We start from the raw sequence: 72,089 nt of genomic DNA, 5'->3' as shown, positions 1-72,089 counted from the left end.
GCCACGGATTGTTTGGTCGGACAATGGAAGTGAGTTTGTAGGGAAAGTTATGAAGAGTGTGTGTGCGGGTCTGGGAATTATCCAGAAATTCCACAGTGCGAATCACCCACAGTCAGCAGGTTTGGTTGAAGGGTACAATGGTACCTTGAAGCTGAAACTTGCTAAAATTCAAGCTTCCACTGGTCTATCTTGGCCAGACGCACTGCCTTTAGCTTTACTGTCCACCAGAGCGACTGTACACTCTCGAGTAGGGCTTAGCCCATATGAGATTGTGTTTGGTCGTCCTGCTAATGTTTGGGGAGTCCCCAGGCCAAAGGAATTCAAACAGATCGAATATCCAATGTTGATTGATTACCTTTTTGACCTGACTGCTAAATTGAGCCTTATTCATCAACAGGTATTCGAATCCTTGCCTAAACTGCCAGAGAGTCCAGGCCACACATTGAAACCCGGTGATCAAGTTGTGGTGCGGAATTTTGAACGAACCCGGAACCTCCAGCCAAGATTCGTGGGCCCGTTTCAAGTGCTCCTGGCCACAAGAACTGCTGTACGCCTAGCTGGAAGAAAGAATTGGGTGCATGCTAGCCATACAAAGTGTGTCCCTCTCCCACTCCCCTACGACAACTGGGTTAGACAGGGATTTGGTGTATCCGAGACAGAACCTGTTCCTAGGCTCATCCCCTTCAGTGATGCAGAGTATGTAACGGACAAACGAACTGAAACGCAGAACTCTGATACCCCACCAGGAACTGTGCCTTCGAACCCTGAACAGAGAGTTATACAAGGCGAACATTTGTTACCTGTGGACTCGAACATTACTGTACCTGTAGAACAATTGTTTCAAGATCAAACAAGACCCGGAAAGTACAGATATAACCTACGTTCTCACTCTATGAACCAATAACATTGCATAATTACCTTTCTATTTGAAAACTGTTTTGATCTTATCACATTCCATTCAGTCAGGAAGTTCGCTCTATAATTTTTATCCTTTTTGTCTTTGTTGTTCTCTCACCTTGCCATCTGGGTTACCGTAGGATCGTAACGTGTGCCTTGTTTTAACTTGCAGGGAACCAGACACAAGGTCGGTTTCTTCTGTTTATTTTGGGAACTCCCAGGGTAGACAGAGGCAATTTTTTAACAGGTACAAACCATCCGTTGCGAACGGTTGTAGAAGATGGAGCTTCCTGAACTGCGACGGGCTAACGTCATAAATGCTCGCAAGACGAGACTGTATGAAATATTGTATAGCAAATGTTTCCTAATGCAATGTGCTCTGACATTTCTGATTGTTTTAATAACTCTGGTAGGCGGAATTATTTTTGGTATTCAACTGATCTTTGCACCTGTTACATCTACAGTATCTCCCCATGTTTCTGTTTCTCCGACTGTTGTTTCTTTTCATTCTTTCCATCCTTTTCCCACACATGAGCAAGCTCGACGCTCTGAGTTTATAAATAACACTTTCATTCAGCTCTTGCACCAACATCAACTAGTGGTAAACACAACGAACTGCTGGGTGTGTGGCTTGATACCACATACCATGGACAAGGGTATCCCGTATCTAGTTCTGCCCTTTAGTTATAATGGATCATTCTGGGCATTTCAGACCATGTTCGCCTATGCTCTAGAGACCTATCCCCCACGACCTCCGCGTTCCACTAGGTATAACTCCGCTAATAGAGCCTTGGTAAAAGGAATTACTGACATGGTTAGAGACGTCAATAACACTCCGTTTATTCCCAAGGATGAATTGCGAGTTTACATGGGTTGGAATGTTACGGAATATGGCATTACTTTGGGTGAGAACAAACGTAAAAGCTCGACTCTGATCTGGGTCGTACCCCACCAAGGTCAGGTCTGTTTGCAAGGAAATGGGAGGAATCCGAAAGCTCGACTAGGGAAGAGTGACTGTACCGAAACATACGATTTCCCGTCACAGTCTTCCCCTGCATTCTTAGCTGCTAAGGGCACCTATTTTGTTTGCAAAGACAGAGCATATACATGGCTACCTGCTGACTTCTCAGGCTCATGTTATATCGCTCAACTATTGCCTCCGACATACACTGCTGCACCGGATTATCACAAAACTAGAGTTGTGAGAGGTGTTCTCAATAAGGAAGACACTGCTGGCCAAGAAGCAGGAGACTTCTTCAAGGGTTTCCTTCCGTTCTGGGGGCCTATGGCCAACAGTAGAAACTTACGTCAACTAACACGGGTAGTTGAATCCACTATTACCGAAACTGCGGGTGCCCTTAGTAACCTGACAGCTGAGCTTCAAGCGGATCGCCTCATGATGTTACAGAATCGTATGGTCCTTGATGTATTACTTGCAGATCGAGGTGGGGTATGTAAGATGATCCAATCGAGTTGCTGTGTTTTTATCCCAGATAATGCGCCAACGGTATATAAGGCCATTTCTAAGTTACACAAAATCTCTGACTCTATTCATGTAGAGGAAGGTAACTGGTCACTAATGGGATGGTTCTGGAGTCTGTTATCTGCATGGGGATGGAAGGTTCTGATAGTCACTGGTGTTGAGTTGGTATTTTTATTCTCATGCTGTCTCATTGTTCAGTGTGGTCCTGCCTTATGTGGCCTTTGTGTTTCAACATGCGTAAGAAGACCACCTGTTTTTGGAGATACGCCACAAAATAGAATAATGCTCCAGCAACATATCAGTGACCTGATGAACATGGAGATGGACTCTGATATAGAGTAAGTTATTGCCTATGTAAGGGCAAAAGGACGGTCTGAGGTTCTGTAGCAATCCGAGCCCGTGTATTCGGTATCGTAGTACTGACACGATTTTGGTACCAATGAACCGTAAATGATCCATTATATGCATGACAGTGTTTTCTCTGCGCTCGAGCATCAATTCACTGAGAAACAGGGCATTCTGTTGTAAAATCATGGCATCCATTTTAGATACGGCACCCATTTTGTTTCTTGCCCTCACATAGTCAATGGACGAGCGATGACCCCGGCAGAATCACCTTGTTAAGGACACGTAAGCTCAAGCCCGAGGAAGCTGACGCTGCGTGACTAGGCAGAATCAAGCTGCCTCCCCTGCCTGAGGCCAATCCTGCTATACTAGTTCTCGTGTCCATTGTCCTGATTGAGAGGCCGAATACGGTAGCCATGCCCGTTTACGATCCATAAACATCTCTTATCCTGCTTTTCTATCCCTTGCACCTGGCTCTGCTCCTCTCCTTCTGGGCTTTTACAATGGGGAGGATACGATTTTTATGATGGGGAGGATCGGTCAAAGAATGGAAAACTGACAAGGAGACGTGATCGAATACCGAAACCCTATAACTAATTATTGTTTGATGTCTGTTTATTGTCTGTTTGGGATATCGGATTGGACATGAAAAATATTCGTGTAATGTTGCCTAAAGACATATTTCGTGTATTTAAGGAGCAACCCACTTCTTGCAATTTGAACAGTCTCGTAGATTCTGCCTTTGTGTGGTTCCTATGACTTCTGTGTCCCTGCAGTAAATAAATCTTGGTCTCTGACGCCACCATCGAGAAGCCCGCGTCTCTGTTTATTTGTGCACCGAGACAGGAAGGAACTCAGGGGTCTTTGGGTGTTGTTTCCCTGACACCTCTGGACTCTTAAAAGTCCGGAACCTCAGGATGAAGCAATCCAAGTAGTTGGTGTGTCCAACACACAGATTAAAACTCATCTTACTGAACCAGTAAGGGTTAGAATAGGGACATTTTCAGACATGCACCGATTTGTGGTGTGTGACACTAGTCCTGTGAACTTGCTAGGCAGGGACCTGCTGTGCAAGATGAATTGCACTATTTTCTGTACTCCAGATGGAATAACCTTTGAAACACTAGATGAGGATGTCCTATACAGAATGACCATGGATAACAGGGAATGTGAGGCTTTGGGGACATATGCAGTATTTAATCCAGATGCATTACCCCCAGAATTGAAACAGACAGTGAAAGCAGCAGTTTGGGATTTTACTGGAGAAGATGTGGACCGATGAGAAATGTAGATCCAGTGAAAATTACTGTAAAAGAGGGAGTGGTTTACCCAAACATTCCACAATACCTGAAATAATTGAAGGAATAACACCCATAATTGAGAAAATGATTCAGCAGGGGGTGTTAAGAGAAATATTGAGCAGCCCATGTAATTCACCAATAATGGGACTGAAGAAACCTAATGGAAAGTTCAGAATAGTACAGGATTTGAGAAAAATTAACAAAATTGTTGTGTCATGCTGTCCCATTGTGCCAAATCCATCAGTGATTTTGTATCAGATTCCCCATGATGCAGAATGGTATACCGTAATTGATTTGTGTCATGCTTTCTTTTCAATCCCGTTGCATCATGACAGCCAGCCAATATTTTCTTTTATATTTGGAGAGCGGATTTTGGCATGGTGCCGAATTCCACAGGGGTATTCAGAGAGCCCTTCAATATTTAACCAATTGCTAAAGAAATCTCTGGAAAGTCTAACAATGCCTGAAAATTCAGTCTTGGTCCAGTATATTGATGACCTGCTTGTGGCATCAAAAACTCGTGAGGCCTGTGAAGTAGACACCATTGCTTTACTGAATCACCTGGCAGACGGAGGATTAAAGGTATCTCCTGCCAAATTGCAATTCTGCAAGAGAGAAGTCCAGTATCTTGGACATAACATTGAGAAAGGCCTGAGAAAAGTGACTATTGACAGGATTAAAATCATTAGAGGAATGAGAGTCCCAATGACACAAAGAGAAGTGAGAATGTTCCTGGGAATGGTGGGTTACTGTCGTCAGTGGATAAGTAACTTTTCCCTGATTGCCAAGCCATTGATTAAATTGACCAAAAGTGAGGTGAAAGACCCATTAGAACTAAACCTAGAAGAAATGGCTGCATTTAAAGAGTTAAAGGACAGACTATGTGAGGCTCCTGCCCTAGGAATGCCAGATTACGAAAAAGAATTTGAGCTGTATTGTAGTGAGAGAAATGGATGTGCACTTTCAGTGTTAATCCAGAAACATGGACGCCTGAGAAGGCCAATTGCCTACTTCTCATCAACACTTGACCCGGTAGCTGTGGGTTTACCAGGTTGCCTAAAAGCAGTAGCTGCTACCTGTAAAAGTCTGGAACAAAGTGAGGGAATCATAATGGGATATCCTGTACGGGTATTCGTACCTCATGATGTGGCATTCCTTTTAACAAGGAGCCAGACACAGTTCATGTCTCATAGTCGGCTGACTAAATATGAGAAAGTCATTCTTGGTGCAACCAATGTGAGCCTGGAGAGATGTGTGAATGTGAATCCAGCGACACTGTTGCCTGATGCTGAATGTGTGGGAGTGAGAAATGAAGTTGATCATGACTGCCTGGATGTGCTTGATTACTGTACAAAACCAAGACCAGACATAAGAGATCTACCACTGCCTGAGAGTGATCATGTGTTGTTTGTGGATGGATCTTGCTTAAGAACGGATGAAGGAACACTGAGTGCTGCATATGCTGTATGTACAGTTTCAGGAGTTGTGGAAGCATCACCTTTGAAAGGAGTTAAATCCGCTCAGGTGGCAGAATTGGTGGCACTAACAAAAGCCTGTAAAATTGGAAGAAGTGTGAGAGTGACTGTGATGACTGACAGCCAGTATGGCTTCGGAGTTGTCCATGATTTTGGCCAGCTATGGCTACAAAGAGGTTTCCTGACCTAGAGTGGAACTCCCATAAAGAATGCTGAAGTGGTTGGAAAATTGCTAGAGGCGATACAGCTGCCTAAAGAACTAGCAGTGGTAAAATGTGCTGCTCATGGTCAAGGTGATGATTTTGTCACCGTTGGGAATAAATTTGCTAATGACATAGCACAATACTGTGCAAGAAACAATCATTCCATTAACCGGAGTAAAGAAAGAGAAATATCTTCTTGTTCCTTAATGTTTACTAATGAGGTGGGAACATGGGAGGAAGTGAAACAGCTGCAGGATGAGGCAGGAGATGAGGAAATGAAAGATTGGGTGAAAGCAGGTTGTGCACCTAGAGAAAAAGATCATGTGTGGGTCTATAGGGATGGAAGACCAGTCATGCCAAATAGCATGCTGTCAACAATGGCAAGGATGTATCATGGCCAAGGACACCTGGGGAGGGATGCTATGATAAGGGCTTTTAAGCAGACCTGGTATAGTCCAAAGTTCAGGCTGATAGCAGAAAGTCTCTGTCAGAGATGTCTGATATGTCAGCAATTCAATCCTGGAAAGAAAACAATGGTGAGCCTAGGAACAATAGGCAGAGAGGGAGGACCCTTCACAAGAATGCAGATAGACTTCATTGAAATGCCCCTAGTCAACAGATTGAGGTATGTCCTGGTGGTGGTCTGTTTGTTCTCCAGGTGGGTGGAGGCATATCCAACAAGAAGAAATGTCGGGATAACAGTGGCCAAGCTACTGTTAAGAGAGTTCATCCCAAGGTACGGGTTCCCAGTAACCATTGAATCAGACAGAGGAGGACATTTTTATAATGAAATCATGGGTCTAATCTGTGAAGCATTGAGTGTACAGCAGAAGCTACATTGTGCCTACCGACCAGAGGCTTCTGGTGTGGTTGAACAAATGAATGGTACCATCAAAAACAGAATTGGCAAAATGTGCTTAGCCACAGGAATGAAATGGCCCGATGTCTTGCCTCTAGTCCTGATGACCATTAGGTCTACTCCAGACAGAACAACAGGTTTGAGTCCACATGAAATTATCATGGGACGTGCTATGAGACATGCATTTGTACCAGTCAACAAGCTGATGACTATAACTGATGACATGATTTTGGATTACTGTAAAGGCCTGGCTGACGCAGTTCATTCTGTGTTTCACCAGGTTGGAGAAGACGCCACCACACTTGAAAAGAAACCACCCATGATCTGAGCCCAGGGGACTGGGTAAGGATAAAAGTCCACAGAAGAAGGAATTGCCTGGTTCCAAGGTGGGGAAGGCCAAGACAAGTCATTCTGACCACAACGACTGCTGTGAAGTGTGCTGGAGTGAAAAATTGGATACATGCAAGTCACACACTGAGAGTTCCAAATCCAAGAGACGGCACTGGAAAAGAATACTTTGAAGAATCAGATTCCAGTGACGATGCAGACAGCGAGACAGTAAGAAGGAAAAAGAATCCTGAAAGTGGGGAAAGTGAGTCAAGAGAAATTTTCATCCCACCAGAAGAGGTTCTGAAAAGAACAGTGCAAACCGCGGAGGCAAGTTCAGATTCTGAAGAAGTACCTGAGGTTCCAACTAACAGTGACCAACACAAAAAGAAAGAAAGAAAAGAAAAGAACATTCCAACAGAAGTGACACCTGAATCAAATGAGGAAATTGGACAAGTTCCACCTGAGATAAATATTGGAGAAGAAGGGACAGACAAAGTCAGAGAGGGACAGATTGCGGAAAAACCCCGAGGAGGTGTAGGGAATGTGGTAAATATTCTTTTACCTAGACTGAATTTCCTACGGAATCTAAAATAAAGTAAAATAGCTCAGAATAATAAGAGGCAGAATCCGTGGTATAAGAGGTTTTCTGAATGAGCTTTATTCCAAAATGGCCGACTCGAGTGGCGGCCTTCAGGTTCCATCACCACGAGGGTTCAGGAAGTGAAGTACAATACTTTATTGACAAGAAGTAACTTTTATAGGTCATACATTACAATGAAACGAATGTAGAGGGTGTAACAATTGATAAGAGAAATGACATAGTAAATACGTAATCGAAACTAGGCGTAATAATGAGCAAGAAGAAACATGATTGGCTCTGATTATCACACATAGGTGGATCTATAAGATAATACTTAACATAGATGCGCGCGCAGCAGCATGACGTGTAATTGACGTGCAACTAGGGGGTGAAGGGGACTTGACATTTAGCTCTACATGTGGAGACGAAAAGTCTGGGGGGTCAAGTCAACCTAATCCCAAATCATATCTAACATCCTATGTTTAGAGAACTATGTTATCCACAAGGAAGGACTCTCGGACAGAATCTATTCTATACTGACTGTGCGTGTGTGTACAAGCGTCTAAATGTCTACACTGAATACGAGAGGATGGGAATATTCCATGGTGACAGGGCTATGAATTACTTGCATGAGGATGGAAAGGCCGAGTCCTTTGCTTGGAGCTAAAGGAAATGTTTGCCTAAATCACTAGACAGGAATGCATCGGCTGAAAAGCAAAGTAGATAATTCGAAGGTGAAATACAGCTTCTTGGCAGGCAGGCGAAACTGGCCGAGGCAGGCACCGTTAGCTGCACAGGGAGTAGGACAAAGTTCATGGATACAGATGCGAGCTCAAGCTGAAGCTGTCAGAGACAGAGAGCAGGGAAAGGCTTTGAGGACAGAATCGGGCCTATTCTGCCTGAACTGTAAAAATAGAGTAACTTAGCCATATAAAGTCGGTGGCCTTTCATACTTCATACTCGAATATCCAGCCCATTGATGGCGGATCTGACAGAGAACATGTTGATGGTGGACGCACATATGTTTGCGTCTTGGAAACTGGAACTGGAGGGAACATACATGTACTTGTAACATGCATACAGAATCGTTGGGGTCCAAGATAGGGGACATAATCGATCAGGAAAATCCACATTTCCACATTCCCTCCTTGTCCCCTACTTGCCCTTCAAGAGATATCAATCTTCATTATTCCATCGATTTGCTCATGGAGCATCATTTCTTCTTCCTTCTTCTTCCGGCATTTTGAACGAGAACCTTGATATGGAATGCACGATGTGGCACACAGACCACAAATCGCTGGTCCACATTGCAGGCATAAACAGCAACTGAAGAGCATAAGAAGGCCAATTCCTAGGAAGGATAGAACTCTCCATCCCCAGGCTGATATCACACTCCAAAACCACCCGGACCACGTCCAAGTGCCTGGATTCTCGTGTATCTGGCTCACAATCTTATGAAGGCGTGTTATAGCTTTATATACAGATGGCGAATTTTCTGGTATGAATATGCAGCAGCTGGATCCGATGACCCTGCAAGCTCCGCCCCTATCGGCCAGGATGACGTCAAGAACAAGACGATTCTGAAGAACAACAATTCTCATCGCTGATTGTTCCTCTGTCAGATTGCCTAGGGCGGCTATAGTCTCGTTTACTACAGCTTCAAGAGTCTTGGTTAGTCTACGTATCAGCTTACTATTTGATATTGTACCTATATAGGGAAAGATACCTTTATTGAAATCTACATACTTGTCCCATGCCGTCTCAGTATAATCGACAACTGGGAGATCTCTTCGCTTTCTATTGTGTACTAAATGAACATTTCGATAATAATCAGGAGGAGCTAGGAAAACAGGTGGCAAAAGGAATGCTATGTAACAGGTACCATCCCAATCTAGAGGCAGACGCATATATGCCGTCTGACCACATATAAAGTAAGAATGGCGAGAAGCTCTAAATGAAGATTTACCTCGATCACTATATTCTACTGTAGTAACGCATTGGCTATGGCCCATATATATGGAACCAACTTTTCTTACACATAATTCACCCTTAACTGGAAATACTGACATAGTGGGCAGAATTATTTCAACTTCGGATTTGACATTCAGAATCATAAGATTAGGTGTAAAATTACCTAATTTATACACTTCATTTTCTAGATCAGTTCCTGTTCTACTGGGGTGACCCTCCTTATTAGGGTGACAGACGTTGAATAAAACTAGATTCAGATTTCCCCATATCCAATGTTGTTGATAAACTGCTGTGTCTGGGTCTATGGAATTTAGTAAGCTAAACCATGCTCCACAGGAGCCATTATGTGTGAACGGATGTGGAAAGAAAGGCAGAACTCCTTTGTTATTCTGATAGGGAGGGAGTCGGCCACACACCCAACAATTGGTGGCATTACTAGTCTGATGGGAATGATGCAACATACTAATGAAAGTGTTATTGCGCAGCGCAAGTCTATAAGATAATTCATGTGGCGGTAGGTCACTAAAAGAATGTTCAGCAGCAACATTATAAACATGTCTAGAAATAGGATGATATATGTGCAAAATCACACTCGTAATAATTATTAAAAGACTCAATAAAAACAGAATTAATAATGTCCTCATACAGTAGCTACGCAGTGATTTACAATACGCCTGTCGTTTCAGCATTTCTCGGGTATTTTCTCTACTCAGGTCCAAGGGATACATGTCAGAGACAATTCAACCGCTTCACCTTGGAGAGGACTTAAACAATCAAATTGCTCGACTGTTTGGGCCTAAGCTTTAATTTATAGTTCTGAGAGTCATTCTGTTCAACAAAGGGAAGTTTTGAATCAGTCTGTGAGGGAGTGCAGGGCACAGTGTCTATATCCGAGGATAGTCCATGAAATTTCTTGATGTGGCTGGAATGTATCCAGCCCTTGCGGCCCTCAACTTTCACGGCTGTTCTTGTGGTCAACAGGACTAGCTTGGGTGCCTTCCACCTGGGCTCCAACTGGGTCTTGCGGTCGAAATTCCTCACAAACACCAGATCACCCGGAACAACGTCATGGGGTTTCACCTCAGTGTTGTCAGGAAAGGCTGCAGCCACCTGTGAACGACAAGATTGTAGTGCAGACATCAAGGAAGCCAAGTAATCTGTTAGCATATCACAATTAACATCAGTTATTTTACGTGGTATAGGCGTCCCCCACATATTTGGTGGTCTTCCGAAGATCACCTCATACGGGGATAGCCCTGTTCGAGAGTGTGCTACCATTCTTATGTAAAACAGTGCAACTGGTAAGGCTACTATCCAGTCAACACCTTTCTCCTTACATATTTTAGACAATCTGATTTTCAAAATTTGATTATGTCGTTCCACGAGACCTGCTGCCTCGGGGTGTCGGACACAGTGGAATTTCCACTGATATCCCAACAAAAGTGAGACATGTTTCATTAATTCGGATGAGAAAGGCTGGCCGTTATCTGAATATATAACACGTGGTAAACCGTACCGTGGGAAGAATTCTCGAACTAACTGTTTGGCAGTAGTCGGGCCGTGTAATCTGATACTGGGTACGCCTCAGTCCATCGGGAGAGAGCGCAGACAACTACAAGAACATATTTAAATCCTCGACATCGTTCCATCTGGATATAATCCATTTGGAGTACTTCAAAAGGATGATCAGGAGTCTGAAATCCACCCTGTTCTACGGGAACACTTTTTCCTGGGTTGAACTGACAACATATCATACAGGTACGGACTTTTTGTTTAGCTGCTGCTCGTAAATGTTTATTGAACCAAATGTGTTGAATGCTATCTAGCATAGCTTTCTCCCCTAAATGCGCCGGACTGTGAATTGTAGCTATAATGGCTTGGACCATAGAGTCAGGAAGAAACCATACAGATTTCTCCTTCGTCATCCATCCTTGATCTGTCTGGATCCCTCCTAGTTCAGTCCATTTCTTTAATTCTTCTGCAGTAGCATGTGTCTGTATGTCAATTACGTCAAGTGCGGGATCCTTAATTGTCATACACTGTGTTGGTGTCTGAACTATTGGCTTTGTCATGTCGAATGTGCGAGTCTGAGCAGTCTGTTTAGCTGTTCTGTCAGCTAAATCATTGCCTTGAGAAATGATATCAGTAACCTTCGTGTGTGCTTTACATTTCATAATCGATATAGCAGTGGGTAGATGTATTGCGTCTAACAAGGCATGAATGAGGGGACCGTGCTGAATGTGGGCACCATGGGAAGTTAAATAACCTCTCTCTCGCCACAGCACGCCGAAGTCGTGTACAACTCCGAATGCATAACGTGAGTCAGTGTATACATTAACTTTCTTATTTGTGGCTTGAATACAGGCTTGTGTTAGAGCAATAAGTTCTGCTGCTTGGGCTGACAAAGTATCTATACAGTTTGTCTCAATAACTTCAGTGTCTGTTGTGACTGCATACGCGGCCACTAAATCTCCTGTACTTGTTCTCATGCACGATCCGTCTACATACAACGTCAGGTCTGGATCTAACAATGGAACGTCTGTCAAGTCTTGTCTAGGTTTCGTCTTTATTTCAATAATCTCAACACAATCATGAGCTAGTGGGTCTGTTCCAATTACAGGTAACAGTGTAGCAGGATTCAATGTATTACAACGTCGGATCTCTATGTGTGGCTGAAACAATGTCAGTTCATAACCGGTAAGTCTTGCTATGGTCAAGTGTTGTGTTTGCGTTCGGTTCACAAGAACCTCTACTGCATGTGGTACTTGTACTGTCAATGGATGTCCTAACACTATGGCATCGCTCTGTCTGATTGCTAAAGCTGTTGCTGCCACTGATTTCAGGCACGCAGGCAAAGCCTGAGCTACGGGATCTAATGTACTGGAAAAATAAGCGCATGGCTTGCGTGATCCTGCTTGTTCCTGAGTGAGTACTGACAAGGCAGTACCTTCGCGTTCTGTAACAAAGAGTGTAAAATGTTTGCTATAACATGGTGTTGCTAAAACAGGTGCTTGACATAAAGCTTTCTTTAAGCTTTCAAAAGCTTGTGTATGTTCCTGAGTCCAAGGGAGAACAGTCGATGTGGCTGCCTCCTGTGTGGTTAACTGAATGAGTGGTTTTGCTAGGAATGCATATTGAGGGATCCACTGCCTACAATATGAAGTGAGGCCTATGAAAGCCCGCACCTCCTTTTGTGTCTGGGGTATTGACATGTTAGCAATTAACTGGATGCGATCTGGTGTAAGCTGCCTTCCCTCCTTGGACAGCGAGTGACCAAGATAAATAACTCGCTGGACACAGAATTGCAGCTTAGAAGGAGACACCTTGTGCCCCTTGTCGGCTAGAAAATGTAAAACTGTCAGAGAAGCCTTTTCACATTCGGATTCGCTTCTCGCGGTGATCAGTAGATCATCGACATATTGAAGTAGTGCAGTATTGACTGGCATGTGGATACTGTCAAGTTCTCGTTTCAGTGCTTGGCTGTAGATGCTGGGACTTTCTGTGAATCCTTGGGGAGCGCGTGAGAATTTAAAACTGCGCCCATTTAAACTGAATCCGAACAAATATTGGCTTTCCGGATCTATGGGGACGCTGAAAAAGGCATTCTTGAGATCAATTACAGTAAAGAATGTTGCTTCGGAATCAATTGCTGTCAATAATGATGATATATCGGGGACCACAGGAAATTGTGGCACAATGCACTTGTTTAGTTCACGCAAATCAATAACCAATCGGTATACTGGCGGAGCAGTAGGATCAGTTCGTTTAAGAATCGGAATTATCGGTGAATTACATACATTGGAGTCTGTTTCTACAACTACTCCTTGGGCAATTAGCTCATCAATGATTTTCAGCAAAGCCACTACAGCATCTTGCGGTAACTTGTATTGTCGCATTCGTGGTAGTACCACTCCTGCCTTGAGTGTGACTCGATATGGTGTAATATTCATGCAACCAACATCAGTAGGGCCTTGTGCCCATAGATGTGTAGGTAAAGTCTGTAGTCGGGGATCCATGTCTCTAGACACATAGTGACCTTTAAAATCGCGTAAAAACAACCTTACTCCTTCCGGAGAACAACATATTATGGCTCCTAGGGCTTTCAGAGTTTTAATTCCTAACAGATTTTCTGGGCATGATTTAGTAAGCAATAAATCTGTAGTTCGTGTCAAAGGTCCTATCGTAAGTGGAAGAGGCTGTGATACTTCATTAACAATAGGTTTTCCTGAAAAACCAAGGGAGATATTCTGAGAGCCTGAGAGGGGTGCCCCTGGAACTTCACTACGTTTTATAGTTGTTCGACTTGCCCCTGTATCGAGTAAGAATTTTCTATCTTGACCTAACAATTCACTATGTACATAAGGTCCTTCTTGATCTACAGGAATCTCGATAAGGGGTAAGTCAACTTCCCTCTCTAGGCTGGCTCATGCGTAACGCTGATACTCAGGGTATTCATACTGTGCGGTCTGATACATTTGTCGTGTTGTGGTTTGTGTGGCAGTAGCAGGCAACGGTGGTGCAGCTGGCACAAACTGTATTGGCTGTTGTGCGGCTGGCATGGCCTGGGCGTGCTGCATAGCTCCTTGTTCATTCTGATCCTGTCTGAGTGGCCGTTGTCTTTCTTGTGTTTTACCTATGGCGATATTATGTTTTAAAACTGGACAATCGTGTACGTAATGACCTGGCTTTTTGCAATAATTGCATGTCCCTTTTACCGGTCCTGCTGAATCGGAATGTATCATACCCTTTTTATGTCCTTCCGCTGGTACTGTCTGAGACACTAGCATTTTCATTTTTGTATCTTTCATACGTCTTTGTTCGTGCTCTTGTTCATCTCTAATTCTATTGTGATGATACTGTAACATTTGTAGCATTTGTGACGGAGTGTTACTTTGCCAGGTACTCTCGAATTTCAATATTCTATTCTTTACTGGAGGGAATGCATTTTCTACTAATTTTGTCACAAATAAATGTGGATACGACTCGCTACTTGTTTTTATACCACTATTTATTCCAAAACATTTTTCAAATCGGGCATAATAATCACTTGTGTCTTCATCATGCTTTTGTTTACAGGCTGAGATTGCACCCCAATCTTCCTTTTTCGTAGTTAATAAACGTGGCAGTACTTGTACTAGTAAACCTGGTAATGCTTTAACTTTATCCCCGAGCCCTGAACCTGCAGTTCGGGCCTTTTCTTCCGTTTCTAATGCTGTCCAATCTATCTTTTGGTCGCCCACTTCCCACTCTTTTTCTTTCAGTTTTTCATAAATGCCAGCAGGCAAGAGCACCTTTAATATCGTCATAATATCAGGATAGGTATACTCTCCCATCAGTAACATGTCCTTAATTTCTCGGTGGAAACCCGCTGGGTCTTTGTCATGACTGGGTACTACTTTCTTCATTTCTAACAATTCAATTTTTGTTATGGGTGTGTATACAAATACACGGTGAAACTGATTGTCTTCGCCTTTTATTGGGTGCACTTCTCGTAAGGGATTTTGTCTATCCATATAATACGGCATTCTTTCTTTGCGGGACAGCGAGAATGAATCCGGACTTACAAAAAGGACATACTGTTTACGTGACACTAGTATTTCTTTAATTAACTTGTTACTAGAACCTCTCCATCTGTTCGCGAGTAGTTCCGTTAATATATTAGGTAAAGGACCAGGGTCAGCATGTTGGCTCTTATATAATATAAGGAGTTGCTGAATCATATAGATTCCAGCTAAACGTTGTTCATCTGCACTGAGGTTAAAAAACGTGTGTGCTACGGTCTCATCACCGTATTTTTCAGGACTGTCAATCCAGTGAACGGCTGATCTGGCTAATTCTTTCTCATCCATGGAATCGAGGAGGTGGTAACCCCTTAGTTCTCGTAGTATTTTATCTGCGGCTTGAAACAGATGTTCAGGAGACTTCAGATTTATTACAGGCGTCGGATACGTTCTGCTATTATTTGGACATACAGAGTGTATGGGATCAGAAAAGCATCTAGTATTATTACAGGATCTTCCTCTGCCTACGTAGGCTATGGTCTCTGACTGTCTTGCGGAATTCCCTGATTCGGACACTTCATCTTGCTCCAACTCGTCTGTTTCCAATCTTTCTTCATGAATACGTTCTATTTCTTTACGGATTTTTCGGCACATGGCTATTATACAGTTTTGCTTATCGTGTCTCCCTTCTGATATATTCTGGCTCCATCTTGTAAGAATAAGCATTACATTTGGGTCTACCCCTGGTCGGTCTTGATTTCTGATCATACAGTTTATGAGGAAACGTAACAGTTCCCCCTGTATCTCTACTTTCTGGAATTCCATAGCTCTGTTAATACATTCTGGATCTCGCCCTGTTTGAACAAAATGATATATTTTATCTAGATGCGCAGTCATTCCTGGTAACCTCGCTAAATACTCTGCGGCTCGTCTGATACGTAATGATGCCAGGACCATTTCGTCCTCTTTACCGACCACCGGGTCATATCTACAATCTATAAGGAGTTCCTTAAGCGTACGTTCACTTACGAATTTGGGTGTACGTGAATGCGCTGACTCTTGAAAAACAAGTTTATTTATTCTAGGTGGCGTAAAAGTATTGCTAGCACCTCCCGTGGCCCCATCTGGGGCGTCGGGTGTGAATGGATTCGTCGAACGTGACACAGCAACTATAGGTGTCGATACCACTGTAGAATCGGTTGCGGAAACAGATGCGGAAACAGATGTGCTTGCCGGAGCTTGTGTCGGGACTTGCACAGGAACAGATACCTGATCCTGACGTTGAACCCCTCCGCCAGACGGTCTATGTGGTGCGGGGTTGGCATACTCGGGAGCTGCGTCGTCTAGATATGAGGAAAGAAAAACATCTTCTGCGGTTCTGGGATGCCCTTTAGGATGTACCTTAATTGGAAATAATGGGGGTGGCAAGTCTTTTGGCATTTCTGGAACAGCCTTAGGTAGTCCTTCGGCTAGAAGGGGATACATACCATTCATAAGAGCATTTCTTTGTCTATCTACTTGTTCTGATTTCATTCGGATACCCTCCTCAATTAATAGATTTTCTTGAACTTCCTTTGAACTTTCTTTACTCCTCTCTTCTTGTCTACGTGCTTTTTCTGTACGTCTATGAGATTCTTTACGCCATAACTCAACAGCGTCTTTCTGTGACTGTCTGACCTTTCTTTTCCATAACTCTTCCTCCACTTTCATGATGCACTCTGCATCCCAGGTTCCCGCTGCGGGCCACCTTTGACTTTCTGGCAATCCCTTGGTATAATCTACCCATAAATCAAGAAATAATATGGCATCTAAGCCATGCTTGTGATACATAAAATGCCCTGGAGTGTCCCTAGGAGGAATAGGAACTGCTTCTTCAAGCACCCCTTTTCTAGTAGTAATCTGTCTTAACTTCGAGAAGAGCGGCATATTGACAACTGATCTGATACTTACTCTTGAACCCACTTAATACGAAAAAACACAATAATGAACAGTGAACAATGAACAATCATTCATACCACAATATGCAAGACATTTAAACACTTTAAACATTAAACATTAAACATTTTAACCTTTAAAAATGACCAACAATGATGACAGTCTGCATAACTAATCACCAAGCAGAATTCTTGACAATAACTAGATACTTCGGAATACTTGATATACTGCTAAACAGTACATATACACTGCTAAACAGTGCAGACCGGATTTGTGTACCCAAATCCGTCTTGACCGGCACAACCTATGTGCGCGTCAACACGCCTCCCCGGCGATGGTACTCACCGAGTAGCTCCTTGAAACGGAAGGCCTCAGAGAATGGACGGGACTCGATGACTGCGGACAGCGGACCCTCTGGACATCGGGACTTCGAAAACCTGGTGGGCCTCTGTATACCTCGGATCTTGCTCTCTCAGCTAGGCTCTGGTCGGGATACTTCGCACTTCTCACCGCCTCGTCTGGGTTGATCGCAGCCTCAGTCGCCCCCGCTTGACCGGAGGGAGCTACAGGAAATCCTGTTGGTACGCGTTATGGTCCGTCCAGCTGTGGCAGGAGACCGGGCCTGCAACGCACCGCCGGCGCGTGAGATGAGAAAGTGTCCCTGTTCGGGCGCCATTATGTGGTAAATATTCTTTTACCTAGACTGAATTTCATACGGAATCTAAAATAAAGTAAAATAGCTCAGAATAATAAGAGGCAGAATCCGTGGTATAAGAGGTTTTCTGAATGAGCTTTATTCCAAAATGGCCGACTCGAGTGGCGGCCTTCAGGTTCCATCACCACGAGGGTTCAGGAAGTGAAGTACAATACTTTATTGACAAGAAGTAACTTTTATAGGTCATACATTACAATGAAACGAATGTAGAGGGTGTAACAATTGATAAGAGAAATGACATAGTAAATACGTAATCGAAACTAGGCGTAATAATGAGCAAGAAGAAACATGATTGGCTCTGATTATCACACATAGGTGGATCTATAAGATAATACTTAACATAGATGCGCGCGCAGCAGCATGACGTGTAATTGACGTGCAACTAGGGGGTGAAGGGGACTTGACATTTAGCTCTACATGTGGAGACGAAAAGTCTGGGGGGTCAAGTCAACCTAATCCCAAATCATATCTAACATCCTATGTTTAGAGAACTATGTTATCCACAAGGAAGGACTCTCGGACAGAATCTATTCTATACTGACTGTGCGTGTGTGTACAAGCGTCTAAATGTCTACACTGAATACGAGAGGATGGGAATATTCCATGGTGACAGGGCTATGAATTACTTGCATGAGGATGGAAAGGCCGAGTCCTTTGCTTGGAGCTAAAGGAAATGTTTGCCTAAATCACTAGACAGGAATGCATCGGCTGAAAAGCAAAGTAGATAATTCGAAGGTGAAATACAGCTTCTTGGCAGGCAGGCGAAACTGGCCGAGGCAGGCACCGTTAGCTGCACAGGGAGTAGGACAAAGTTCATGGATACAGATGCGAGCTCAAGCTGAAGCTGTCAGAGACAGAGAGCAGGGAAAGGCTTTGAGGACAGAATCGGGCCTATTCTGCCTGAACTGTAAAAATAGAGTAACTTAGCCATATAAAGTCGGTGGCCTTTCATACTTCATACTCGAATATCCAGCCCATTGATGGCGGATCTGACAGAGAACATGTTGATGGTGGACGCACATATGTTTGCGTCTTGGAAACTGGAACTGGAGGGAACATACATGTACTTGTAACATGCATACAGAATCGTTGGGGTCCAAGATAGGGGACATAATCGATCAGGAAAATCCACATTTCCACAGGAACATCAACAATAAGCTAGGTGAAGGGACAAGTAGACAGCAAGAAGATTGCGTGTCGGAGACCCGAGGAGGGACAGAAGTAGGGAAAACTCAATTGGTGGGAAAAGAGACTGTTGGAGAAAAGGAAGTGGTCGGAGAAAAGAAAACTGTTGATGAACAAGAGACAACTGAGACAGAGTCTGATGAAAGTGACAATGAGATACATGGAAGACGAGTTCTAAGGAAAAGAACTTGGCTTGGAGAAAGAAATAATAAAGAAGGAAGACAAAAGAGAAATGCTAAAGGAGATCTTTGGCCCAATAAGATAAAGAGACTGAGGTATAGACTGACACGAGTTAACTCTTCGTAAGCTGAACAAGTGAACGAAGTGTCAAGTCAAAATCCAACTAAAGAAGAAGAAACAAAGATACCTGAGAGAACTAAAAGAATAAGAAAACCAAACCAGAGGTATAAGTCACCGGAATGGACGTATGTGGCGCTGCCTGAACAAGGAGAAGAGGCAGGCAGTCAAGGAAGTCCAGAGGAGGCTTTACTGAAAGAGGTTGCTGAAGAAGAAGCTGTGGGAATCCTGAGAGTTATCTTGTCCGACTTTGGAGAAGAGACGGATGTTCAGGACCTGATACAGTTTGATGATGATGAAGAGACAGTGAAAAGTGATGAAAATCCAAATTGAGTAAATCCAAGGAAAATCACTTGGAGAAGAAAAGAAAAAGCAATATTAAAACTAGTAGATTGTAAAATCTGTTGGGTACTTGCTGCCCTGAAGTTCGGTAGAGGAGTAGAAGAGGCTAAGTCAAAAGACACGGTCAAATTAACAAAATGGCTAACACTGAGAATAATAAAAGTAGATGTACCTTTCTGAAAAGATGGTGCAAAATGTGCTGCTGCTGTACAGGATTATTAATGCTGCTTTGGAGCATGCTTGCTCTACTAATTTCTTTTACAGTCACTATGGACACTTTAGAAGGACATACTGAGAACAGGACTAATATAGGGAAGAGTTCACAGAAAATAGTACCAACTAGAACTAGCAATGTACATATACATAAGGATAGGTCAATTAATGATTTTTCTAGCAATGTTTTTTCTAAATTGTTGTATGAATACATAAAGACAATGGAAGTAAGGGATTGCCATGTTTGCATGCAATTACCTGCCTCTGTTTCGGAAGGAGTAACTTATCATCATCTTCCGGCTATGTATGGAATTTCATGTAGTGTGTTGATTAGTATATTTTACCAGTTAGGGAAATTAGATTATAATATGTCTAATGTAGATAATATTCTTGGGCAATTGCCTATGAATAAAGCACTGAATCCTGCAAAAGAAGCTAACACTTTAGGTGAGATTTTTTTAGAGACAAAGGAATTAACCTTAAAATATGTTTTTAAGAACAATTTAACTTGCAGTTTGAAGGGAGAAGAGAAGAATTTCCTAGACATGGTTGAGAGAAGAAGGTTGAACATGCACAAGAAAGCAGAAGGGCATAAAATGAGTGAAACAATGTGGGATATTGAGAAAGAAAAAGAATTGAAAAATGGAGCCAGTCCAACTATGGCTAGAGATGCACCACAGAAAGGCAAACTATGCATTACCAGGAAGAGATCCCAGTATGATTATTTTTTCATAGGGACTAGTGAGTGCCATGATACATACTTTATAGCAACCGGATGGGGATTTAGAGGAGGAGAAAATCCAGTTTTTCCGGGAGTGTATTATATTTGTGGGAACAAGGCTTATTACAGGTTGCCTGACCATTGGTTTGGCACATGTTATGTTGGCCTGGTCTTTCTAAAGATTTTTCACATGGAGAGAGTAGAAAATACTGAACAAACGAATCTATTAGCACGCTATAGAAGAGAAACATGGACAGAAATTGTAGGAGATATTTTTGGAGCTTTAATTCCAGCAGTGGGAATTTCTTTAAATGCCTTTGGCATTCGGAAGCTGTCAACAGTGGTGGATCGCTTGTCTACAAGCACCGCTGTAGGCTTTCTTTTGGTAAATACTGAAATGGTTTCTTTACCGCTATGGCGATGCAAAATCGACTTGCCCTTGACATTCTTTTGGCAAAAGAGAGTGGAGTCTGTGGAATGCTGAAAGTTCAACATTGTTGCACTTACATTCCTGACGAAAGCAAAGATCTAAAAGTTTATATCAAAAATATTACTGATTTGCATGAAGAATTAGTACCACTGGAAGCTGAAAGTATCTGGACTAAAATGGCTAATAAGATGATTGCTATTAAGAATTTTGTAGCTAAAATAGGTAGCACCATTTTTGGTAAGATATTATTTCCATTAACCTGTGTAATTGTTGCATTATTGATCCTTAGATTAGGGTGTATGTGTTGTAGATATAGAAGAAATAAAAGGAAAATTACAAAGGAGAATGTTAAAAAGAGACAAAAGAAACCAGAAAGAGATCCACAAGAAATAGACTTAGAAGAATTGAGGGAAAGCATGTATATAGAAACTAAGAAAGAAGATGAGTTGGAAACAAGGGTTTGAAAAATGAACAAGAAGATATTTTGAATTTCTTCCAAAAAGGGAAATTAAATAGATTTTTGGGTTTTTGATTTTCTGGTGATAAGATATCACCAAAGGGGGGATTGATGGAGCAGGGTTTTTCTTTAAAACCGAATACCTGTTTCATTTTCGCATGTGATAATTAAAAGTACTGCTGATTAATTAATAACTACTAAAAGTTTGTCGAGTTTGGTTTAATCAATCTTATTAACAGAAGAATTACACGTGGGAACGCTATTGCATGGCTAAATTAATAAATGAACTAAGTTGGTGAGCAAATTGATGAAATAGATGTTGCTTATGTGATGTTATTATGTTTTGCGCTTAAATTAATATGCATTAATGGATTTTTGATGTCGCAAATGGCTAGATAAATACATACACATAAGGGTATTAGCAGGGAAATAACACTGTATAATCATTTCCGTGCAGTAATTCTGTTTTATGTCTTATTTCACTTAAGTTGACCAATGTGGCCTACCAAAAGATGGCTACCACCCGCAGCCTGCATTCGAGTAGATGGAAATTTTGCAAGGAAGCTTCACACTGCCTGTGACCTTGCACTTTTGATGAACTGAAAAGCCATGATCATGACGACAAGCCCAGGAAGTCTGCCAAGTGCCCCTGAACATGGAATTTGTTGCAAAACCGAAATATTGAATTTATGAACTTGTAATGATCCCACAACTGGGATACAATTTATCCAAAAGAGACATCCGTAGGAGTAACAAATTAGTTATGGACCCCTTATTTTTCTATTCATTATTTGGAACGATCAATGTGTGAGAAAATCTCGCATTGTATCTCAATGTACCAAGACGACATTATTTCCGCCATTCATCCGTTTTGCTCGATATGATTGTAACATTTTAGAATGTCATTTTTAGTATAAATATGAGTAGACTAGAGAGGTCTAGCACCACTTCTTCCCGAACTGATGATCCGAGGTCCCGATGCTGACGGAGAGGACGGTGACTCTACATGACGGCTAGAAACTTTGATTGTCTTTACTGAGGACCGGTTCTGACTTAGGATCTGACATTTAGCCAGAATAGGTAAATATGAGAGAAATGAATTTGCATTTTAATTGGCTTTTCTTACAATTTTAGATAAACAAATATTCTGTTTGAATCTCTGTGTCGGGTGGTTATTTTATTGTCATGTTTATTGAATTTATTTGCATATTGTAAATAAATGTTTTCACCAGATCCATAGCAACTAAGTTGATGCCATTGGTTAGGTATCAGAAAGTGTTTCCCCTTATACATGGCACGGATAAGAGTGGTAGAGTTAAAGTTGGTGTAATGGGCCCCACCAGCGTGTGATGTGTGTGTGCGTGTGCGACTGTGAGATCACTCCGACCGTGGAAGTAGAGGGGATTCGGAAGCTCCGATCTGCACCAGTACCATTGCATGCTTCCACTCAGATGGTACCACAGCTTCCTGAATAGAAGCATTCAGTAGTTGCATAATAAGTGATAAAGAAGAAGAATCCAGCTGCTGCAGCACAGAAACTGGGAGCAGATCACGGGGAGATCCTGATTTGATTCCATTCAGAATTTTACTAAAAGAAATAAAGTCAAGATATGACCAGGCTTTCAAAAACATAGGACTGCAAGTCATATGATCAGACTCAGGCCGACAAGAAGAAGGACTGAAACTTGGAGTCTGGGTATTTTGTAGAGCCGAGTAGATTAATTCGACTTTGTCCACAAAATAATTTGCCAAGTTATCGCACTGTTGATCATTAAGAGCAGGTGGACATGCCTGCGTATTCGAGCCTACAAGTTTTTTTACTTTACTAAACATTGTGCGAGGGCAATTACCAGTGTTCGAAATGGTCTGGGATACGTAGGTCTTCCTGGCCAATTTGCAGTGATCATGATAGTGTTATAAGGGTAGTTTGTAATTTAACTTGGAATCCGGTGAGTTATTTCTCCTCCAGTTCCTTTCAAGAGCCTTACATTTGTTTTTTTCTATTTTTAGCTCATCTGTAAACCATGGAGCCGGAGAGAGATGATTAAAAGTTTTTTTTATAGTTAATGGAAGGCAGTGTTCAACTAAGTTAAGAATCCATTCATGTATCATATTTGACGATTGAGTAGAAACATAAGGGATAGAGGGTGCATTTTGGTTAAGAGTCCTATTAAAAAATTCAAAATCCAATTTGCTCAAATTCCGGATACTATGGGGCTCGCTTATCGGGTCGGAAAGAGGGGGCTTAGGAAAAATACACTGAAACTTTTGAGCAAAATGATCCGACCAGCACAAAGGAAAAGCAGGGTCACTGTGGGTATTAGGTACGTTAGAAAAAATAGGATCTAATAAGTGACCTGCAACATGCGTAGGGCCACTATTTCTGAGTAGAAGATTTAGGGCAGCTAAGTCTGTAATTAGGGTACTACTACTAGTGCAATTGGAGTTTTCAAGGTGCAAATTAAAATCACCTAATATTGTAAAATTAGATGCCTCAAGAAGATAAGGTGCAATTAATTCAGGGAGAAGTTGAGCCCAAGAATTAGGGAAGCCAGGAGGACGATAAACAAGGATACCAGAAAATGTGATATTGGCAGACAGTAAAATTTTAAAAAATGCTGCTTCCGAGTTTGGAATAGTTAATACCTCGAATTTGCATTGATAGGACTTCTCATAGATTATAGCAATTCCGCCTCCTCTCCCGTTTTCCCTGTCACTTCTAGCTATAGCATAATTATCTGGTAATGCTACAGCTACATCAGGACCGGAGCTAGAATTCAGCCAAGTTTAAGTGAGAAATATCGCATCAGGGCACTCATTTATAAGGAAGTCATAGATGTCCATTTTGTGCTTTACCATTGAACGGCAGTTCATATTCCAAAAAGAATAAGATTTTATAGCAGTATCCATTGTTGCCGATAACATGGACATTTTAGGACGTTCATAAAAAGCATTAAAACTGGTCTTATCACTACTGCTCGTTAAGAGTGATTTATCTAACAAGAAGCTGCAGCCCGGACAACAAAAAGCTATGTCACAGTCCGAGAGAGTGCTACAGCTTAAATCCACACAGGGGCGGTAGATAAGGAGTTGTGCAAAAGTATACCTTAATACGCCAGACTTCATAGGTGAAATATGGACAGGGGAAATGGGCCCAGGTCCCGGAAGGACGCGGACGGGCGCAGACGGGCTTGCCTTTGGCGCGCCTTCGGCGCGCCGCTGGCACGCCCGCTGCACGCGTCCGCTCTTTGCTCATTTAAATAGGAAATGAGTCAGAGCGGCGCGCGAGACTAGAGCGCTGACAAAAACGTGGCCCCTTCTAAAAATGGCTGCTGTTAAGGATTCCCCCCAGGAAGGCAGGATGTGCAAAATTCACAAGTGCAAAGTCGCAAAAACAAATATTAAAATGTGGACAGCATAATTCCTTTAAATCAGTACAATGATTGACTCGATTCAATTTTCAGCAGTAGCGCTTCAAGCCCACATTCAAGAGAAACAATTCCCCCAGAAAAACAACCTGTCAGGCGCTGCGCGTCCGCTCTTTGCTCATTTAAATAGGAAATGAGTCAGAGCGTCGCGCGAGACTAGAGCGCTGACAAAAACGTGGCCCCTTCTAAAAATGGCTGCCGTTAAGGATTCCCCCCAGGAAGGCAGGATGTGCAAAATTCACAAGTGCAAAGTCGCAAAAACAAATATTAAAATTTGGACAGTATAATTCCTTTAAAACAGTACAATGATTGACTCGATTCAATTTTCGGCAGTAGCGCTTCAAGCCCACATTCAAGAGAAACAATACCCCCAGAAAAACAACCTGTCGGGCTTCCCTCTCTGTTAAGGGGCGACTGAGTGTTTCACCTGATGGCATGCTGAGAGGCCTAGAAATACCTAATGAGCCTGCAGATAACAGGTGCCCTGAATACTAGCACTTCCAATCGCATACTTATAACCGTAAAACTACCAGTCCCAGACACCATCACAGCAGACTCAACCTTAACACAATAATAAATGGTAACTTTTTTTTCTGTTCTCCTATCGACATCACATATGGTAACTTTTAAGACGCAGATTTTCCTTATCGAATTAAGTCCTAAATAATGGCACCTATTGTCAGTTGCACCCCAAAAAGGAAACATTATTGTAAACTGCCCCCTAGTGTCGTACTTTAGAATTTGGGACCGCGTAGGAGATAGGGCCCTACCCCTGTCTATCTCAGTAATAGTGAACCGCGAATGGTTAATGCGGTATGTACGAGTGCTTTCTGTAACGTTTTAGCTATGAATGCACTGTGTACACGCTATTTTACATCACTACGTGGGTTCCATTTTGTATTGGTGGCCATCTTATGGTTGCCCTAACATAGGCTATATAGTATGAAGCTAAGACGGGTCTTTTAGAGCACATGTGGCTTTCTTTGACTTTTCTGTGACCTGGGCAGCTTGGCTCCGCTGCCCCAGGTCAAACTGGTCTCACGAGTTCCCCGTCCTCTGGCCACCTGTGATTAGCATCAGGGCTTGACACACCATAAAGTCTTTTCATCCTACACAAGCCTCCGGCTAATCTCTTTCACATATTGCTGTTCCTGCTTTATGGCTTGTTTCCCAAAACAGGAGATGCTCATGTTTATTGGGGCCTATCGATATCTGAGGTGGGATCTGAGCTTTACTGTGTAAATAATTGCGGGCTGGCTTCACTGGAATGTGGGATGGTCATCATGACTCTGCTTTTTCGTTTGTGATGTACACTCTGAATGACCATGCCATAAACCCAAGAATGTACGCCTGAGGCAGGAAAATCTGTATTTAAGAAGAAGCTCGTTTCTGTGATTTTTAGCAGTCTCCTGAGAACATACACGCTGTTGTACTTCTAGGACGCCTGTAATTGGTCTGCAACCAATAAACTGATCTTTGACTTCACCCAGAAGACTCTGTGTTTCTGTAGGTCTGAAACAGGAAGAACCCCGAAGTCATAGGGTGTGTTCCCTGCACCGCTGGGCTTAAAATACCCAGTACTTCAGTTGGCGCCCAACTCGGCGCGATTTCAGCGGTACCGGTCCAAGCCAGAGGTTCGTGAGGAGCTTCGTGTGGAAATTCTGGAGGAAGGCCGCCACTTCATCGACCCCTGCATGTCGACGTGGTCCGAAAGTCTTTTCTGCGAGGTTCTCCGCGTCTCGACGGCTATGAAGGACTGCTGCCCTGATTAATCGCCCTGTTTTGGACCCTTGACGAGTTTGGTAGAGCGAAACAATCGAGAGAGTCTTCTGGTGACGCCATCGATCATCAATATTCAGGTAAGTATAAGTGGAGCGTCTCCCAGTTTGAATTTGGTATCCCTCGGGATCATTTCGATTTGGTGCTTGCAAGTCCCAAAGCCAGAGGACTCGTGTATTCACGAGACTATCGTATTCGATAATCCTTTGATGTTTGAAACTAGACTAGTGAGCGAAGATGCCTGGTCCTAGTGTATTTTGTAGATTGTTTTGTTTGGGTTGTGGAAGGGATTTCCAGTTAGAGGATTCATGTCCGGTTCCTCCAATTGGAACTCCAACTTATGAGCTTTATGTAAAACATGGCGTGGGCCCCATTGCATATAATGAAATATGGATCCGATACACCAGAAAGGACGGTGTTTTAAAATGGCCCCAAAATGGTAGTTTCGATACAGATATCTTAGATAATTTGGAAGTTAAATTGTTTAAAAAGAAAGCCCGGCCGGCGATGTTTGATTCTTTCCGCCTATGGCGAAAGGAAGCCAAACAGAGGGAAATTAAGCTAGCGAAAAGAGATAAGAGAGAGAGAGGTATGTCAGTGATGCAAGCAGCTGTGCAATTTAAAGATAATGAGGAGGAACAAATGAAGGAACAGTTGCACAGACAGCGCAAACTAGGGATTGATAAATGTTACCCTGTTTTGTCACCCCTTGTGCAAGATGAGACAAAAGAGAAAGAGAAAGATTCCCTAATGTCCCATTTGTTAAGTTCGCCACCCCCATATGCGCAAAATGCCACTGCACCTCCACAGCTTGTAAATGCTCAGCCTCTAGTAAATATGCCGCAAGCCTTCCCGCAGCCGCCAGCTCCTCCTCAGCTGGCTCCTATCCCTGCAGTGCAGCCCTCTCAAGGGCCGCCAGTTTTGCCACCTGTTACCCCCGCGCTTCCTGCAACTTTGCCTAGCGCGCCAGCAGCTTCCCCTGGCGCTCCTTCTTACACTACCCCGGTACCTGTATCTGAGTCTGTTTTTCTTCCCTCTGTCTATCCCCCTGTTTTCGCCTCAACTTCTGCTTCAGCACGACAACGACTGGCTAATGTAGTCACTAGTTTAATGTCGCCTCTCTTTGGGTCATCTAGTGCGACTCCTGGTTTACAGCGTAAGCAATTGCGCAGTCAGCTACCTGGTCCCGAAGAGAAAGAGGTGTTGGATCACCTGGCGCGTAGGTGGATTGTTTTCCCTTCATGCTATGATGTGGAATCGGTTGTTAATGTCTTTCATCAATGGGCTGCCCCAAAACAGAGGTATGTTTTTGATAAAATGTGTGAATTCCTCTGTGAGGAATTGGAGGATAAGGGTGCAAACCCAAACCCACAGGAATTGTGTCGAGTACGATTTGATTTCGGAACAGGTGTAATTGTGGGCCCCAATGTAGATAAAGCAGTTGCGACTTTACTGTCCCTTAGAAATGGCGATTGTCAGCAATCATTGTTTGTCCAGGATTTCCCTGTAGGGAAGGAAGTAAAAGCGCGCCAATATCCAATGCGCGAGGTTCCTCCAGTTTGGAGACCTGGTGATCCAGCTGCTAACCCACCTGTTCAGCCATATTTTCAGCGTGTTTGGGTACATGTCCCATGGAAGCGATCTGAGGTGTTAGCACTTAAGCAGACATTGCCTGATCCCCGTAAAAACCCTGCAGGATATTATAAGGAGTTGTCACAAACTGCAGAATCATGTGTAATGAATCTAGCCGACATAGACATGTTGTTTGGGAATGTGGTCCCGCAGCCTTTATGGGGATCAATTCATAATGTAGATCACGCTGCAGAACTAGGTGACACATGGGCTAATATCATTGCCGCAGACACTAGACAAGTTGGTGGTGCAAAACCTGAGCCCCTCATAGCAGCGCTCCCTGGTAGAATTATCACATACATGAAGACCATAATGCCCGCGATGCGCGTAAATTGGGACAAACTATCCGCATGCAAGCAGAAGAAAGATGAAACAGTGTCAGATTTCTTTACCAGGTTTGAAGAAACGTTTATCGACCACAGTGGTCAAGACATGAGTACTGAATGTGGCCAACGCTTATTCGTTGATAAATTTGTGCAGAATCTACTCCCCGAGTTGTGTAAGAAATTAAAAGACTCAGAAAGTTCTTGGGCTGTTTCCTCTTCAGCGCAAATACTGGCTACTGCACAGTATTATGAGAATAGAGACAAAGATGAGAAGGATAGAACAGATAAGAAAACGAAGGAACTAATGGCAAAGGTTCTTTTGCAGCAGGCCTATCCGCCACGTGGAGGACAGAGTAATTATAGGCAAACACAAGGTGTCTATCACCAGCCCCAACAGTTTCAGAATAATCAGCAAATGAATGGGTATTATCAACCACGAATCCCTGTAGGTCCCAACCAATGTTCATATTGCAAAGAGGAAGGTCATTTTAAATATAGTTGCCCTAGATTGATGCAGCGTAATAGTAATGCGTATGGCGCAAGAGGTAGAGGTGGTCAACAAGCTCCTAGAGGCAGAGGGCGTGGAAACGTTCTCCAGAACGCGCGTCCTCTTCCGCCTCAAAATACCATGAATAGCTTTGATCAGCAAGCCAACGCGACTGGTAATACAGCTCAGTATTACAATAATGATTATTATGTGAAAGAGGACAATGTAGAAGATGATGATTACTAGGACAGCCGTAGACAGATAGAGGGAGTTGTTTCAGTGCCAGTGGATCAGAGCGGACCTTATGTTAAAATAACTACAGCAAATGTAACGGAGCCCTTTCTGCTGGACACTGGTGCTGCAAAGAGTTCAATCATGCATTCAAAACTCCCTGGCGCGCCTTTGTCTGGCGAAATGAATGTCTCAGTAGGTTTTTATGGCGCCCCAGTTAGGAACCCGATTTCTAGTCCTATGTCACTTTCTGTTGGACCTTGCGAGCTAGAAGCACCCCTCATCCTAACAACAGGTTGTGGTGAAAATTTGCTAGGCTTAGATTTGCTAAAAAGATTGCATGCAACGCTGTATTGTTCTCCCTCAGGAGTACAACTTACATTAGGCAAGAAAGTGATTTCCCCGATGTATTTGTCTAAAAATGCAATGCCACCTGAATTGTCACCCCTACTGGTCCCAATGATGTGGGTCTCTTGGAAATACCGCCATATGTGGTAACTTTAAAAGCCAATGTCAGATTGCCACGTATTCCCCAGTATAAGATCTCTAATGAAGGTCAGAAAGCGTTGTTAGAAATTGTCAGTGATTTGATCAGGAAGGGTGTAATTGAAGAGACGAGAGGTAACGTTTGCAATAGTCCTGTTTTACCTGTCTTAAAACGAACAGATCCTTCACAGTCACCTGTTTACAGATTTGTGATTGATCTCAGAGAGGTTAATAAGATTGTTGTACCACAATTTCCAGTTGTCCCTGATATAACTACCTTGTTAACCATGGTTCCAGCCTCCGCCGCATGGTTCTCAGTGATCGATCTAAAGAATGCTTTCTTTAGCATCCCAATTGCAGAGGAGAGCAGAGACATTTTTGGCTTTAGTTTAGGAGGTCGAAGCTTCCGCTTTAAACGTGCTCCCCAGGGCTACTGTGAAAGTCCATCAATATACAGTCAAGCTTTGAAAGCGCAGCTTGATGCACTGGTTTTACCCAATGGCGCTATCCTTATTCAGTACGTCGACGATTTACTGATCGCCGCGGATACTGAAAAGATTTGCAAAGAAGCTACCTTGTCATTGTTGCATCATTTGTCTGCCTTCCATCACAAAGTGTCTCTCTCAAAGCTGCAATATTGTCGACAAGAGGTGACCTACCTAGGTCATCTCTTATCGAAGGAGGGAAGGAAACTGACCCCAGAACGAATTCAAGCCATTGCACAGTTGAGTGTGCCAAGAACACAGAGAGAAGTGCGTGCTTTCTTGGGTATTACTTCATACTGTAGGCATTGGATTCCCAATTTTTCCTTGTTGGCAAAACCTTTGTTAGCATTGACATGCAAAGACACACCGAATCCTATTCCATGGTCTGAAGAGTGTCAGAAGAGTTTTTTGGAATTGCTCAACGCATTGTGTTCAGCTCCTGTGTTGGCTACCCCTGACTACACCAAGCCTTTTACATTGTATGTTCATGAGAAAGATGGTTGTGCATTATCAGTGTTAACACAGCCTTTTGGCGACAGACCGCGTCCATGCGCGTATTTTTCGTCAACCTTGGACCCTGTAGCGAGGGCATTGCCAAGTTGTCTGAGAGCCACAGCCGCTGCAGCCATGTCTATTCGACAGTCTGCTGGCCTAGTAATGGATAATACATTGATTGTCATGGTTCCACATGCTGTAGACACATTGCTAAACAGGACCAAGACACAACACTTAACTAGTGCGCGATTATCTGGTTATGAGCTGACACTGTTAGCAAATCATATACACATAAAGAGATGCAACACGTTGAATCCAGCTACACTATTACCAATTCCAGCAGACCTAGATGAGATTGAGCAACATGATTGTCTGTTCAGAACAGAAGAAGAGACGAAAGGGAGAGTAGATCTCAAAGATACTCCCCTAACTGAGTGTGATGGTACTTTATGGGTGGATGGTTCGCGTTTCAAGCTTCCGAATGGTGATACGACTGCTGCATATGCTATCACGACTTTGCACACGATTGTTGAAACTGCGCGTGTGCCACAAAATTCGGCTCAAGCAGCAGAATTGATTGCTCTTACGAGAGCATGCGTGTTGTCTGAAGGAATGAGAGTGAATATATATACAGACAGCCAGTACGCCTTTGGCGTGGCTCATAGTTTTGGGCAATTGTGGCAGGAACGTGGGTTCCTGACTTCGCATGGAGCTAAGATTCAGAATGGCAAGTTGGTGAATGATCTCCTTGAGTCGCTGACCCTACCGTTACAAGTTGCGATTATGAAATGCAGTGCGCACAAGAAAATCACTGATGATGTTGGTCGTGGTAATGCGTTTGCTGATGAAGTCGCGAAAGAGACAGCAAAAGACGTGAAGACTCGAATGTATGTTGCAGGCCCTGCCAGATGGGTTGATGATGTTGGAATGTGTGAAAACACAATAGAAAGTGTAAAGTCCCTTCAAGCTGAAGCCACAGAGAAAGAGTTGAGCAAGTGGAGAGAAAGTATGGGTAAGTTGGATGAGAATGGTTGTTGGATTGATTTGTCAGAACATAGGCGATGGTTGTTACCTGATGCATATGTGCTTCCAGTGGTTACTATGGCACATGGAATGGCACACATCAGTACGAAAGGAATCTGTAAGTTGTTGGCTCCAGTATGGCAGAATGCTGGAATTCCTAAGTGTGCAGAGAATGTGGTCAAGAATTGTATGATATGCTTGAAGTACAACCCTGGTAGGGGAACCCCTACTCCAGCTGGTCATTTTGCGCCTCCATCATATCCATTTGAAGTTTTGCAGTTGGATTTTATCCACATGGAAAGGTGCAACAACCTGAAATATGTATTGGTGGTTGTTTGCGCTTTCTCAAAATGGATAGAGGCCTACCCTCTAAAAGATAACACTGCTCTATCCACAGCCAAAGCCCTTGTGAAGGAATTTTTCCCTAGGTTTGGAATGCCAAGAATGGTGTGGAGTGATAATGGGAGTGAGTTTGTGGGTAAAGTGATGAAGAATGTGTGTGAGGGACTGGGTATAAGGCAGAAGTTTCACGCTGCAAACCACCCCCAATCAGCTGGATTAGTAGAGCGCTACAATGGCGCTCTCAAACTTAAACTGGCCAAAATCCAAGCGAGCTCAGGTCTTAAATGGCCTGATGCCCTGCCTTTAGCACTCCTGTCCACCAGAATGACCGTGCATTCACGGGTGGGACTTAGTCCCTACGAGGTCGTTTTTGGCCGCCCGGCCAATGTATGGGGTGTGCCAAGACCGACGAAATTCAGTGAGATCGAGCATCCAGTGTTACTTGATTACTTGCACAAATTGACAGCTAAACTGCGTGTTTTACACCAACAGGTGCATGATACTCTCCCCCCGGCTTCTGAGGCTCCAGGACACCATATTGACCCGGGCACATGGATCTTGGTGAGAAATTTTCAGCGCAAGAGCAACGATGAGCCTCGTTGGATCGGCCCTCATCTCGTGCTCCTATCTACGAGATCAGCGGTTCGAGTGAAGGGGAAGAAAAACTGGATCCACGGCGCCCACATCAAAAGGATCCCTTTGCCTCTGCCGTATGACCAGTGGGTCCAGGAGAGTATCGCAGACTCTGAAACAGACACTGTACCTCGTTTTGTGCCGTTCAGTGATGCACGCATAAAAGGCACAGCTTCAGCGCAGGAAAGTGACGTTATTTTGCAAGAAGCTGTGCCACCGTCAATTCGATTGGACACTACAGAGCCTGAACTCTTGTTTCAAGATCAAACAGTGCCTGGCCGTTTTCGTTACAATCTGAGGCCAAGGCCCATGGACAAATAAATATTCTTTTTCTTTTACCTTTTTATTTTTTGATAACCAGAGCTCTCCCATCTGAAGAACTTTCTTGATTTTTGTTTTTCGAACCACCATCCGGGTTCAGCCGCAGGGTCGCGGTGCCAAGACTTTGGGGTACAGGCCGAAGACGTTAGGTCGACGGTTCTGGTTGGTCTAGGGCGTTCCCTGGACTGACAGGCGTACTCCTTAGCAGAAGATACTCACCCGCCGCGAGCGGCACGATTAGAGGATGGAGTTTTGTAAGATGGAGAGACTCACTGAGAAAATGAACTTTAGAACAAGAATGTGTAAAATCATGACACGCAAACGTTTTGTATTATTATGCCTGTTTGTATTATGTAGTATCGTAGTGTTTACTGTAGGATTTGTATTCTTCTCCTTTCAAGAGACTATTGCACCCACTGTACAGCCTATACCTCCTCCTACTATCTCCTCACACTCTTTTCACCCTCTACCTGAACATGAACAAGCCAGACGATCAGAATTTGTAAACAACTCGTTTATTCAGCTCCTGCACCAGCACCAACTAGTCATGAACACAACCAATTGTTGGGTGTGTGGTTTGATGCCACATACCATTAATAAGGATATTCCCTATCTGGTGCTGCCGTATAGTTACAATGGATCGTCATGGGCATTCCAGACCATGTTTCTCTATGCTCTAGAAGCGTACTCCCCGCGACAACCGCGTTCCATCAGACCTAGCACCAATAACAAAGCTCTAGTGAAGGGTATTGCCGATATGAGTAGAGATATCGATGCATACTCATCCATTCCCAAAGAAGAGTTGAGAGCTTATGTAGGGTGGAACGCGACGGGGTATAGTATTAGTCTAGGTGAAAGACAGAGGAAAATCTCATCCCCAATCTGGGTCGTACCCCACATAGGTCGGTTCTGTTTGCAAGGTAATGGTCAGAATCCTAGGGCTCAACTGGGAAGAAGTGACTGTACTGAAACGTACACTTTCCCATCACAGTTTTCCCCTGCGTTTTTGGCTGCCAAGGGTACATACTTTATCTGCAATGACCGAGCATATACATGGTTGCCCCCTGATTTCTCGGGCACATGTTATATTGCAAATCTGCTACCGCCAACATTTACTGCCGCCTCCGACTATCACAAGACCAGAGTTGTGAGAGGCGTGATCAGTAAGGAGGATACTGCCGGTCAGGAAGCGAGAGATTTCTTTTTGGGTTTCCTGCCATTTTGGGGACCTATAGTTAATAGTAGGAACCTGAGACAGCTGACTCGTGTGGTTGAATCCACTGTTAATGTTACGGCTGGTGCCCTTGGTAATTTGACAGCTGAGCTCCAAGCGGATCGCCTCATGACTTTGCAGAACCGCATGGTTCTAGACGTCATACTTGCAGACCGTGGTGGGGTATGTAAGGTTATCCAATCCAGTTGTTGCATTTTCATACCAGACAACGCTCCAACAGTCTATCAAGCCATCTCCAAACTGCATAAAATATCTGCGTCCATACACGTGGATAAAGGAGATTGGTCACTGGTGGGGTGGTTCTGGGAACTGATATCTGCCTGGGGTTGGAAAGTTCTGATGGTCATTGGAATGATCTTAGCCATCCTTTTCCTGTTCTGTCTGTGCATACAGTGTGCCCCTGCGATATGTGGCCTCTGTGCTACATTATGTGTAAGGAAACCTGTATCGAGGGACGAGCTAAGTAATAGGATGATGCTACAGCAACATCTCCATGACTTCGTGAATATTGACCTAGACTCGGATTGAAATGAGTGTAGTTATTGCCTATGTAAGGGCAAAAGGAGGGTCTGTCGTACTTTAGAATGTGGGACCGCGTAGGAGATAGGGCCCTACCCCTGTCTATCTCAGTAATAGTGAACCGCGAATGGTTAATGCGGTATGTACGAGTGCTTTCTGTAACGTTTTAGCTATGAATGCACTGTGTACACGCTATTTTACATCACTACGTGGGTTCCATTTTGTATTGGTGGCCATCTTATGGTTGCCCTAACATAGGCTATATAGTATGAAGCTAAGACGGGTCTTTTAGAGCACATGTGGCTTTCTTTGACTTTTCTGTGACCTGGGCAGCTTGGCTCCGCTGCCCCAGGTCAAACTGGTCTCACGAGTTCCCCGTCCTCTGGCCACCTGTGATTAGCATCAGGGCTTGACACACCATAAAGTCTTTTCATCCTACACAAGCCTCCGGCTAATCTCTTTCACATATTGCTGTTCCTGCTTTATGGCTTGTTTCCCAAAACAGGAGATGCTCATGTTTATTGGGGCCTATCGATATCTGAGGTGGGATCTGAGCTTTACTGTGTAAATAATTGCGGGCTGGCTTCACTGGAATGTGGGATGGTCATCATGACTCTGCTTTTTCGTTTGTGATGTACACTCTGAATGACCATGCCATAAACCCAAGAATGTACGCCTGAGGCAGGAAAATCTGTATTTAAGAAGAAGCTCGTTTCTGTGATTTTTAGCAGTCTCCTGAGAACATACACGCTGTTGTACTTCTAGGACACCTGTAATTGGTCTGCAGCCAATAAACTGTTCTTTGACTTCACCCAGAAGACTCTGTGTTTCTGTAGGTCTGAAACAGGAAGAACCCCGAAGTCATAGGGTGTGTTCCCTGCACCGCTGGGCTTAAAATACCCAGTACTTCACTAGTGATAGTGGGGAACAACACACATCTTTGAAAGTTAAACCCACTGTGTAGGGGAGGAATTGGGATTCAAGAGTCCTGGTCTTTTGCATGTAAATATGCTTCTGTTCCCCTGCCACTCCCCCCCCGTGTGCTGCATACATTTCACATTTTCACAAAAAATGTTATTTAAGCTCCCGATTCAAAACCATTTAACAATGTTGCACACATTGTGACAGTTCGCCATTCAGCTGTTGATTGCTGTGATCAAAATCTTGCCCAGACAGAGACATCCCCACTGGATGGAAGAAGGGAATATACTTACGCTACAGCAAGAAACAAACGGTCCTAACATGGCGGAAAGACTGCTTGTTAACCTTTGAAAACATCATGTTTCACTAATAACGCAAATTTACATTTAAAGCGCAGCCATTATTTTCAAAGCAGAAGGTATTCTGACATGTGTTTTCACTAAAGATCATATCTTTAGCTACTGGTGAGTAACATATTGATGGATACTCGCAGAATAGGCAGAGCATTGTTTCTTAAGCCTATGCATTTGTATACCATTGGGATCCCTATTGTATCAACATGGTATTAAAGCCACAACGTGTCATACAATTGTCTATTCCTCATATCTTGCTGTATGATTTACTTCTCTATTCCACATAATTTTCCATGCTTTGCCTCATAAATTAGTGGTCTTTACCGCATAACTGCCAACTCTAGAATGCAAAGTGCTTGGCTGAATAGGACCACATAGTATGAGGCCACTTTAGCTAATACATAAAATGACACATGGGTGTTGTTGCATTATTTCACAATTGTGTGACAGAAAAAGAATTGAGGCTAAACAAAAATAAATGTGTTGCAGCAGTTTCATGGAATTAACTAAAAATAAACATACAGAATTCTAGTCTAAAGCTCTTCATTTTGCTGGGCTAAATGTAAAACTCTTTAGGGCACATACAAATTACTCACAGGAAGACTTGATGCTCTTACTATAATAGACCCAGCAGGGAACTTGGTCAGAATAAACAAAATGTTGGCCAGGTGGGCAACTTGTGAATTGTGTTGCCTTTTTTAGGTCAAAGCCTAACTGACAGCGCAGCTGCCTGGTTTGCAAAATACATCTTAGTGACATTCAGAAAATTGACCTAGGAATGCATTCCGACTGTTGCTTACCATTGGACTTGTGGTTTGTAACTCACATTTTCTGGCTTTCTGTTTGCTGGATTTATTTGTTTTAGACTGTCCAGCTTGACTTCGTCCCTCCCGTTGCCCAAACCTTGTGTACTGTATTCTTCCACAAACCCTCTTTCTGTAAACAGGCCTTTAAATCTTGCTCTTATCTTGTCACATTTCCTGTGTATTCAAAGACAAAGGTCAAAAGTCAAGCTCTCTCATCAGAGGGAGCTTGGTGTTTATGTTTCGTTCTCTGACTTCAAAGCGAAGGAATTTATGTGACAATCCTGCTGAGTACCCATGTAAGAGGATACAATGTAGGATGCTTTTTTTGTGTAGCACACAAAAAAAACAAGCATTTGATTTGCAATAGGTCTCACATTACTGAAAGTTTGAGCTATTAGTATTGTAACCAAAAATGCAACGCCAATAGCTCAAACTTTCAGTATTGTGAGACCTGTTGTATTGCAAATGCTTGTTTGATGAGCAGGCCGTCTTCCTCAGGTTTATGGAAGTCCTTGGCCACAGGACAGGCGTTGTCTTCTTTGCAGAGTCTCAACCTCATATAAACTTATTTTGACTTTTACTTATGTTGGTTGTCTATTTACTTACTTATATAAAATTGCGTGACTTCCTCTCATGTGTCCGTAAAATGTACCTTTTTTCCCGAAGGTTTGTCCTGAATTTTGACCTTCAGTCCTGAATACTTGTCATGAATTTTGACACTTTGTCCTGAATTTTTACACTCACCGTCCTGAGTTTGCACTAATGCCAGTTGTTCACTCCTGACTCGGAGATAGGTGCCTGAAAAGTCATTATTTAAAGAGAGGACTTTCTGTCCTAAACTGTGATACTTCCCCACAGTCCTGCATCATTTGATAAGAATCTGCATGAAATGATCTACAGCGTGCACAAAGGTCAGCGGCCTCAGGATCTAGTGTGGGAATTCAAGCTAGAGCAAAATAAGTTTGGTGCAAGAAAAAAAAAAAGAAAACGGACTACCTCTGCGAGGCCTGAAAATAGAGCCTGATAGAGACCCGTTTCGAGGCCCCCTAAAAATAACTGCTGGTGCTCAGACCCGGCCCACTTAAAGCCCTGACCCTACCTGGGCCACGTTTAATAAATAATGATGCGAGCTGGCGGAGTCAGGAAGACCACCTGCGCCATAGCCAGAGACTGCTAATCATACTTCGTCTCATTATTTGTTAAAGGCCCGAGGCCTAGTTGGCCATCACGCACCTCACTACTCGCTGTCGGCGCTCCTCATCATTTGGAGCTGCCGACACAACATAGAATTATTTTCTGAGCCGGGTACCGAGCATGCGTGCTGTGCGTGCGTGCCTGCCCTGCGTGTGCTGGACTGCATGTGCGAAAGTAAATGGCACTTGGAAAGGCTGCTGATTATCTGAAAACATCTTTCAAGGACCTGAGTCGCAAGATGTTATTTATTTCAAGAGCTACCTCACACAAAGAAGCCTTTCTACCCAGCACGTTAAATTATATCAACATGCTCTTTTTTCTGAGTCTGAAGGCCAGTCATTTCAAGCTTTTTGTTTTAGTGCGTTGCACCAGCTAACCATGTTATTAAAGCAAAAACATTTTGCTAGGAGGAAAGGTGACTGAAAAGCACGCCTCTTCATGGAGAAATCAATCTGAGATGCACTATAGATTTTCTACACTTCAGAGTTAGATGAACTGAGGGAAAATATCACCCTTTATGTCTAGTGTGGCGGTACAAACAATGTGTGTGATATGCAACAGAAGATGGAACAGGTGCTGCATGCTAAATGTTTGAGTTTTATTCACCGAACGTGACTGGGTCACAGCAGTGCTTTAAATGGGAAAAAATAAGTGCAGGCACTTATCATTTTAAGCAGTGAATGGAGAAGGGAATTGAGGGCAGAGCTTGGAGGCAAACATTTAGTGGCATCAACATTTTCTTGGTTTGCAGTTGTGCATGATAATACATAAGTATTTCTGCCATCTGAAGAGTATCTGGTTTTTCCTCCCATGTGCAAAATGACATTTTGTTGTTGTATGTTCATACCAATACAGTTTCTGACCCTATCTATCCACATATAAAACATAAAAGTCATTTGAATTTTCTCATTGTGCACAACAACAGATACTGTAGGTAATTTGAGGAAGAAGCCTGGTTAATGGTATATCTATCCCATTTACCCTCCATTCTTTAGAGTACACATTACACCTTGCATCTTTTTTTCTCAGTTTCTCTGTTTTCTCTGTTTCTCTGTTGCCTCCTCCACTTTTCACATAGTAAACATCACATAGTAAACAACAAAACTGTAGTCATTGAACCAACCCACATGAAAAGGAACCTTTTCAACCGGTTCTTTAGCACAATGCAGACTACACCACTGTCTCAGTCATTATTTACTGTACAACACACACCTACCGTATTCAATCAAAATGCTCCACAGCTCCTTGAATGGGAGCATGGGGTACTTGATGTGAGCACTGGACAAGTGAAGTGATTACAGGTGACTAGAGTGGTAACACGTGTCATGAAGGGCTTAAATAAATGGTGAGATGAATGCAATGGAGTGAGTTGAGCCAACATATGACAGGGCAATGTGAATGAGATGAGCAGATGGGGCACCAAGCAAGCAAGGCATGCACAGGGTGACTAAGGCAAGCACAGGGCAGATGAGCCCTGCACTGGCTGGGTCAGGTGAGAACTAGGTGAGTGAAGTGAAGAAGGATGGGTCAGATAAGACAGGCTGAGTAAATCAAGCATGAAGGGTCTGTGCAGAGTGGAAGAGCCAAGCACAGCTTGCATGATGTAAGCAAGGACTGACAAAGCAAATACAAGGTGAGTGAGCCAAGCACAGGTGAAAACATGGTGGTTTAGATGATTACCGGTTGAGTAAAGCAAGTAATCTGGGTGTGCGGAAGTGGCAAGCACAGCTTGAATTAGATAAGCACTATATGTGCAAGACAAGTGCAAGCTGGATAAATCCAGCACAGTGTAGATCCAGTGGGCACAAGAAAGGCCAGGAGACCATTGTTTTATTAAAGTAGTTTTAAAGGGGCAAACGGGCGGGGCTTCTGGTCCAGTTCACATGCCTCTTGTTTATAAAGGGTCAGAGCAGGATCTCAGCGGCAGATGAGGAGAAGGAACCTCCTGGTCACAGTTACTACACGAGGATTGCGCTCGAGAAAATCAAAGATGCAAAGCCCATTATCAAGGATTATAGCTAAATTTTCAGGGTGGAATGGAGAGAAGGCACATCTGCTTAGCCACACTCACAAATTCTACACGAGGATTGCGCTCGAGAAACTCAAGGATGAGAAGACCTTTCTACTGGCTAATCAGTAAGTGCTACCTCGTTGGGTAAATGTATAGTGCTTTTCCTACACTACAGCTGCGTAAAGGGCCAGAAGAATTTTCTCCAGTGACCATGTGTGTCTGTAACTTTGCCAACGCGCCGAAAGGTGCCGGGGTCCCTTGAGTGAGCTGTCCATCATAGTGGGGAAAGGGCGGAAAGCCGTTGCATACTGCTAGTGTATGTGGGGCGGGACCAAACGGGCGGGGCTTCTATGCGAGTTCACATGCCTCTTGTATATAAAGGGTCAGAGACCGATCAGAGCAGCAGATGAGGAGAAAGAAGCTCCTGGTCACAGGAACTAAACGGGGATTGCGCTCGAGAAAGTCATGGATGCACAGAGCTCCATCAAGGATCACAGCTAATTTTTGACAGTAGATATGGGGAGGAAAACACACCTGCCCAGCCTCGACCTAGCTCACATTTTTTTGGGGCTGATTAATGCATTACTTAATTTGAGCTTCAAGTCGGGCACCTGCTTTATTTATATCTGTAAGTGCTTCCTGTTGAGGTTTAACTTTTGTGACAGGAGCATCGTGCCAGAATGAATCCTGCCCTGCATATTTCCATTCCGCTGCGGATCGCGGAAGTTTCGACATCCGACTAGCATCAGTGTCTCATTCATTCTCCGTACTACAGCGAAGCTACCAATGATTAGACAACCCAGAACAAGCGACTTAGGATACTCTCAGGAATGGTGGGAATCAAGAACACTCTTTCGTCTTTATTCTCATATCAGTCCACAACGTGAGTAATCAGAGATACGGAAAAGTTTAAAATGTCTTATTTTAACTATGTGCTCTAAGATTCAGTATTTTGGCTAACATAAGCAGCCAAATGATTAGAAATAAAACCATCAGCATTGTTACAATTCCATAAAACACAAAGGGAGAAATCATACTTTAATGATAGTGGAAACCGGTCTAATAGCACCTTGTGTACCACCCTCCCCTGGCTATAAGCTAGTTTTATAATAATAGAAGGTCTCTAGGTTTGAATGGGGAACCCCGTACCTCCAAGATCAGCTTAAGAGAATCACATCACAGGATCAGCACTGCTCTCTATGTCTGGAAAGGTTTTCTCCAAGTGCCAGTATCATGCATGCAATGCACTATTAAAGGCACACGAATTTCAGATATTTGCAGCTTACTGCTTGTTGTGTCTAGAGCGTGGGCCGATCAACCTGAATTCAACAACATACATTGTTATTTGACCTTGACGGCTTCTGCACACAGTGTTCAGACTAAGGTCACAGTGTAAGTCTAGGAATGTGAAAAACAGACCGTTCTCATGTGAAGAAAAAGCAAGCAAGCAGTTTTACTTATAATAACAGCTACCTGCGGTGTCGTGTGCAAAAGAAGCAAAGTGGCAAGATGGCGTTTAACATCTAAAAACGCTTATGCTAATATAGCAATGTGTGCAGACAAAACCCTGTCTTCACTACACCCTTCCTTGATCGGACCACGAACAAATTAGGTAAGCAATGTAGGAACGCAGAGTTTAAGTTCGAGTGAGACAGAACCAAGTTCATATTTTGCCAAACCGGATAATTGGTAGTGAAAGGTTTGAAATTGGAAGGCCGAGAACATTTAAAAAAAAAAAACAACTCATGCAAGGGTGATAAACAGCCCTTTCTGGAGGAACAAATTGTAAAAAAATATTTGAGTTAGTACGTGTTGAAGATGGACAATTGCCAAGTTAATCCATCAGCGTATAGGCACAGTATTTTGCAACAGCCTCCAAGAGGAAGTCAGTGTAATCATCAGTAAAGGATTCAGCCATCCAATCTAATAAAGTAAATTAACATACATGTTCCCGATACCAGAACAGTCCAACTCGGGAGCCACTAAGGGACTCATCAGGCGATCATAATCCGGGGCAGGAGAAGCCGTGTTGGAGAGGCACAAATCCAGGGCCTATTCACTTTTTAAAACTTATTGCTGACATTGCATATCTTTTTTAAACATTACTGCTCCTGATCAACACCCGCTCCGCACGCAAACACGCCGTCGAGCTCTGGGACCTACTCGACACTACATCCCCGGATGTTGCCTTCCTGACCGAGACCTGGATGACCAAAGCCTCCTCGCCAGACATCGCCCTACCCACCCCTGACGGGTACAAGAGCACCTGCAGAGACCGCACCAACGGGGCTGGAGGAGGAATCGCCATCGTCCACAAAAACACCATCAGGGTCTCAACAAACACCTACGACACCCTCAGCACCGCCGAACACATGCACTTCCAGATCCACACGGACCCCAAGACCACCCTAAGAGGCACCCTCGTCTACAGACCGCCAGGACCCCGGCCTCAATTCTGCGACTCCATCGCCGACCTCAACAGCACACATGCGCTGACCTCCACCGACTACATCCTCCTCGGAGACCTGAACTATCATCTGGAGAACAACAACGACAACAACTCCTCCACCCTGATCGACAACCTCAGACTAAAACAGCTCGTCACGACGCCGACCCACATCGCCGGTCACACACTTGATGACATCTTCTCCTCCAGCCCCCACGTCACCTTCAGCCACACCCCTGAACTCACCTGGACAGACCACCACTGCATCCACTTCTCCTTCTGAAAACCCCCCACACACCACCACACCCTACAGATCCCCTGCCGCTGCTGGGGCAAAGTCACTGAAGAACAACTACAGACAAGCCTCGCACTCAACTCTCCGACCAACCCCACCAACCCCGATGATGGTGCACTCACCCTCAAACGCTGGATGAACGACCGCGCCAACACCGTAGCCCCGCTGAAAAAACCCACCAATAGAGACACCAGCAAAAGAGCCAGCTGGTTCACCCCGGAACTCCTCGCCTCAAAGCGCACCTGCCGGAAATTGGAGAACATATGGCATAGCGACAAGACGCCGGACAGCCGTGCCGCCCACAAAGACGCCATCCGCAACCACCACCACCACCTCATCAGGACCGCCAAAAGGACCTCCTTCACAGACCGCCTTGACAACAACGCACACAACAGCAAGGAGCTCTTCAACATCGTGAAGGAACTCTCCAACCCCAGCTCCAGCACTAATGACATCCCGCCATTGCAAGCCCTGTGCGACTCCCTCGCCACCTTCTTTCACCAAAAAATCACCGACATCCATGACAGTTTCAAACCCCGGACAACCCCTGCGGGCCTCGTCGCACCGGACCCACCGCGCCCCACCGTCCGTGACTCCCTGACAGCCTGGGCCAACGTGAGCATCGAGGACACAATCAAGACCATGGGCACAATCCACTCTGGATCCCCGTCTGACCCTCTCCCACACCACATATTTAACAAAGCCGGCAATTCCATTGTACCCCACCTGTGTAACATCATCAACCTCTCCTTCAAGACCGCCTCCTTCCCTGAGAACTGGAAGCACGCAGAGATCAACGCCCTACTGAAGAAACCCAAGGCGGATCCGAGCGACCTCAAGAACTTCCGGCCCATCTCCCTGCTTCCGTTCCCAGCAAAGGTCATCGAAAGATAGTTAACATCCAGCTCACCCGGCACCTTGAAGGCAACAACATCCTGGACCCTCCCAATCAGGATTCCGCAGTAACCACAGCACAGAGACCACCCTCATCGCCGCCACAGACGACATCACGATCCTTCTAGACAACGGCGAGACGGCGGCCCTCATCCTCCTGAATCTCTCTGCCGCCTTCGACACCGTCTGCCACCACACACTACGCACGCACCTCCAAGTCGCTGGGATCTGGGAGAAGGCCTTAGACTGGACCACATGCTTCCTCTCCGGCAGAACTCAGAGAGTCCGCCTCCCCCCATTCTTGTCCGAGGCCTCCGAGATCATCTGCGGCGTCCGACAGGGAGCCTCCCTCAGCCCGACGCTGTTCAACGTCTACATGGCACCACTAGCACGCATCGCCCGACAGCACGACTTCAACATAATCTCCTATGCCGACAACACGCAGCTAATCCTCTCCCTCACCAAGGACCCTCTCACCGCCAAATCCAACCTCCACCAGGGAATGAAGGCCGTCGCCGACTGGATGAAGGAAAGCCGCCTTATGCTCAACTCAGACAAGACGGAGATCCTCATCCTCGGTCCAACCCCTCAGCATGGGATGACTCCTGGTGGCCCCCATCACTGGGGACCCCCCCGGCCCCTACCGACCACGCACGCAACCTGGGAGTCATCCTCGACTCGAAACTCACCATGACCAAACAAGTCAACGCAGTGTCCTCCACCTGCTTCAACACCCTCCGCATGCTCCGCAAGATCTACAGATGGATCCAGACAAACACAAGGAAAACAGTCACCCAGGCCCTAGTCAGCAGCAGACTCGACTACGGAAATGCCCTCTATGCCGGAGCCTCGTCCAAGCTCATCAACAGACTACAAAGAATCCAAAACGCCTGATCCTCGACGTCCCGTGCCGCAACCACATCACCCCCCACCTGAGGAACCTGCACTGGCTCCCCGTTGACAGAAGGATCTCCTTCAAGCTCCTGATCCACGCACACAAGGCACTCCACAAAACCGGCCCAGCCTACCTCAACAGTCGACTTTCCTTCTATGTACCCAACAGGATACTCCGATCCGCTGACCACGCCCTGGCCACGGTCCCGAACATCCGCAGAACCACCTCCAGAGACAGGGCCTTCTCCCACCGTGCCGCCAAGACCTGGAACACCCTCCCTCTCTACCTACGACAAACCGAAGACCTGCTGACCTTCAGGAGACAACTCAAGACCTGGTTTTTGACTAGTAACAGCAGCACCCCCCCAGCGCGTTGAAACCCTTACGGGTAAAGTAGCACGCTTTACAAATTAACTGATTGATTGATTGATTGGCTGCTGATTTTGCACATCTTTTTTAAAAATCTTACTGTTTGTGGTGGCATGAAAGAGCCAACCCCCGGTACGAGCTGTGTTCAATGCTCGGCGGGCAGGAAGGTCTCGTGCACCACTTCCGGCTGTAGCGCTTCAGACGCACGGGGCAGTGGTCTAGTTGCTGCACCCGGCGACGGAAGAAGGTGCATAAATTGAGTCCCTGACCCAACAGCCGAGGCTGACTGTATTCTCGGTGGCACAGCGAGGGAGAACGGTCAGAGTTGCTCGTCCTTGCAAAAATCAATGGTTTTATTTGGCTGATTTGCACTTTTTAAAACTTATTGCTGACATTAGGCCTGGGCTAAAATTCCGCTCCGCTCGCGGAAATAGCGATAATTTGACATGTTCGCGTTCCACGGAGAGCGCGAAAATGTCAAAATTTCCGCAATCTGCATTTTACTGGAAATTTTCTGCTTGCTCGCGCTGTAAAATAATACATTCTCGCGAGCGCCTTACCTGAATCCGCGCGTTCGCCGACAAGTTTTCCCGATCCGGTCGCATTCTCCACAAGATGTTGGATTGTTGGTAGCCATTTGCGCTGTCTCGCGACAGTTCGCGCCCGCAGTAACATAATTCGTCGCGCGATCACGTCTTTCTTCTCGCGATCATGCACCGCGAGACAAGTGAAAACAAGATGGCCACGCCCGCGAGCAACCGCATGGGTTAATTGGCGAGCCGTGACCATGCAGAAAATACCGCAAACGGGCGGGAAAAAAACTTCCGCATCTTCACAATATTTCCGCGTGTTTGCGGACATTTTTAACATTTTCGCGATAATTTGCGAAAGTGAATTTCGCAAATTCCGCCCACCCCTAAAATTGAGTCCATGACATGACCGCGCCGATGGTCGTGCCGAAGGCAAGCCCGTCTGCGCCCGTCCGCGCCCGACCAGGGCCTGGGGCCAGAACCCCTGCACCATCTCCCCTTAGGTATTCTAGTGCGCAACTGCTGCAGCTAAATAACCACCCTAGGGCTAACTGTCTTTATCTTTTACGAGCAGACAATCCCAGCTCAAAATGCCCTCACTGCCCCTTCACATTTCTCTCCCATATCCGTTCACCCCCCTCCTCAAGTCCTGCTAATAGTATTTTTCTTTTAAACTTTAGATCCCTTCCCAAGCACTCCACAGAAATGTTGTTCCTTTTACAAGATTCTTCCCCTGAGGTGCTTTTCTTAACCGAAACCTGGCTCAGCGCTAGCTCTGAACCAGATATAGTACAAACATTGCCCCAGGGGTATGTGATTCAAAGAGTGGCTAGAACCTTAGGTAAAGGCGGGGGAATCACGATTATTTATAAGGACCACCTTAACTGTCGCCTACTCGGCAGTCCTCTTCCGGACTGCGAAAATGTTCGCTTCTCCTTAGAATTCTCTCCTCTCCTCTCACTCTCAGGCATTTTGATTTACCACCCCCCCGGGTGCAGTAGGCTCTTTTTGTAACTCCCTGGTAGAAACTGCCATTAATTTAGCTAGCACTTCCATGAATTTTACGCTTCTCGGCGATCTTAATCTTCATTTTGATGATCCTAGATCCACAGTAGCAGCTGAACTAGCAAAGGACCTTGCGTCTATCCAGTTGGTGCAAAAAGCTCTTCTTCCTACACACTCGCAGGAACACTGCCTTGACCCAGTGTTCTCTAATCTTGAGACTCTTCAGGGAAATGATCCTATCCCAATCCCCTGGTCTGACCACCATTTGGTGCCCCTTTCCTGGCGCCCCCAAACTCTTACCCCCCCCAGTCCATCCTCCTCAGACTCTCACTCGTCCCTGGTCCAAGCTCCCCCAGGAGAATTGGATCCATGAACTGGAAAATAATTAGGCCTGGGCTAAAATTCCGTTCCGCTCGCGAAAATTACGATAATTTGACATTTTCGCGTTCCAGGGGAGAGCGCGAAAATGTCAAAATTTCCGCAATCCGCATTTTACCGGAAGTTTTTTGCTTCCTCGCGCTGTAAAATATTACATTCTCGCGTGCGCGCGGTCGCCTTACCTGAATCCCCGCATTCGCCGACAAGTTTTCTCGATCCGGTCGTGTTCTCCACGAGATGTTGGATTGTTGGTAGCCATTTGCGCTGTCTCGCGACAGTTCGCGCCCGCAGTAACGTCATTCGTCGCGTGATCACGTCTTTCTTCTCGCGATCGTGCACCGCGAGACAAGTGAAAACAAGATGGCCGCGCCCGCGAGCAACCGCATGGGTAAGTTGGCGAGCCGCGACCACGTAGAAATTACCGCAAACGGGCGGGAAAAAAACTTCTGCATCTTCGCGATATTTCCGCGTGTTTGCGGAGATTTTTAACATTTTCGCGATAATTTGCAAAAGAGAATTTCGCAAATTCCGCCCACCCCTAAAAATAATAGACCTCAGTCGGTTCCCTGCCCATTCACAATGTATAACAATTTCTGCAGCTGGATAGATGACTGATTGAATCAGGTCCTCCCTAAAGTCCAGATCACTAAAAAGAATGGCTCACTTAGATCGCCTTGGTACTCAGCTGAATTGCGCATCTTGAAACAGAGCTTGAAAATTTTAGAAAGGAGTTGGAGGAAAGACTTTACAGCTGATAGCAAGCTCACCTATAAAAAAGCTATACACAAATACAGAGAGGAAATGAGGAAATCTCAGGCAGCCTATTACGAGGAAAAAATTTGGCTAGCCGCCAATTCTCCCAGAGAGACCTTTGCCATCATAAAAAGGCTCCTTAAAAGCCCAGGCCCTCCCGTCCCTACGGACCCCCATGGAACTCGCTGCAAAAACCAGGCCGAGTTCTTTGATAATAAAATTCAGAACATTATAAAAACGCTCCCTCAAATTGACCCTGTATTGATGAGCTCCCCAGCAGACTGCCCCTCCACCATTCACCGCTTGGAACGTTTTCCCCCTCTCACCTTGGAAAAGTTCCTGACACTTATGCCCACAGTAAAAAGCGGATCACCAAGAGACCCAGCGCCCATGAACATCCTAACTAAAGCTGCATCTATTATCGGCTCCACAATCACCCACACTATCAATGCCTCACCCTGCACAGGAATAGTCCCCCCACTTTGGAAGGAAGCAATGGTTAAGACCCTTCTTAAGAAGCCACATCTCGATCCCTCAGATCTGGGCGACTACCGCCCTATCTCTCTTCTACCTGGGATCTCAAAAATCACCGAAAAATATGTCAATTACACCCTCTTCAATTTCCTGGAAACCTCCAACCTGCTACATCCATCCCAAACAGGCTTCCGGCCTAGGCAGAGTACGGAGACTGCTCTGCTGGCGGTTGTGGAGGAAACCAGGAAAATTTTAGATGCAGGAGGCATGGCAGCCACATCCTATTGGACTTGAGCGCAGCCTTCGATACGGTGAATCACCAGGTCTTGATACACCGTCTCGGCAATTTGGGAGTAGTCGGAACTGCCCTGAGTTGGCTGCGCTCCTTCCTGAAAGGACATTCATTTCAGGTTTTTGAAGAGGGCATGAGCTCCAATCCTCGGACTCTCCAGTGTGGCGTACCACAGGGCTCATCTCTGAGTCTTACGCTTTTCAACGCATATATGGTCCCTTTGGCATCAATAGTGGCCCCATTTGGGATCCATATGGCCACCTATGCCGACGACACCCAACTGGTCATAGCCTTAAACCAATCCACACCATACTCCACAACCCTGAAAGCATGTCTTACAGAAGTCGTAAAATGGATGGGGTCTTCCCACCTGAAATTAAATGGAGACAAGCCCGAGGTCATGACCCTGGGCAATTTTGACAATACGTCACTCAAAACCATCTGGCCAGCATGCATGGGACCAGTTCCAACCCCTTAGCCTGAAATAAAGAGTCTGGGCATCTGTCTAGACCATAACCTGACATTCCAAGTGCAAGCCAGCAAGACAGTAGCAATTTGCTTTGGCCTGATCAGAATGGCAAGGAAAGTGCTTCCCCTGCTCCCTCCCCAAGCCAAGAAAATCATGGTCCAGTCTATTGTGCTCTCTAGACTGGATTATGGCAATGCGCTCTATCTGGGAGCCCCTACCTCAGTAATCAATAAACTACAGATCATCCAGAACTATGCAGCCAGACTGCTGACAGGAACATCCAAATCTGTTTCCGCAAAACCCACCCTCCGTCTCCTACATTGGCTGCCAGCGAAAGAGCGAATTAGCTTTAAATCGCTTTGCATTGTCCATAAATCCCTACAGGGGATAGGCCCTCCCTTGATCTCAGCCATAGTTCATCCATACAAAGCAAGGAGAAAGCTTCGCTCGGATGACCTCCACTTTATCAAGACCCCCAGAATCAAACGAGCCAGAAGTGGCGGCAGACTCTTCTCTTTGAATGCCGGCAGACTTTGGAACGCCCTGCCGCTCCACCTCCGAAAAGAGTCTAGTCATTGCGCCTTCAGGAATCAACTCAAAACCTTTCTATTACCTTAAATTAATCATTCTGTCTCGCTCACCCGTACACTAGTCATGCTTAGCGCTGGGAGGCCTCCTGGTAGCCATGCGCTTTACAAATGTCCTTTTCATTTCATTTAATTCAAATGCACAATCTAGGCAATGGAAAACAGGTTGCACGCCAGCAAAGTATGAGAACCGGAAGGACAATCCATAGGCTACACTCAAAGTGGCCAGAGGTAGTGTTCCATAGTATTCAAGCATCCGGGTGCAAAGCTGGAGCAGCCGGGGCAGGCTCTCATGTGACACAGATTGTGCAGCCATTGCGGAGCAAACAAATCAACAGTAGCACACCAGCAGCCAAGGCGAGGAATAAAGGAAGCCTGCCGAAGACGCTGGAAAAAATAGAATTAAAAAATGCCAGTATCACACCAAATATTGTTTGGAACGAGGTCACAAGGCCGGAGCCCACAACTTTAAAAAATGCGCCAAGCCAGCTGTTGACGAGGCATTGAATATAGTGTGAATCAGAGCACCGAAATGAAGTGGGAGATCAGTATTCAAAAGTGCATGCACCTCAGTGCGGGTGTTAGCTACACGAAGGACAAATGTTTCACGAGAGGAAGTTAGGGCGACTTCTTTTTGAGACAATAGAGCCCTTATTCTGCTCATCTTGTTGAACTCTGCTTTCAAGGTTGGTATGGAAGACGAGATGGATATATAGAGAAAAGCACATTCTTACAACAGACTACTCGATGGGAGAGACTTACAATGTACGGAATCCCTGCTAGCATCCCGCAACATGCCTCATTATTTAAAAGCAAATAACTACCGATAGCTAGTTATGTAAAAGTTGGTGTAATCGCTGGCACAGGATTTCCCTTTAAAATGCAAGCTAAATTCAGTGCGTGAACGTTGCACGCACCTTGCAATTGTATATTTTTGCAAACTAATAAGTGATCAGGTGTAGAAGTGCACTCCTCGGGCCCGATTCACAGAACTAACTTAAGACAAAATCCTAAACTTACTACCATTTTGGTATTCACAGAAGGCACTTACTCATTTTGGTATTCACAGAAGGCACTTACTCATTTCGGTATTCACAGAAGTTAGGAGTCCTAACTTTAGGACTCCTAAATGCCTTCTGTGAATAGCGAAAGTCTTAAAATTAGGATTTTTCGCAGTTTAGTAGTAATATAGTTAGGACTCCTAACTTTAGGACTCCTAAATGCCTTCTGTGAATACCGAAAGTCTTAAAATTAGGATTTTTCTCAATTTAGTAGTCCTAAGTTTAGACTTAGCAGTTGAAGGTTTAATCTGCTGGCAAATGTCACACGTAAGGACATAATCACGAGTCTGTTTATACAATCCGTGCCACCAGTAACGTTGTTGAAAGATAGTGACAGTCGCTGAGACGCCTGCATGGGCTGAGGCCATTCCTTCGTGAGCGGCTGTTATCAAGGAAAGTCTGCGGTCCGCGTTGGGAATCAACCTGTCACCAACGTCGTTAATTCTCACATAGGGAACTTTATCAGGACTTAAATGATAAGAGTATTTAGGAGGGAAACCTCTAGGGTAATCATCTCCCTTCTCTGTCGCAGCAATTGCTGCCAAGATGTCATCATCAATCTTACTTTTGGATCTTGTAACTTCTGCTTCTAGATATGTTGCCACTTCTGTTGTTGCTGCCTCATTAGCTAAACTGTTGCCAACAGTGTGTACCCCTATGTGCTGGTGACCAAGAGTATGAATTACATTCATGAGAGGCAGATGTTCTTTAAGTTCTGCGACTCGGACCCAAAGCATTTTATGTTTGATTGTGCTACCTTTGGAATCTCGATATTCATTTTGAGTCCAAAAGAATAAATTGTCGTTGAAAGACTGAACACAGTAGTAAGAGTCAAAAATCAAATCAAATCAATGAAGCTTTATTCGATTAAAATCATTAATCATAAAAGCAAGAACACAGTACATAAAAACAATAAACATAGCTACATTAACAGTTGGTTTCTTGATTTAAAAATAAATTTTAAAAATGCGGTGACAGAGGCTACGACATAAGGTGAGTCTAACATTTGTAGGGCTAAAAGTGCAGGGCGACATTGCCGAATGCCAAAAGATTTCAGAACCGGCACAATCCATCTTTTCCTGGGAATGGTATAAAATTTGCATAGAAAAACAACATGTAATGTGGATTGGGTTGATAAATCGTCGCATGGGCAATTACAAAGAGATTTAGACCAATCATTGCATATAGGAAAACTTAATAGCCTGTGAACAATTCCCAAGCGGAAACGGACCAACAAAAATCTTTCAAAATCGCCAGTGACAATTGTTATATACGGTTGTATTGAAGAATAATTAGAGATCAACTGATGTGCCTGTACAGAGATCTTCTTCTGTTCTGAAGTCAGTCTACAATTATTTAAAAAGTCCAAGCACAATTTTTTCAGGTCCTTTCTCGCGATTAGGGACAAGGAGGTAGGATCGTCATAAAATTCGCAGCGATCCAGTTTACAGAAAAATGATTTAATATAAGTTAACCATCTTATCCTTGGTGCCCCATCCAACTTTAAGACGTCTGTAATAATGGTACGATTCAAGACCAGATTTTCCGACGTCCAAATCCTATGCCATTGAAGTAGTGGTTGTATTTTAATAATATCTTCTAGATGACCAATTCCCAGTTCAGCATGGCATATGTATGTTGATGTAGAGTCAGGAACTCCCAGTAAAAACCGTAAAAATTTATTTTCTACCGTCTGCAGGGAGGTAGTATCAACAATCCCCCAAAGACCTGCACCATGAATGGCAACAGAGACACATTTTGCCTTATACATTTTCAACAACTCAGACGGGGGCCTCCTGCCCAATTTCTTACTAAAATTATGCAGGGCAGTTACAGTTCTAGTGAACAGGGTCCTCCTGGTTTTTACTGCAAGTTGCCAACTAAGTTTATTATCAAATAAAATGCCCAAATAGGCAAATGATTTTGTGTATTCTATCGGCTTGTCATACACAAACATAGTCTTCAGGCCCTTGCTAAAACTACTGCCACTAGTCATAGCAAAATTTTTAGAGACATTAATAGTGAGCCCCAAATTGGACATAACATTTTCAAAGGAAGAAATTACTCGTTGCAAAGCAAGGGGGGTGCGGGCCATTAAGACAGCATCATCGGCGTATAAAAGGGCCGGAATGGTTCTTAAATGAATTTGGGGGAGGTCTTGACAATTTTGTACTAGGTGTTTTTCTAAACCATTGATATATAAGTTGAAAAGGAAGGGAGCAAGAACACAGCCCTGTCTCACTCCTTTTCCTATATTAAAATCAGTTGTACATTGACCCTCCATCCCGTATCGAACCCTAGCCTTGGCCCCTGCATAAAGCTGTCTGAGAAAGTTGGCTAAAACAGTATCCACTCCTAGGCCATCTAAAATTTCCCATAACTTTGCGTGTACAACGCAATCGAAAGCTGATGATAAATCAACAAAGGTTAAATAAAAGTTAGCCCTTTTAGCCACCGTATATTTCGCCATTAAAAGATTTAAGTTAATACTCTGATCCACAGTCCCCATTCCCTTGCGAAAGCCATATTGGATGTCGCATAAAATTCCCCGGTCCTCAGCCCAATCTTGTAATTTATTTAAAATAACTCTGCCGGCTATTTTCATTGAGGAGTCTAACAGAGAAATCGGGCGATAGCAAGCCGGATTATCTCTATCTCCTTTTTTAAAGATAGGAACTTAAATTGAAACTAGCCAAGTTGCAGGAAGACAATTTTCTGCAGAAGCATTAAATGTGAAGTTAAAAGTGGTCCCCATAATTCCAGGTTAGATTTAAAAAGATCAGCAGGGACGCCATCCGGGCCTGGTGCCTTGCCCCATTGGCTAGTCATAATGGCCTCAATTACTTCCTGTAAGTCAAAGACCAAGTGTTTTTCAGTTTGAGATCCCCGGGACAAGGGCACGTTTACTTGAGGCACCGGAGGATCCAAAGCAACGACAGGACAGTCATAAAGATGTGTGTAATGACTGATCCATTCATTTTCAGGAATTGCAATCTCGATGTTGGCTCTATCCGTGTTGAGTAAAAAAGGAGCATTAACAGCCTTCCAGAAGGCCGCCGAATCTTTCATCAGAGCTGCCTCGTGTAGTGCCAACCACATTGACTTTTTTAGCTCTTGTTTCCTAGTATTCAGAGCTATTTTGTACTCCCTTCTAGCATTCCTGATATTAAAAATATTTTTAGGTTTAACATGGAGCACAAACTTCAGCTTTGCATAGGCTTGGGTGCACGACTGGTCAAACCAACCGTGCTTCACTGATTTGCTTTTGTTAGTTTCAACAAAGAGAGCAGACTTCATAGTTGCAGTGATTATAGAAATTCTTCACAATGTCGCTTTTATCGCCCTCCTCTTTTAGGCAATTCATAAAATTTGTACGACAATCTGTAACTATTTTGCTCAAAAGTTCTTCGTGATTCACACGTTCCCAACTTAATGCATAGCCATTCTGCCTGCTAAGATTAATATTGTCAATATCATTGATATTTAAACCCCTTGGTCTTGTAGTTTGGCATTGTGTCAGTAGACTTATACTTATTGGAAAGTGGTCGCTTAAAGCCATATCATGTGTTTTAAAATTCTTTAGTCTAGAAGAATGCCTGTTGAACGTCAAAATAAAATCTATTGTGGACAGGACACCACGACCATTAAAAGTAGGGGAGAACTCAGTCGTGGGGGTAGTTAACATATTACAGAAACCCAAGTCATATGTTAGTAATATGTCATTAAATAAGCCCCTTGGACCGTGTGCGCAAAGTGCGAAAGGCAATCTTCGTCATCATAATCGTACGTTAGACCACAAGTCCCTTTGCCTCTATGTTTGCATAAAGAGCAATTAAATCACCCCCCCATAAAGTGATTATGTCCTTGTCCGTTGAATCATGGGACCTCTCTAGACCATCTAATAGAGATTTCAGAATACTTGCAAGAAGATGCTGTGGAATGTTGTTATAAAAATTAACAATAATCACCTTCACATTTAGGTCACAAGTTAAACCAATGATTTGATAGTAAGGGTCATCCAAAAAACTACATTTGTCATAGTTCACAAGATTTGAGATATAGATGCAAAGGCCACCCCTTGCTCTACCACTAGAAGATGGAACAGCTTTGGTAAAGAAAGTTCGATATCCTGCCAAATGGACAGGCTCTACTAGCCAGGTTTCTTATAAACAAAGAATGTCATAATTCCTTGTAAAATCCAACCACAAATCATTAGTAATCTTCGATTTTAGTCCTGCAACATTCCAATACACGATTTGAAGGCCCTCATGGCCCATTCTAGACATATTGTTATTCCCCCTACTCCCAGCACCCAGGGTTGTTGGCTGTGACAATGAATGTGAGGGGGTTTGAGAATCAATAGTGGACCCCTGGCCCAAGATCATGTTATTATCTTCTGAAGAAATTATAAGGGTCATAGGATCAAGGCTGGATCTATCAGTACCAACAGAGAGGGAAGGTCTAATACGAGCCTTGCAAGTTCTCTTCACCCTAGTCGCTTTGTACACGCCATTTTGCATGAGGTTGACTACAGGTAGCGTCGTACCGACATTATGAATCAAAGTAGATGGACCATCACCAGAGTCTAATTCCATATTACCACCAGATTTAACCAACCTGCTATGTCAGTCAAGCTCTTCTAGAGAAGATAGATGCTGAAAACGATTGTATGTTTGGATGGAATATTTATAGCCATAATCTATAGTTGGGGATTTTAAGTAAGAGTCACTCACAATAAGAGTAGTCACACGGGGATCAGCAAACTCTAGTGCAAGCGCCAGAGCACATAGCTCTGCCAACTTGGCGGTTCAGTCTCCTAATGTCTGCGTATGCATGACATCAGACTTGAATTTTCCATTCACAATGGTACCAGCCACTATTGCGCAGGCCGCTGACTATACATGCTTAGATTCTGTCGCCGGTTGCGCCGAACCGTCAGTGTAAATGATACAATGGTAATCCTCAAGCGGGCGCAAGGACAGAGGAGCTGGATGAACAAATTCATACTGCAAGTACTCCTGAGTTTGCAATGAGGAATCAAAGATAAACGTGACATCCAGAAACATCAAAGAAGTGGCCCATTGTATCCAACGTGAATGCAAATCTTTAGAATTAGGTACACTGACCTTCGTCACTGCCTCAAGGGCAGGATATGGTGTGACAACCAAAATGCGTTTCCCTTGCGACAGCGCTCTCTCTTTTAGAATCGCCATCTGCACAGCAGTCAAAACTTTTTCGACTGTGGAAAAGTGCATTTCAGCCAAAGTGTGCAAGTGTGACTTGTAAGCAATAGGCACTGAGTCTCCCTCATAAAATGTTAAGTATGTGAAACCCACTGCGCCAGGCACAAATCTTATTACGAGGTTTGTGTGGGTATCACGTGTCAATAAGTATTTAGATGCAAGAAGATCAGCCTGCAAAGAGTGCAGTATAGCTGAATGTTTTGGCAGCCAGCAAGATTTGGAAAAAGTAGGTTGTACCAAGGCATATAGCGGCTTGATACGCTGGGTATAATCGGGAATGTAAGTATGCCCAAAGTTCAAAAAACCCAGCAAGGATTGTAGTTTTTTCAGAGTCGTCAGAGCTCGCAAACATGCGCATTTCTCCAGGAAGTGAGGTGCTAAACCACGTCCTTCGTTGTTGAGTTAATAGCCCAAAAACAACACTGTGTACTCTGCAATGTGCGATTTAGTAAAGTTACATTTGTAACCTAATTCCGCAAACATAACAATGATGCGGTCAACGCAACACAGATGCGGCCATGATTCGTCGTCTGTGACATAAATATCATCAACATACGAGTACGCATCAGGGTCAATGCTCTCTAACAGAGAGACAACATGTGCGGCAAAGATGCCTGGACTGTTTTTGTAGCCCATGGCTAATCTTTTAAATTGTTTCTGTTTGCCTCCAGAAGTAAAGGCTGTCCATTGACTACTAATAGAGGACAGGTTATTACTGTAAAAGCCATTCGAAATGTCAAGCGTGGTCTTAAACCTTTTTCTCACGAGACTATCAACGAGGGCAGAACTATGGGTATTCTGTACCGCGCACGTCCGACAATGAGAGTTCAAATGCCGATAATCCAAAACCAGGCGGTACGACCCATCCGGTTTGGTTACATTGAAAAGAGGATTATTCATGGGTGACACACATGTTTCAATTACGCCTAGGTATTTCAATTGTTCAAGGATGTCTGCGACGTGAGCTCTAGCTTCTCGGCGCATGGGATATTGGGGTTGTGGCTGTGGCATAGACCGTAACGGAATCTCATAGCTTGGTGATAATTTATCCCACCCAACCTGAGTACGGGACAACGCTGGTGCAAGCACCTGTGCCCATTACTCTGCAAAGTTTTGAGCTTTCTCCTTCGGCACAGTGTGCGTGAAAGATGGGAGGATTACCTCCTCCCCTCTTGTAGCTGCCAAAATGAAAGGTGGGGGCCAGTCCACCTCTGCCTACAAAATGTCATATGTAGAGGTCAGATTTTCCCCAAAAATCCCCTTTATTGTACGTTGTATGTCAACTTCAATAAAAAGGACTATGGCATATATTCTGTCAGGGGGAGCCACTCCAGTTTCAGCAGTTTCTACAGTAATAAACGTGTCAGTTGCTGTCGCCTTCAGATATGGACGCAGTGCTTGCCGCACTATTGTAACCTCCGCTGTGCTGTCTAGCAGCGTTAGTGCCCATGTCAGATTCTGAAGCTGTGTTCTCACTATCTGTGTCATACTTCGCTGTTAGTGCAGCAACTTTATTTTTCTGAAACTAAGGTTGTTGACGTGGAAAGTCGTCCTAGTTGCCTTTAACATCAGCCGGGCGGGGCTGCTCACGTCCATGAGGGGCACCCCGACCTCTGTCGCATTCACTTCCACCGGCTTGTGAGACCTATGTTTCCTGTGAAGAACGAAGAGAACGTTGATCAGGAACCTGAAATTGATCAGGAGACCTAATTCTTGTGTGATCGCGCAATTCATATGTGCGTTCAGTAGTCACTGGCATTGGCGATGCTGGACGTGACCCTTGTTTCTTTTGCTGCTTTCCCTGCTTTTAACTTTTCCAATTTTGTATAGGAAAACAGGCCGGTCGTCCTTAGTAGGCTTGACTGTCTGAGTTTGCGGTTGCGTGGTTATTTTAGCAAAAGGCTTAACACCCAAACTAATGCGGCCAATGGTCTTATATGCCTCCGCAATAATTCTTGGTAACTGCCAGGGTTTAAAGACATCGGCAACGAGGCGCAGCGCATTCGACACTTGAAAGTTAACTGCTTCCCGCTTGATGTTAGCAAGGATGAGATCAGCAACTACATCAAACACGCCGTCAAGCCTCATTCCTAACTCGACCGCCGCCTCCTGAACATGCTTAATCACGGAGGGCAGTACAGTCATAGACGGAGTACCAAAGCACTTTGCGTAGACTGCTGCAAATACCTTACCCCAGTTCTCACAATCTGTCACCTCAGGAACTAAGTCTTTCTGCAAACTAATTGTAAGAATCCTGTGTTTCTCCACAGGAGTTGAATTAGGAAATACTGCTTCCAGCTGGTCAAATTTCTCAGCAAGCCAATAAGGCATATCGTCCTTATTCTGGGGGCACTTGCCCATTACCAAATTAACCATGATGGGACTAATAGTAATCCCGGCCAGTCCAACTGGTTGCATCGCAACCCCAGGTGCTCCCACCTGGAGTTTGCGTGAGACGTATTGTACCAAAGCCCTATACACCGCTATCAAGGCGGTATGTAGTTGACGTAAGTCATCCACCGGAGCTTGCAAATAACATGGACGAGGTGTGAACCTAGCCAAAACTGGCCAAGTGGCCCCAGGAATGGATAAGGTGAGAAATAAAAACCTTATAAGGGGTTCACTGATACACCTGGTCCTTTACACCAACAAAGAAGAGATTGGCACGGAAGCTGTAATATCAAAGGAACATATTTAATAACCTCACATGAGGGAGACTGCATCATACGTGTACCCTCAGGCCACTTTAGGAGACAGTCTAAGAAGTACAGAGAACAGGGGCCTTTTATACCCACACAGGGGCTCAAAAGGAGGCGGTACAAGTACACATGTGAAGAGTTACACATATAGATGGTCATACAGAAAGGACAACAAGTAGGAGGAGTAATGAGTTGCTGACATCAGTTAGAACAGCCTGACAGTTACACACTAGGAGCAGGTGAATTCTGGCAGCTACAGGTCTTTCTGAGCATGTACAAGACTCTGGAAGAGGGAGAAAGCACATGGTGAGCACATGGCTAAATAAAATGACTGCCAAGAACAAAATGGCTTTTAGCTCATGCTAACAGCAATTCCTACAATCTTTAACAAAGGGACCTAACCGAACCGGAGTAACGGTGTGGGGGAGGGAGACATTAAACCAAATACAATGCTGCCAAGCGGAAATCGGAAGTACCTGCGTCCTATATGGTGTATAATTTGCTGGAACTGCCGTAGGAGTGTAAAAGTGGAACGTTTAATCATCCGCATCCACTTCAGGAAACGTAACTCAAGAGTAGAAAAGCTCAAAGGGGAACGATGCATTGGCTCTCACTACAAAAATCACTGACATTCCATCGTCGGGCACCCCAAACTGCGTCAGATGACAATGGAGTGGTGCTCGACTCTATGCTGCAATAGCAATTTCGGCCATAAGGACGCAGATAAGAAAAACAATCTATATTAAACTGTAGCACAAAAGGGACAGTAATTCAAAATGAAACCTTTTAATTTATCAAGCTTGAACAAACCTATAATTTATTTAATAGGTAGGTTAATCCGTCACTTCTGTCAACTGGAAACAGGAGTGAGGGTGTCATGGACAAATATAAGCACTACTAAGCGTCTTGAACAAAAAGACCAAACGTTAGGTGTGCCATGTTGCGGGGATTCTGCTCATGCACAGAACTATGCGCAAGAAACCAAGACCTCGGTGAATTGTGGTGTACCAGAAACTGACCTCAGTACCCAGAACCCCTATCCGACTAGCATCAGTGTCTCATTCATTCTCCGTACTACAGCGAAGCTGCCATTGATTAGACAACCCAGAACAAGCGACTTATGATACTCTCAGGAATGGTGGGAATCAAGGACACTCTTTCATCTTTATTCTCATAACAGTCTACAACGTGAGTAATCAGAGACACGGAAAAGTTTAAAATGTTTATTTTTATCTTCGTGCTCTAAGATGCAGTATTTTGGCTAACATAAGCAGACAAATTATTAGAAATAAAACCATCAGCATTGTTACAATTCCATAAAACAAAAAGGGAGAAATCATATTATAATGATAGTGGAAACAGGTCTTATAGCGCCTTGTGTACCACCCTCCCCTGGCTATAAGCTAGTTTTATAAAAATAGGTCTCTAGGTTTGAATGGGGAACCCCATACCTCCAAGATCAGCTTAGGTGAATCACATCACAGGATCAGCACTGCTCTCTGTGTCTGGAAAGGTTTTCTCCAAGTGCCAGTATCATGCATGCAATGCAATATTAAAGGCACCCGAGTTTCAGATATTTGCAGCTGTGTGCTTGTTGTGTCTAGAGCGTGGGCCGTTCAACCTGAATTCAACAGCCTACATTGTTATTTGACATTGACGGCTTCTGCACACAGTGTTCAGACTAAGGTTGCGGTGTAAGTCTAGGGATGTGAAAAACAGACGTTCTCATGTGAAGAAAAAGCAAGAAAGCAGTTTTACTTATAATAACAGCTACCTGTGGTGTCGTGTGCAAAAGCAGCAAAGTGGCAAGATGGCGTTTAACATCTAAAAACGCGTATGCTAACATAGCAATGTGTGCAGACAAAACCCTGTCTTCACTACAAAGCATTTACCTTCTATCAGGAAATGGCTAAACCAGTAATCCTAAATGTCATCCCATGCATTTCCAGGCGGTGCTACAAAGACCTTCTGATACCTGGCACCTAAGTATAAAGATTCAGGAATCTATTTGAAACAGCCCGAGCCTTCACTCTAAATGTTTTCCATCCCTCCCCATTCAGGCTGATATCCTGTACTTTTATTGATGGTAATACATCTGGGATTTAACCAAGGCCTAAACATGAAAAAGTTAAATTTTCCATTTGGAAAATGTCCCTTGGTCTGCCTGGAGTACTTCACACTTCACCATGCACTTGCATCCTGCAGCACAATCTCAGCAGATGCATTCCTCTCCAATGAAGCTGTCCTTGGCTTTAGGAAACATGATAATATTACCTATCTTAAAGGAAGCTACAGGAAACCAAAAAGGCTTACTTTCTTACTTTCTACTGATCAGTTTACATGCTGTCCTATTGCAACACAGTCTTGGGGAAAGAGGTGATAAGTAATTTGCACTAATTTGTGGAGCAAATCCACCTCCTACACAATTTAAAATATGGACTCAGACACCTGAATGGAAAAGAAAGTGCACTTGTACATATCAATGACAATTTTTTCATCATGCTACATGCATTTCAGCGAGTTGTGCTGATACTCCTTGATCTCCAGCCCTCATTGGGTCAGAGAGATGGTTTACAGTACAAGGGGATATCTGAGTACATTACAGGTCCTACCGCTAATGAGTGCAGTTCAGTATTGATCTCCTTAGACAATGATACAGATTGAATAAACCATCTCTGATTGCGTGGAGGATCAAATAAAAAATTAATAATCATGATCAGACAGGATGGTGGATTCTCCAAACATAGTCTCCTTCTTACCTGGACCTTGCACCCAAAACTGTGACCAAACTCAATTCCTGGTGGTAAATCCCTGAGGAAACAGAAAAGGTATCAGAAATATACAGGACCATGTGGTAGTCGCCAAAAAAAAACAATCCATAATGCAGAAAACAAGAGTGTGTAGTATTGTTCCATAGGTTCTCAAGAGAGAGGTTCCAAAATAGCAGCTCCCACACCTACAGACACATATGGAGCTTGATTATGGAGGAACAGCCGTACGCCGAACAGATCCAATAACAAAAGCATTGTGCTTGCAAGCTTTCAAGTCTGTTGACTGACTTGGAAGGATTGAAAAAAAATCAGGACAACAGGCAAAACTCCAGATGACAGATGGCAGTCAGAAGGCGCCTACGTATGGAAAACGACTTGAAGTATAAGTACCAAATATCTCTGGTCAACATCATTTGGACCAGTATGAGCCTGATTTACATGTTCGGCGCATGGGTTACTCCATCAGAAATATGATGGATATCCTGTCCACCATATTACAGGTGCTTTATATCCAATGGCACTTGCAATATGGCACACGGTATATCCGTCATGTTTGTGATGGAGTAACCAACCTGGCGAACTCTAAATCAGACCTCAAGTTTCTAGACATATCTATGGTCTATTTTGGAATGAAATTCTTTCAGGTGGTCTGACCTACAAAGTTGTGATAATGTCTTGAGTTTGGCCAGGTGAAACATATTTAGGAAACTTGCGCATCTTTGGCCTGGTATAACTTTGGACAGATGCATAAGCAATAGTGTGTAACTAGAACCATCTTAAAGCAACGATACGGGGGTCAGGTCCATTTAAAAATCACCAAGGAGTGCTTAAATCATCACTATATGCTTCGGATTGGGGCTAAAGGCCAAGCACAACCTCATGTACCAGCACTTTACCTTAAGTTTAGCATTGGAACTCAAGTAACAAACAGAATTATGGAAAGGTAAAAAAAACTAGTATGTGTAAGTGTCAAGCATACGTAATGGTAATGGAAATTCTTTTCTATTCTGTATATTGATCTATCATCAAGTAATCCATACCTGATGCCCCTGTCCTTCAGAAGGGGCTGAAGAGCCAAAAACCTTTTCCATAGAAAATTAGTTTCTTTTGAAAAGTGAGCAGTAATGGATATCTTGTGCCTTTTATATTGATATGGGCCATGCTGTTTGGCTGCCAAGAGTACCACTCTTGTATGAATATGATGTAAGAGACAGGCAATTATTGGTCTTGGCTCCTTGTGATTCACCACTTCACTGACCCAAATCCTATGTGCTCTTTAAAGCTCTGAATGCTGGTCGAATTTAATGTTCCGAAGGGCTGTGAGTCATGTTTTCAGATAATTCTGTATGCTACCCTCTTACTCTTGCTCGGGGATACCAAAACTTCAAACATTATCCCTCCTACTCTGGTTGACCATTGCAAACACGTTTTGATGAAAATCCACACTTTGTTTCCTCAGTAAGGGATCACCATCATATTCTGCTCTAGTGCAGTGAATTTTTGATCAACAGACTCTATTTGCAGTTTAAAAGATGCAAGGTCCATATGTTCATATTTAAGTTCTTTGATAATCTCTGTTGCTGCTTGTTCCACCACTGTTACAGAGAGATTGATAGCATCAACCTATGCCATATTGGTATCTAGAGCGATCACCAATATGTCACAGCTGAGTTGTTATTGCATAGTATTAGATCTGCTACCTTGTAGTGCCTCTGAGAAAAGAAGCTGCCTGAGAAGAAGAGTGGGAATAATGGAGGTCTCTATTCATTGTAACATGTAAGATGGTACCTAACTCCCACCAATGCTTGAAGGCCCTGGACGGGACCCTGGAGCAAGATCTGCTGCTTTGTGGTGTAGATATCTGGTGATAGTTCTCCCGGCAGAATCTCTTAAGATCACTTCAATAGACACCGATATCTATATATATAGATGGTTGGGCAACGGTCTAATATGCCTTTAACTGTAATTTAGATATACCACAGTTGGGTATTAACCTCACACTACAGATCTATACATCTATAAAAGTTTGTAAAACAATGTTATCACTGAAATTTATGCAAGGTGTACCAACAATTGTTTGAATAAAAATATGTCCATGAAACAATGACATCCATTCCCGTCACCTCATCATTCACCAAGGGTTTTGACACTGGTTTATTGAGAATATCTCTTTAATGATACTGTCTCATGCAGTGATAACCTCCAATCAGCATAGGGTGCTCTGAACAAAGAGGGAGTCTTATTCTTCTTCAGGCCCCGCAGCAAATAAACCTCCACCCACACAGTTTGAGCAAAGAGTATGATGGGCTAACTGCACAATCCAAGATGGACAATGCCACCAATGCTACTCCCTCTCACTGATCATTAGGGTCTCTCCGAGTGCGATTGAGGTCATACATTCAATGTGGTGTTAGCACAAAAATCTTCTCACTCTACTCACTCCTTGTCTTGAATACACATCGTCACCAGGTCTGTCAGGCTCGTAGGAGGCACAGTGTCCCAAGACACAAACGGAGGTCACATACTGGGCAACAGATATGGTAGCACCATCACCTCCCTGTTATCTGAACCGAGGGTCTGTAGCTGCCAAGGAGCTGCCAGTGAGACAAAATCTGAGAGGAGGTGAACTGCTCTGCTCCCCGTGCAGCTTTGCCTCCCAAGACTTCCTCTATCAAAATACCTCAGCAGGAGCTCCTCGTAAGGTTATTGGTTGTGGCAGGTCTTCAAATGTAGTTGCAGCTGTAAACGTCTGTGACCCCTGCCTAGTAGTGGCAATTGCAAACCGTTGTTATGTTGAATAGATCAGGTTTTAGCAGAGAACTTCTGAAATGTAGCCATTTTACTCTGAGGCCTCGGTCCACCCCCATCCCACAATTATTTGTTACTTATGTTTAGATTTACTTTAACGTTTTTCAATGTTTTCTTTGTTACTAATATTAATTAGTTTAACTAAAATTGACAACCTACATCAGTTGACTACATTTATATTAAGGCACTTAGCTGCATGTGTCAAAATGATCTAAAATTAACAACTTAAATGTAGAAAAATAATGGTTCAATGTTTCTGCAGTTGACAGACATTTATTAACTCATGGCCTAATGTATTGTATGTATCTACTTTTACATTGTCCATCTTCTTTATTGCAGAAGCAATTTTGATAAATCTTATTTTTCCTTCAGTTTCTGGTGATTTTCCGCCATTGCTATATAATAGTATTGTATCTTGTTTCTAGTGAACAGAATCTTCCTTTACTATAATCTGCTCAGTTAAGGATTAAGGTGAACATCTCTAACTGTTGTGAAATTCAAATCTCTTATTACCCTAACTCTTTTCTAGAAATAAACCTCTTCTTCCTACACTGATGATGAATCCTTAAACTGTTGCCTTTCTAATAATATGAGAGAATGTTGAACATAATATAAAGTTAATTGAGTCAAATTAAAATAACCAAATCCTATCCACTAAGTGCCTAAGCCAATAAACCATGTGTAATTTTTGAATACCTTTTGTGGCAAATAAACGTAATTGCTATATATTTTAACTTCTGCAATTATATAAAAGTGTGCCTCAGTGAGGAATAAAGCCCTAACAAAGAAAATGTTTTGATGAAGGAGTCTTTTTTTATAATAATGGATGCATATTATAAATGAAAGATGAATGCCCACTCATGTATTCCCTGTACCTGTTTCTTAATCCATGCTGCTATATATTTTCTTTTATCTTAACAAGAATATCACTCTTTCTGCTTCCACAATTGATACTACCTTGATTCATTACTGGTAATCTTCATTATACTTAGTCCAACTCAACTTAGTCATAGTTATTGAATGATGCAGAGTTGATCCCACTACAGGCAGCAAGAGACCCAGAAGATGTAAATGCAAGTCCCGCGCACCATGCTGAGTGCTATAACAGGCTAGAATTCCCATCATCTCCTGACATACACAAGCTATCTGAAGGCCAGGCTGTCATAGGAGCGTGGCCAGGTTGTAATAACTGTGAGGAATTTGCAACAATAAACGCGTATCTCCACTATGTTAAACCTGCATGTTGGAAAAGTCTTTCTGACTCGTAAAAAGATCCCTGAGACTTCTTTGGAATCACAACTAGGACGGCCATTAAAGAAGTGTCCCGTCCTAATCGCGAGTTGCAAAGAAATATATCATTGATTTGTAAACCCAAGTACAGTCAAAACTACCCTTCAGATATTGACACTTGGCTTTGAATGGCACCTGATTCACAAAGGGGACACTGTCTCTGTGGACAGCTCCCACTTTGTAAATCATGTTAAGTGCCTTGGCGCACAGCAGATAGTGGTGCAGGGGACCATAGCAGGGGACGATTGCATCTTTGCCCATTATCTTCCTAAATAGAAACCTTTATTTTTTAAATCTGCACCTGTCTATTTGGGGTCACAAGCTGCTTAACCACAAAATAACAGAATGGAAATGCAAGGATGGTCATCTGCTGTCCCTTGCAATTCACCATCTCTGTATCTAGATCCATTTGTAGCGAAGGAGGCCTTTCTGATGTGACCTCTTTCTATATGTAGGTTGCATCCCATACCTGTTGCAAACCAGGCAGTGGTGAATATACACATTTGTTTTGAGATCTGATATTAGTACTTTGGCCTCAAAGTTAGATGTTAGTAGATTAGGCTATTCTCTTCAGAATTTAACAGAGTAATGCAAGATGCATGTTCTTTTCCCAGAACTACTCTACATGTGAATAAAAATGAATATTTATAGCCGGCTAGCCAAAGATGATTTTAGATGCAGCAAACGTGCTCAGCTTCATCGTGATTGTTCCTGAGATAATAATTGGCTCTCAGCAAATTTTGCTTAAAGGAATGTAAGTAATTTCCTGCTTCTAAAAGATAGTGCAAACTGAGCCGACTTTGCATGTATTATATAAATTGCTACAAACTCGGGTCAGAAGTGCGTATTGCAGAGAAATGTTGGCTTAGGGTAAAATACAGATTGGCAAGGAAAGTTAGAATCAAACTTATGCAAATTTCAGTTCAGAAACTTCGAGGACAAGATCCAAAAGGGTTTTTTATGACTCTAACAAAGAAGCTAATATTAAGGAACAGTCTGCACAGATAGTATTACATGGTATGTTCTCCATGCAGTAAAAGTAGATCAAAGACACATAGGGACATATTCACTTTTAAATAGCAATATGCTTTGCACCCAATTAAAATGGGTCTGATTAGAAGTGAACTGTTGCATACCTTGTCATGTAAATGTTAATGACTATGACTTCCAGCTTAATTCTATTTTGGCAGAGAAGACAATTTCATAATGATGCTGCTTAGAAAAACATGGTTCACTCATCCACTTTTTGCAGTGAAGCAGATGGCTAACACATATATTTAGTTCTGAAAATGTTCAGTAGAAGGAATGCTGTGCTTACAGCCTGAAACAAGCAAATCACTGAAATTTACAAGGCATGTTAAGTTCTAACTCCCGCAATGCAATGTTAATGACTTTGTATATTATATTACAGATGTGTATATATGTAGAAGAGAGAGACAGCGTGTGTATGTGTGTGTGTGTGTGTGTGTGAGAGAGAGAGAGAGAGAGAGAGAGAGAGAGAGAATACTTAATGGGTAACTCTGTAATGTGGGCAACTATTGCCATTGATGGGTTTGGTGACGATTACAAACCACGAGCCTGAAGACCAACTGGGTCATAAATGTCACCTGAACCCCGAGATAGCACAATAGGAACATGTTTCTTATGTTACTGATTATGTATTTTTTAGATTACTTGAATTAATAGTTGATTTTACCACAGTTTAGGAAGATTTAGCTCATTTGAAAATCATCAATGTAGTATTTCTTGATTGCATGAGAGTGCTGTATGTCTAGCAATCTTCTGATAAATGTGAAATGTGTATTTTTGTTAGTGAAAATGTGCTAATGTGGAAAATGTATTTTATGCAACAATGTGAATTATTATAAACCAAATGTTAAAGTCAAAGAAAATCGTAAGGAAATTAAAATCATACATTATAAAAAGTGTTTTATTTTATTTTATTACATTAATACTGCATAGTTGGTTTAACAACACATAGATAAAGAAAGAAAATAAAGTGCAATGTGGTAGAGTATAACGGTTTCCTGACAGAGTTCTGCTTTAACAATGTTTATTTTCACACAATTAGAAGCATTTATTGGTATATGCTTTCTTCAAGGATAGGCTTGTTGGGTGTGCTGATTAATAATCGAAGACTAGGACTATCATAGTGAACATGTTTTTCACCAATACTGAAAGAGAAGATATGGTAAGCTAAATATTTGTCAAATGAATTCAGCATTGTGAATGTGGCAAATATTTCACAGTAAAGCCACTTTTCTGTGATATAGGTGCTTTGAACCCACTGACTATCTATATATGTGTATATATATATATATATATATATTACCTACTGGCGGTCGCCAGTAGGTAGTTATAGTTAGGACCCTGTTTCCATAGGAAAACCGCAACATTCTATTTGGAATAACTTTTGCGCCGATCGATGAATCCTCGCGAAATTTTCAAAATAGGTGGGGCGCTACGCTCCGCTCCTACCCTGAAAGTCTCGGGGGGATTCGTCAAGCGGGGGCTGAGAAAAAAGGGGGTTCCCAAAACACGTTTTTCCCATGCATTTTTCCATAGGACCTTTAGACACAGCTACTGCCCGAACGGCTGAACAGAGTTACTTGAAATTTGGCAGAGAGGTAGTCCTCAGGTCAAGGAAGTGCCTTTTGTAGGTCTGGTGTAAATCTGTTCAGTAGTTCCTGAGAAAATAGCATTTAAATCAATATATATATCTGTGGCAGCTTACGGTGCGCTTACCGTGCGCTTACGGTAAGCTTACCGTACTCGTACGGTGACGTGCACGAGCGCGATTCTGATTGGCTGTTAGATCTTAGTAAACATTCGAATCGGTCGAAACCAGGAAGCGGCGGCCGCCATTTTCTCTCTCGCACCCTGAGGGGGGGAGGAAAAACAAAGGCAAAAAACATGTAAAGGGGCTGTTTAGGCAGCTCCTAACCACCTAGCCTTGATGAAGGTGTCCCCAAAGAACCCCCAAGGCCAAAAAGTAAATTATTTTTTTTTTTGAAAAATCGCCGATTACGCTTACCGTACGCGTACGGTAAAAATTATAAAAAAAAAAAAATTAGCCACACTCTCCAAACCCCGTGTGCAAATGGTGCCCAAAGGGCCTCATTTGAGCATGGCATATGTAACGAATGAAAATTGGCTTATTTAATTAATGAAAATTTAAAAGATTACCTTTCACAACGAATGAAAATTTAAAAGATTATCCACACTCTCCCCACCCCGTGTGCAAATGCTGCCCAAAGGGCACCATTTGTGCATTTCATATTTAATTAATGAAAATTTAAAAGATTACCTTTCACAACGAAGCGCATAATATGTCCTCCATGTGCGCACGGTGCGCGAAGCGCATCGTGCGTACATGGCCCATCCAGCGTAATGTGGGCACGCGGTGCGCGTAGCGCACCGCGTGGCCACCGTGCGTGCACGGAACGAACTGCGTTAAGTGGGCGCGCACGCCACGAATGGCGTAAAGTAACTTAGCATTTAAAAATCCTTGCAAATTCACTGAAAAAACCATAGGTTTCACACATGTTATAGTTAGCTGGACATTTTACTGATAAAAAACCAATGAAATTTCCCCGTTATAGTTAGTGCAGGCAACTATAACTCACGCGACCGCAATCCTCTGCTGATGACATATGTGTCTTTATGAAAAAAAAATATTTGTAATATATGTATAGCTAAAATTTAATGGAAGAAGACATGGGCAAATAAGTGTCTAAATACAGTATTAGCATCAGCAGAGAACTATAACGTGTGTGAAACCTATGGTTTTTTCAGTGAATATATATATATATATATAAATATATATATATATATATATATATATATATATATATTACCTATTGGCGGTCGCCAGTAGGTAGTTATAGTTTGGACCTCGTTTCTATTCAAATAGCATTTTTTCTTTTGCCAATATCTTTGGCGCCGTTTGACGAATCTTCGCGAAATTTTCAAAACTAGGGGGGCGTTCCGGTCATCTCCTGTCCTGAAACTTTCAGGGTGATTTGTGAAGCGGGGGCTGAGAAAAAAAGGGGTCCCAAAACACGTTTTCCCCATGTTCATTTCCATAGGAAACTTTAGACAAAGCTTCAGCCCGAACTGCTGAACGGAATTACACCAAATTTGGCAAAAAGATAGCCCTTTGTTCAGAAAGAGCCTTTTTTTAAATGAAGTAAATCCATTCAGTAGTTCCTGAGAAATTACAAAAAAGAAACATATCAATATCTGAGCACTGTGGAGGGTTCGCGAACCTTCCTGGGCATGAGCTTCACTCTGATTGGCTGTCAACACTCCAAACCAGGAAGTGTTGGCAGCCATCTTGTGACTCTGTAACCGAGTCACAAGAAAAGAGCAAAAAAAAAAATTTGAAAAACAAGAAAAGGGGGCAGGGTAGAAACACCCTGAACCCCTAGGACCAGGGCCCAAAAAACATAATTTTTTTTAAAGAAATCAGCAGAATTCGCGCTGGGTGCGCGATTCCTGCCGAAAATTTTTAAAAAATGAAGCGCGGGTTTCCGGGTTTCATATTAATGAGGCCCCCGGGCGGGCCAGGTCCCGGGGGCAATGCCAAAATGAAATAGCAGGGGCCCCACAGCCCCAGGGACATCAGCTTCTTCCAAAATTAATGCATGGGTCCTGCTCCCCCCACGCTGCCCTGGGGACCACCACCTCCCTGGGCCTTTTTTAATTATATGCGGGGGCCCGCGGCACCACCACCTCCCCGGGGCTCTGTTTAAAAAAAAAAAAGAATTGTGGGGGCAAGAGCCCCCCACATGCCCCGGGGACCACCACCTCCACGGGGCACTCTTTATTCAAATTCGAGTGTCTGTTACAGACCTCCAGCCCCGGGGACCACCACCTCCCCAGGGCTTTGAATATAAAGGGAGGGGGGCCGCACGTCCCCCCAGGAGCCCTTGATGGCCCTCTGGCGAATTGTAAGTTGAGGAATTAATTGCCATTGAATACTGAGGGTCCATGGGGGCCAACTTGCCCACCAGGTACCTCCAGTAAGCGCCACAGAGCTGGATTGCAGAGAAGTGGTCCAAGGCAACACCCCTTTTTATATCACTCTGCAAACGCGGCTCCTGGTGCACTGCTGCTCGGAGGTTGAAGTCCACTTGTGTCCAGAAGATATTCTACATCATCAGGGTCAATTTGGATAGTTTGATATTGAAATGCATCACCCATCTCCAGAACTCAAAAGAAGAATTCAGAAGTCAAATGTTTCTGAAACAAAACAATACAACTTCACAAAGAATGTATGATGTTACAACGCTTATATTTACAACGCATGCCTTTACAATGCAGTTTTGACATCGCAACACCCTTTACAACGCATACATTTACATCGCATGCCACTACAACACATTTTTTAAAACTACATTTACAACGCATTCCATTACATCACATTATACATTTACAACTCATACCATTACAACGCATACCATTACATTACATTTAAGGTAAGTGTTGGATACTGTAGGGATAAAAATTACTATTCTAACTCCAGGGGGTACAACAGTAGGGTAAGTGTTGGATAGTGTAGGGGTAAACATTACTATTCTAACTCCAGGGGGAGCAACAGTAGGGTAGGTGTTGGATAGTGTAGGGGTAAAAATTACTATTCTAACTCCAGGGGGTGCAACAGTAGGGTAAGTGTTGGATAGTGTAGGGGTACTATGCATTGTAATGGTATGCGTTGTAATGACATGTGATGTAATGCCTGCGTTGTAGTGACATGCGTTGTAGTGTCATGCGTTGTAGTGACATGCAATGTAATGGCTGCGTTGTAGTGACGTGTTGTAAAGGATGTTATGATGTAATGACTGCGTTGTAAATGTAGTGCGATGTAATGACTGCGTTGTAAAGGTTGTTGCCCCTTCACTGATAACGATCACATTGTACTTGAGGAATGTAATAAAACAAGTTGTGGTACAGTAACAAATGTCCTGTGGGTTGTAATGCCGCATGCTCACTATGGGCCCGATTCACAGAACTAACTTAAGACAAAATCCTAAACTTACTACCATTTTGGTATTCACAGAAGGCACTTACTCATTTTGGTATTCACAGAAGGCACTTACTCATTTCGGTATTCACAGAAGTTAGGAGTCCTAACTTTAGGACTCCTAAATGCCTTCTGTGAATAGCGAAAGTCTTAAAATTAGGATTTTTCGCAGTTTAGTAGTAGTATAGTTAGGACTCCTAACTTTAGGACTCCTAAATGCCTTCTGTGAATACCGAAAGTCTTAAAATTAGGATTTTTCTCAATTTAGTAGTCCTAAGTTTAGACTTAGGACTACTAAATTGAGAAAAATCCTAATTTTAGGACTTTCGGTATTCACAGAAGGCATTTAGGAGTCCTAAAGTTAGGAGTCCTAACTATACTACTACTAAACTGAGAAAAATCCTAATTTTAAGGCTTTCGGTAGTCACAGAAGGCATTTAGGAGTCCTAAAGTTAGGAGTCCTAAACTTAGGACTACTAAATTGAGAAAAATCCTAATTTTAAGAATTTCGGTATTCACAGAAGGCATTTAGGAGTCCTAAAGTTAGGAGTCCTAACTATACTACTACTAAACTGAGAAAAATCCTAATTTTAAGACTTTCGGTATTCACAGAAGGCATTTAGCAGTCCTAAAGTTAGGACTCCTAACTTCTGTGAATACCAAAATGAGTAAGTGCCTTCTGTGAATACCAAAATGAGTAAGTGCCTTCTGTGAATACCAAAATGGTAGTAAGTTTAGGATTTTGTCTTAAGTTAGTTCTGTGAATCGGGCCCTAAGGAATCAGCAGATGAATAGCTATATCGTGTGGTCCAATCCAAAAGAGACTCTCTAGTTAGGTTAACATTCTAGTCTATTAATCT

This window comes from Triturus cristatus, chromosome 6, assembly GCF_964204655.1.
Source record: "Triturus cristatus chromosome 6, aTriCri1.1, whole genome shotgun sequence".
NCBI classification, from domain to species: domain Eukaryota; kingdom Metazoa; phylum Chordata; class Amphibia; order Caudata; family Salamandridae; genus Triturus; species Triturus cristatus.
Note: the sequence above shows the minus strand (reverse complement) of the source record.